This window comes from Papio anubis, chromosome 9 (assembly GCF_008728515.1).
Source record: "Papio anubis isolate 15944 chromosome 9, Panubis1.0, whole genome shotgun sequence".
In the NCBI taxonomy this organism is placed as follows: Eukaryota; Metazoa; Chordata; class Mammalia; order Primates; family Cercopithecidae; genus Papio; species Papio anubis.
This window is the reverse complement of record NC_044984.1, coordinates 86973949-87046037: the sequence shown is the minus strand read 5'-3', so window position 1 is coordinate 87046037 and position 72089 is coordinate 86973949.

Genomic DNA, 72089 nt, shown 5'->3' with positions numbered 1-72089 from the left:
CAATGCAGTCACATTCTGGGGTCCTAAGGGATAGGATTCAACTTACAAAATTTAGGAGAGAGGGACACAATTTAGCCCATAACATTATGATATGATTCAAAGCTGGTGACTGTAAACTCATTTTTTTTTTTCAAGAAGGGAAGAACTTATCTTGAGGAATTAGGACAGAGGGAAGATGACGAAAAAGAAACTCATAATTGGAGGACCAATGTAGGAAAGAGTGATTCAGAATGCCAAAGATAGAAATTAGCCCTGAGAGGTAATTTTTTTTTTCCTAAATCAATATTTTACTTTCCTATTGATACAATAAAACAAAACAAAACCAAACAAAACAACAAAAAGTCTTTTGGCTTTCAGTAGCTTGACCCCAGTGTAAAGTTTGAAGAATTAGGTCAGGCACTTATTACTGCTCTGAGTAATGAAACAGCTGCTTCACTGCAAAATGACTAAGGTGTTCAGAGAACTTTAATCAACCTAATCAGGTCATCCGTGGGACTTAAAGGGGTCTGGTTACAAATCTTCAAAGCTCTGAACTACTTCTGCATCCACAGGCTAAAAGGGTTATTAAGTTAGTTGCACAGAGAGATGGAATTAATACTACTTGATTGAGCTAAGATCATCATATTCTAAAAAGCAATTAAAAGAATTCTGACCTTTGAAAAGTAAATCAGTGAATTTTGATGTTATATTTGAATCTGGGAAAAGGCAAATAGTGAATTTAATAAGTATAAATGAGTCTTTTAACTGAAGAATTTTTAGGGGATTTTAGTATATACTTTTCTTTGAAAAGTAATTTAGTGATCATAAAATCCAGATTTTTGCATTCCATTTTGTGTACACAAAGACTTGCTTTCTGTGTGTGAAGTACATCACAATACATAGTTTTTATATATATATATATATACTGATATATATATATACTGATATATATATTCATATATAGTAGCCAAAATTTCATTAATAGCCCATTTTCCCAAGCTTTCAGAAATCATTTGCTTTGCTACTTCGATTGCCTGCACACTAAAATGTGAAAGTTGGCAGAGTGACTTCTGAGGAGCAAAAATGTACATTGAGAACTGTTTGAGTACTCAAATATTGCGATTTGAGTTACAGAAAATCCCTTAGTTGTCAATCAAAGGCAACAGATTAATTTCTAAGGAGCTTAATAAGACTGAGTTTGAACATGCAAATTAGAAAAGGACTTGACCAAAATAACTCCAAAGAAATCTGTGAGGAGCAGTAGAGAGAATGACTGCAGACACAAAATGTGCTGGAGGAATAGCCAATTTTAAAAGCTTTGAGAGGCCGTGAAGGCTTTGCAGTGACTTAGGTTACATCAATGATCCAGAATCATAAAGAGTTAAATAGCACCCATAGCTTCCATTTAAGAGGGCAGATTACTGGGAAATGCACATGATATCTCTGGAAAACTAAATTCTATGAACTATGCTATTCATTCATTTATTCACTAATTAATAGATGATATATCAAACACCTACTATTTATTATCCAACAAATATTCATTGAGTGCCTTCTCTTTCAGACATTGTCTTAGACTCTAGGAATATATCAATGAACACAACAGATACAAATATCTGCCCTGTAGCACCGCTGCTTACATTTTATTTGGAGGAAACAGACAATAAAATGGTAAATAAGTAAATGTCTTGGTCCACCTTGTGTTCCTATAACAGAATACCACAGACTGGATAATTTATAATAAAATTTATTTGGCTCATGGTTTGGTGGGACTGAGAAATCCAAGATCAAGGAGTTGCATCTGCTGAGGGCCTCCTTGCTGTGTCACCCCATGGCAGAAGGGAAAAGAGAGAGCAAGAGATCAGACTTGCAGTCTCAAGCCCTTTTAGAGTCAGCATTAATCTATTCATGAGGATGGAACCCCCATGACGTAAACACCTCCCATCAGGTCCCACCTCTCAACACTGTTGCACTGGATATTAAGTTTCCAGCACATGCTTTTTGGAGGACATATTCAGACCATAGCAGTAACATATAGAATGTCTACACAGAATAGACAGTGTTGCGTGCTCCGAAGGAAAATAAGACAGAAAGTAATCTACCCAAACGAGAAATATATTGCCTCCAAAATCCTCTTGAGAAGATACAGCAGGGGTTGGCAGTTAGAGCAGCAGACTGAAAACAGAAATCGGCATTATGACACTAATTTTGCTACCAAGTGCATTGGGTAATAAGGTGTTTCATCTTTGTTGACCATAGTTTCCCTACTCTAAAAAGAAGACATTTATGGAATTTAGTTTTGACAGTTAAATTATAAAATTATAGTTTTACAATATAAAAATTACAAAAATCAATTCACTCAAGATGTGTATTCACAGCTATGATATGCACAGTACCATATATGTTGATGAATTTCTTTTGCGTGCAAATAAGATGGCTGGTGGCTGAGAACTTCTAGATAGCTTTGGAATGAGCGCTACTTGCTAGAAAGACCAAGGCATGATTAGAGGTTTGAAAGAAAGAGATTCGAGATTGAGATAATCACTAAAGACTGAGTTAATCACCAAAGGCCAGTGATTTAGTCAGTCATGTCTGCATAAACAGACCACCATAAAACCCCCTAATCTATAAAGTTCAGAGAATTTCAGGGTTGATTAACACATGGGGTTCTGGGAGGTGCAAAAAGGGCATGAAACTCCACGCACCCTTTGTTGAAGGCTGAAAGAATGAGGATTGTGATCAATTCAGTATACCACTGGAAGCTATATCAGTAAACAACAAACTGTTTCTCACAAAAGCAGGATGTTGGCAAACTGACAAACTGCGTCTGCCACCCAGAAGGAATGCTAAGAGTAGTCATGACCCAGGTACAAGTGTTGCTTGTAATTAGGCACATCTGAAGCCTGTTAGCAATAATGTGAACCTGTGATCAATTAAGCAGCTGACCAATCGTTACCTCCTGTTCCCTGTTCTTTCTACCCAATAAATACGAAGGGCTGTAGAGGCTCAGCTGGCTCCTGCCTTTGCTCACTAGAAGTGGGGAGCTCTCTTCTTCTTTCCCTGGCTCCTTTCTTTAAAATTGTTTCTTTTGTCTTAAGTTTTTCATTTCTGTGTTCATCCTCCTTTGTTCAGTCTCGTAGTGATGGTCTCAAGTAGTAACCGTGGCAGTCTGCCACAAGTGGCACCCAAACAGGGACTATCAGGGACAAACGGACCTGAAGGGAGCTGAAGAGGCCTGCAGGGACAAATAGAGATAAGTAGGGATAAATAGAGACAAATAGAGATAGGTAGGGAAAGACAGGGACTTATAGGAACTTGCAGGAACTAACAGGGACCATAGAGACAGACAGAGACAGAGAAGGATAGATAAAGACTAAGAGACACTAGCAGAGACTAGCAGAAGCTAGCAGAAACTTGCAGGCACAGAGGGAAAGATAGGGTCCTATGGGGACTTGAATGAGGAAGGTCTGCTGGAGCAGAAAAAACTAAAGCCCAGAAAAAAATTAAAACCAACCAGATGAACGAGAAACCCCGTTACAAGTGTGCTGGCAGCAATATAAGGTCAGTGCTCTAAAAAGGTACTGGTCAGTGCCCTAGAGGTACAAAAACCAGGAAGTTTTAGAATCAGGGTAACATAAAGAAGAATTTGGTTATTTATCTTCTCTTTTGTTTGGAGTTTGGATTGTACTGTCTTGTTATTTCAGGGTTTTGGAGAATTTTTTGCCCCACCTACACCACCTTTCAAAAGTGGTGAACGGGAGAGGCAGGATGAAAATTGGTGTGTACCATCTTGTGTGGCTGCAGAAATGCTAGCTTTGGCTTTTGGGAATACAAACACATATTGTAAACATGCACTGGCACTTGTGAGATGTACAAGAGGCTTAGGAACACCTGGAAACGCAGGATTAGACCTCCCAGTCAGAGAATGGGTTACGTTAACTGAAGGAAACAAACTCACTAAGATTCTCACTGGTATTTGGGGACCTTTGCCAACAGGATAGATGGGATTGATTCTGGGTAAAAGCCATCTTACAGCGCATTACTGTAGGCCCAGGAGTTGTTGATTCTGATTGTGAAGGAGAAATTCAGTTAGCGGTAATGTTATAAGATCTTTGGGTTTTTGAACCAGGGAGAATATATTGCTCAACTGTTGCTTATTTCCTGTAAATTGCACCTTACTCCACAAAAGGAGAAACAAGGGAATCAGGGGTTTGGACGTACAACTAGGAGGGAAATTTATCTATCACAACCCATAGCATCTAATAGACCCACTTGTGCAGTGTAAATTGAAGAAAGTAAGTTTTGTGGGCCTATGGACACGGGAACAGGAGACTGGAGGGACTCATGAATCCCAACCATGGGCCTGGTTCCCTCAGCACCAGCTGAATGCAAAGACAGAATGAACCACCAACCGGCAATTGAAGGCTGCACATTTTGCAATTGCCTTTCTCAATTAATTCAAAAACAGAAAGGGGGAGATGTTGAAGGCTGAAAGAATGAGGGTCGTGATCAACTCTGCATACCACTAAAAACTATATGAGTGAACAGCAAACTGTTTCTCACGAAAGCAGGATGTTGGCAAACTGACAAACTGCGTCTGCCACCCAGAAGGAATGCTAAGAGCAGTCACGACACAGGCACAAGTGTTTCTTGTAATTAGGCACATCTGAAGCCTGTTAGCAATGTGAACCTGTGATCAATTAAGCAGCTGACCAATCGTTACCTCCTGCTCCCTGCTCTTTCTTCCCAATAAATATGAAGGGCTGTAGAGGCTCAGCTGGCTGCTTCCTTTGCTCACTAGAAGCAGGGAGCTCTCTTCTTCCCCTGGCCCCCTTCTTTAAAATAGTTTCTTTTGTCTTAAGTTTTCATTTCTGTGTTCGTCCTCTTTCATGCAGTCTTGTAGTGACAGTCTCAAGTAGTAACCATGGCAGTCTGCCATAGCCCTTCACCCTATACCTTGCCCTAGGCATCTCTTTTATCTGGCGGTTCCTGCGTTGTATCCTTAATAACAATCCAATGGTAGTGAGTAAAAGGGCTTCCTGAGTTCTGTGAGCCATTCTAGCAAATTATCAAATCAGAGGAGTGAGTCTTGGGACCCTCTCCCCCATTTATAGCCAGCTGATTACAAGTATGGGAGAGCAAGGACTTGTGATTGGTGTCTAAAGTGGGGGCAGTCTTATGGAACTCAGTCTTTTAGCTTGTGGAATCTAGCACTAACTCCAGGTAGATAGTGTCAGAATTGAATTGAATTATTTGAACACTCAGCTGGTTGGATAATTATTTGGAGTGGGAGAATCCCCACACACATTTGGTGTCAGAAGTGTTGAGTTAAAATGGTTCGTATTTCCTTTGGAGCAAAGACCTCTGGGCCAGCAGAGGATAAGGTTGCAGGAACAAGAAGCAAAAATTTGCTAGTGGTTCATTAAGGGTAGCAGTAAGTGGTGCCACTCCCATTTCCACCCTTTTATTCCTCGACCCATGAATTTTGGCTGTGAGATCCAATATATGGGCTATGGGAGCATGGTATGTTTGACATTGACTCACAGCATATGCAGCCTCCTGGAGAACCTTGTGCCAGCCCTGCAAGGTATTGCCACCTAGCTGGTACTGTGAGTTTTTAGAACTCACTGTTCTAGGAAGACAGCTGCTTCAGGATGGTGGGCAATGTGGTAAGACATGAATTCCATGAACACAGGCTTGTTGCTGCACTTCTTTTGCAGTAAAGTGAATTCCTAGACTGGAAGCAATGCTGTGTGGAATACCATTATCATGATAAGGCATTCTGTAAGTCTTCAAATGGTAGTTTTGGCAGAAACATCGTGTGCAGGGAGGGTAAATCCATGTCCAAAGTATGTGTCTATTCCAGTAAGAGCAAAATAATGTTCCTTTCATGGGAGAAGTAGTTCAATATAATCAGTCTACCAGTAGAAACTGGCTGATCGCCGTGGAGAATGGTCCCATATTGGGAGCTCAGTGTTGGTCTCTGCTGCAGCCAACTGGGCACTCAGCAGTGGTTGCAGCCAGGTCAGCCTTGGTAAGTGGAAGTTCACATTGCTGAGCCCATGTGTAACCTCCATCCCTGCCACCATGGCCAGTTAGGTGGTGACAGGGGTGGCTGGGGAAAGAGGTTGACTTGTATCCATAGAGCAGTCATCCTATCCACTTAGTTATTAAAATTCTCCTCTACTGAGTTTACAATTTGGTGAGTATTCACATGAAACACATATCTTATATTTTACCCAGAGAGCTTTAGCCACATACCTCTTCCTCAAATGTCCTTGTCACCAGTTTTCTAATCATGTTCCTTCCAAATCCCTGACCATCCAGCCAAACTATTGGCTAAAGCCCATGAATCAGTATATAATTACATATCTGGCCATTTCTCCTTCCAAGCCAAATGAACGGTCAGGTGCATTGTCTGGTGTTCTATCCACTGGGAGGATTTCCCTTCATCACTGTCCTTCAGGGATGTTCCGGAAAGGGGTAGTAGTGCTATAGCTGTTAACTTTTGGGTGGTGGTATGATATATTGAGAGCCTGGTTTGGGGACACAGCAATGGGAAGAGGACAGACTGTTGTAAAGGCTAGTTAGTGGAAGAACTAGCAGAGAACTGTGTATTATGCAGAATCATCTGTAAACCAGGCCAGAGTCTTTCTCTGTCAACTGATTATAGGACACTCCCTCTGAGGCTATAGGTGCAGGCTGGGAGAGAGAAGGCAATGTAGCGGAAGCGGGCGCGGTCCAAGGGCATTTTTGAGCCACTTCTTATAACTTGTGTCTTCAGGTCCTGCTTAGGTCCAATCACATATATGCCACTTCCACTTGGTGATGAAGTGCTGCTGTACGTACCCATCTTTATGATGCAGTGGGTCAGACAAACCCCAGTTCATGATGGGAAGCTCAGGCGACAGGGTAGCTCAGCCCCCAGGTGAAGTGTTCAGTTTCAACTGAGGCCTAGTAACAGGCCAAAAGCTGTTTCTTCAAAGAAAAGTAGTTAGCTGTGGATGGTGTTGGGGCCTTGTTCCAAAATTCTAACAGTCTACGCTGCAATTTACCTATGGGGGCCTGAAGAGGCTCCAAACAGCATCCCCAGCTTCCACGGACACTTCAAGCACCATTAGATCTGCTAGATCCCATGGTCCAAGTGGAGGGGCAGCTTGCGTAGCAGCCTGGACCTGTTGCAGAATCTTCTTTTATTCTAGTCCCCACCCAAAACTAACAGCTTTTTGGGTCACTTGGTAAGTGAGCTGAAGTCACGTACCATTTTTTTTTTTTCTTTTTTTTTTTGAGACAGAGTCTTGCTCTGTCACCCATGCTGGAGTACAGTGGCGCAGTCTCGGCTCACTGCAACCTCCACCTCCTGTGTTTAAGTGATTCTCCTGCCTCAGCCTCCCAAGTAGCTGGGACTACAGACACGTGCCACCACACTCAGCTAATTTTTTGTATTTTTAGTAGAGACAGGGTTTCACCATGTTGGCCAGGACGGTCTTGATCTGACCCTATGATCCACCTGCCTCAGCCTTCCAAAGTGCTGGGATTACAGGTGTGAGCCACCATGCTGGGTCTTCTCATTTGTTAAATGAGAAATATATTGTCTCCAACATTCTCTTGAAGAGACATGGAAGGGCTTGGCAGTTAGAACAGCAGACTAGAAAGCAGAAATGGGCTTTATGATACTAACTTTGTTACAAAATGCATTGGTTTAATCAGACATTTCACTTTTCTTCACCATAGTTTCCCTACTGTACAAAGAAAAAGGCATTTGTGGAACTTAATTTTGTCAGTGAAAGTCTAAAATTATAGTTTTACAGTATAAAAATAATGGAAATCCATTCACTCAAGATGTGCATTGGACAGCCATGATAGGCACAGTACCACATTTGTTGTCATTAAATGCCCCAAATGTATAATCTATCCCTAATTTTTTTAGGCACCTCAAGCAGGGCCCTGCACACAGCAGGTACTTAATAAGTTACTTGAAGGCCCCATTTTTCACAAAGCTTAAAATCTATTTGAGGAAACTAAAAGACAACTTGACAGACTCAGTAGTGCTGTGGCACAGCCATTTGTTGCAGTTGATTTTTTTTTTGTATTTTAATTTTTATTTATTTATTTATGTTTATTATACTTTAAGTTCTAGGGTACATGTGAACAACGTGCAGGTTTGTTACATATGTATACATGTGCCATGTTGGTGTGCTGCACCCATCAACTCGTCATTTACATTAGGTATATCTCCTAATGCTGTCCCTCCCCACTCCCCGCTCCCCACAACAGGTCCTGGTGTGTGATGTTCCCCTTCCTGTGTCCACGTGTTCTCATTGTTCAATTCCCACCTATGAGTGAGAACATGTGGTGTTTGGTTTTCTGTTCTTGCGATAGTTTGCTGAGAATGATGGTTTCCAGCTGCATCCATGTCCCTACAAACGACACGAACTCATCCTTTTTTATGACTGTTGCAGTTGATTTTCAACAAACACCCAATAGGTTGCTCAAGCAGAGAGAACCTCTTGGGCAATGGTGGCTTCAGGAAGCTTCATGGGACTTACAGGGAATATATGGAAAGAAAAGAAGGTGCTTCAGGCAGAGCAAATAGCCACTGGATCTCTCACAGTTTGTGGAAGTGGAACCATCCACCTGGGGAAAAGGGCTTGTGTTGAGAAGTAATGGAAGGTACACCTACAAGAAGTCTGGGGCATCTACTTTGGTCCTGAGCTATGACATGGGAACTTTATTCTTTGTCTTATCAATAGTGGCTGTCTTTGTGGTTGTGCAGAGGAGTGACAAGTTTAAAGCAGCACTTAAGAAAGATCTACTTGGTGTTGACAAAAGCGATGAACTGGAGAGGACCCAAATTGGAAGCAGGATACTCTGAAGATATTTTCAGCATTGTCAAGGGGTGAGATATTGAGAGCCTGGTTTGAGGAAGTATCAGTGAAAATAGGACAGACCGTTGTAAGGGCCAGTTAGTGGAGGAAACAGTAAGAGCTAATAGAGCTTGGTTATTGGAGAAAGGAAGGTGGGGAAAAGGAAGAATGAAAGACAAGTACATTTGAAGCTTGTGTGGCTGAAAGAATAAAGTAACTTTGCTGATATAACAGAAAGATAAGTAACAAAATAGAAGAATAAAGAAAGAAGCCAGATAAAAAGGAAAAAATCAATTATTTTAATTTTATACTAACATAAGACATTATTATTAATGGCACAGCACCTAATTCTGTATTTACATAATACCCTATAGTTCACTGGGCACATTCCCAGGTATGATACATCATTTGTGATGAAGCTAGAATAGCACACTAGAAAGTCATAGGTCGTTAGAAGAATGCAAATACAGTTGGAAAGAGGGGGAGGGATGTAGCAACAATAGCTTAGAAAGTCCTCTGCATGGAAGCATATTGAGCAAATAGCACATAATAACTCATTTCACATTCTTGTTTAATTCTTATTTGCGTTAAAGTAGTATATCTATAATTGAATCCATTAAATCTTTAATGTTCATTTCTTTTCCTCAATAACTAGTGAGCTGTATTTTGAAATAACCAATGTTTTGAAATAATTCTTCAAATAATGTTTTTTATCCCAAGTCTTACCATACTTTTTTCTTTTATATATATAATATATATATATAAAATTTCAAGTATATATAATATATATGTGTCTGTGTGTGTATATGTATTTCCATTTGCAGATTTAGCAGTATACTGGAACAAAACCAAAACAGGATCTGCTATTTAATGTTTTTATCAGCTAGTGCTGGGAAGAATGATTGGCAAACTGAATTGCAGTAGTAGTATTAAAATTCATGAACCGGAGAATTACCAATGTGTAATATTCAAAAATGCAGTGGGTGCTAAGTATCTTTGACACATTCCTTAAAGCTTTAACCATCTTGGGGAAAAAATGTTAGAAGTCTGTCAGGAACATATTGGATTTTCCTAAAGCATATGGTGATGAAATAGTACATCATTTTATGAGAAAATATTGTCATACTGGCTTCCTGGCCCAACATGTCATAGTCGTTTTATATTTCTATTTTGTAGTGATCATTCTTTTGTGCCCTTTATTTTAGAATGAATGTCTATCCTGGTCTTGGGAGAATGTCATTGTTTCACCCCCTCTCTTTCTTTTGTCTATTTCTTTGTTTTTATTCTTCCTCCAAGAGCCTTTGGTTCTCTAAATTAGTTTTTCTACTGTGTTTCAAGACTGAGAGGTGTGTGTTTTGATCAAATTTTTGTTTTGAGGACACTAAGAGTGTTTATCTTCCCTTTCTCCACCCCATGGTTTGTTCGCTGCTGCTGTTTCATCCTCTTTCTGAAGTACTTGCTTTCGTCCCAGACCTGACTGGATTGCACTAATGGAAATGGTTATTCTCTAGCTTGCATTCGAAAAAAAAAAATCCATTTTTATTTCAAGAGAGGATGATGGACACACACAAAAAATGTATGCCACTGGGGCCTTTTACCACATGTTCTGTTTGGTCCCGTTGGGCTCTTTGAAAACATTGAGCATGTTCCCAGAATTGGTCAAAACCACATTGCCCAGTTGCAGGCAAAGCTATGGCTTGGCATCCTCTGCGAGTGGCTGGTTGCTAGGCTTAATTTCCAAATTCCTGGAACCGTCATATTAATCTGTATTTTAAGGCAATGAAGGAGCAATACCTCCTTCTCTGAGGGTTTTTGTTGTCTTAGAGTTTCAGAGGCCATGTGGGCATTTCTAGTTGGCTGTGAATTTTAACAGCCAACTATGTATACTCAAGACCTGGTGAGCTTGGATAAATTGTCCCTCAACAGAGCTCCTTACTTGAGGCAGCTATGATGCATCGTCTCCCTCTGTAGCACACTTCACCTGGTCTACATCCTTCCTGGTTGTTGGAGAAAGACAAGACGGAAGCATGAAGTTTCAGTCTGTGCAGGGCAGTTAGAAACAGTGTGTCAGACAAACATTCCCTACAAGCCAATAAATTTTCAGAGGAATTGTTTACATATGAGCCATCTAAAAATACTATTTAAAAAATCTATAAACATTATTTAAAAAATATTAAGTGAGCACATTTTGGAGGAGATATTTGACAATGAAGAGACAAAATAAAATGGTATTCATTCAAACCCACTCATGACTCACATTGGAAATGTTGTTGTTTTTTTTTTAATTTTAAAGAGATTTCTATAGATGACAGAAACTTGCTATAAAGTCACAACTTCTCTTTGTAAACAAAGTTAGCAGAAATGAAAATATTCTCTGAAACTACCCTCTAGTGCAGAACGACCACCAATCAAAATCCAGGATGAGAGTCAATTACAGATGGTATCATTGAAGTAGGATGGGCAAGAATGGGAAACATGGGTTTCTTAGAAATGTATACATAAAATAAAAGGGTACTAAGCAGAACTGTGACAAGGACCCTGGCTTTCTTCTCTCTGCTCACCTTCCTTACTTATTTCCTTTTGCCTTTTCTTCCTCAGCTTCCCTGCTTTTTGCATTCAATCTGTTCTCTATGATAGTAACGAATGCATCTTTTCCTTTGCGGTTTATTCATTTGGCAGCTGAACCACTCTAAAAGTACTTAGATTGACTCATCAGTGTCATTGAAATATCTAAAGTATAGTACTGTTGGGGCAAAAATTATTTTATTTCATAAAATTTAAAAATAGTTAAATTCCACCATATTTTTTTATCTTCCATCTTAGAGCCAATTTGTTACCTCAGTTATACCCTGCTTAGAGGCCTACATGTTTCTGCTAGTGTCGATTCCTCCTTCTAGAATATTCTTTATCCCATTTCTCACCTATTGAAATCCTTCCTATTGGTTGAAGCCTAACTCAAATGTCACTTCTTCTGGAAGGCCTTCTTTCAACAGATATTAATGGAGGGCTGTCTTCATGCCAACTAGTATTCTAAGGGTTGGGGACATGCAGTGAACAAGGCTCACATAGAATTTACATGCTGAGAGTTGGAGATAGCCATTGTTCAAAAACCAAAAAAAGTAGATAATACAACATGTCAGGTGTTATAAGTACGATAAGGTAAAATACAGGGGATAAGGTAAAATACATGGGCTAAAAAGTGGTGGGTGAAGACCAGAGAGAATATAATTCTTCCTTTTATACTTCTATAGCATATAACCCTATGTAAAAATGACATACCTTTTCATACAGGAGGAAATGACATAAATGTCTTGTGTTGTAAGCTACGTGTAGACAGGAAGTTATGTAGCTTTGCATTCACCAGTGCCTTGTATACAATAGGCATATAATCAATGGGAAAAAAAATGACATCAGCACACAGGAAGCTGATGGTTTATCCACAGCACCATCAATACATGTTAGTGTCATATGATGCAAGTCATGTCAAGAAGTGGAAAAAGGGTGTCTTGTCAACAAACTGGGGAGCAAGAAATGACTATGAAGGACAGAAATCGGTCTTCCAAGGCTGGAAGTGTGTCAGTGGCAGAGGTTAGAGGAACTGATCCAAAGAGATAGGCATACAGCTGAAGGGTGTGCTGGGAAGGATGAAGGAGGAGAGCCTAGTGGCCACATCAGTGGACCATAATAGGCATCATTGTTGATGCTAAACTAATAAAGGTCCCTCCTTCTCAGTCACCTTGAGTGAGTCTGAGGACTCTCAAAGTCTGTGGTTTTGAATGGCACACTGAGTTTTTAGCTTTCATTTGGTACCCTTTATTTTACTGCATTAATTATCTTACATGATATTTAATGTTAAACACCATTTCCCATTAATTAAGCATCTTTTTTTGATAAACTTTTCGTAAGAGTGCTAGCAAGACCAGAGGGCTAGGAAGACCAGAAGATCAGTATTTCAGCTGTTTCCAGAAGTGTTAGGGTGGGATAGTAAGGCAGTGAGAGGTAGGCCAACAATGGGAGTATCCTGTGTAACTAATTACTAAGAAATTTGTGATAGGCTGTAGCACCACAGATCTTTAGAAATGGTTTTTCACATGAATAGGACATATGTAGAATTTACAATGTACCATGCACTATTCTAAGTGTCTTATGTTAACCCAGCCTATAAGCTAGGTTTTCCATTATGTCTATTTTACAAATGGGGAAAAAAGGAATGGAGAGATTAGGAACTTGGCCAAGATCAGTTGGTTGTACATGGGAGTGCCCAGATTAAAATCCCAGCCCTTGACCATGCTCTTAACCACCACATGATGCAGAGGCGTATTTGGTGGTGATGAAGAGAGTACTTAGGTACTATCTCCTGCTTTTTGGTTTAGGGGATTGCAATACTGATTCCTCCATTGTGCTCATCCTATTGGAATTGTACCTACACTATCAAACAATCGCATGATGTCTTGCCTGAGTCTTGCACTTTACAGTGTACAGATGCTTCCATCAACAGTCCCTGACCTTGATCTTCATAACTACCTTGGGACACAGTTTTTATTATCTCTGGCCTTCAGATAAGGCAAGGGAGGCCCTGTGTGGTCATTCCCAGTAAGTGGGGCAGAGCCAGGCACCTTCGGAGGGCTGTAGACTCCAATTTCCTGTGCTCTTGTCTCATTTGAGCAACTTCATGAATTTATAAATTTGCCAGTTATGGGCCTAGGTAATGTTACCTTCTAACTTCTAACTTCATAACAAGCCAGACTCTCCCACCATATCGGTTGATAAGTTACATAGTAGGGTAGTGGTATATTCATTTTGGAGCTATGTTTAGGGATCTTCTGAAAACTGTAGTAATCCTATCTTCCACGAGTAGCCTCCTGGTCTTTTAAATTGAAAGTTATGCTGGAGAATAATCATCTATTTATCAAACTTTTTAAAAAGTAAGGTGTTTTTTTTTTTTTTGTATTTTAATGCAATTAGTGCCTGACCCACCTGCCCCCCCCCCCCATTTTTCCTGGTATCAATGTTTGGTAGTTTTGACTACCTTTAAATATGAATGAAAAAAAGCTAAACTAAATTATGATATTTTAAGTGAATAAGTAGGGCCTTAATTTAAAAATTTATATCTACTACTAGCAAACTGAAAAGGCTTTCAAAATGACTCAAAAGCTATTTATTTCTCTCTCTTTTTCTCTCTCTCTCTCTCATTTTGTGAATGCTCATGAGGAGTGGATGAGGCATAGGAAATCTAAGTGATTTATTCAGGTTTTACCGACTTGGTCATAAAAATCTGGGTTCGGAGAAGTAGGCTGGGAAAAGCCACACACTTTCTCTGCTTTTTTTCCTTTTTTTTTTTTTTTTTTTTACTTCACATGAATTCTCTACTGGTTCATAAAGTTGCTAGCGTAGCTCTTACAAAGTCTCACTCATGAAATGAGGTATTGATTCTTTGTTTTTTTTCTTTTTCTCCTCCTGACTCAAATTTCCTTTTACTTCCACAGTTGGAAAAGGAAGAAATGAACTTCTGGAATCAAATACTTAAATGATGTAGAAAAGAAAAGACTGTAAACCAAGAAAGCTGATGTATACCAGCTTTAACTGTGACCTGATTATGATATGATATTAATTTGCAGGGAAAAAAGCTAGTCTCCTTGTATTCTAAAAACCACTATGTTAAATATGATTGATGACAAAGGATATATGTTTTTTCCAAGTCAAAATGACTCATGGCTTTTAAGTAGATAGTATAATAAACTTAAATGCTTATGTAGGCTGCTGAGTTAGGGAAGAGCATGAAGTGGGTCAGGTCTAAGAAATCATGGGGATTTCCCTGGAACTGGAGACTTGGAGAGCACATGCCCCACCCAAAGGCTGTCTGGCTATATTACTCTAGCTGATTTCTACCAAGTGAGAATTTGGTACCTGGGTGACCGCATTTCCTGATTTTTCAACCTGGCCACCTAGATTTGCATGTGAAAGCCCCTCATTATAGGTTCATATTCACGTCCAGAGTTGGTGTCTGGCCAGCAGAGCACACATAGTGACTGACCTCAGCTTGGGAAGGGCTGGGTTTTGCCTGTAAGATAGAGACCCCTGCATATTTTTGTCATTTAATTTTATTTCAAAACCAGAAAGGACAACAATGAAGGCCTGAGAACATGGGAACAATCAATGAGACATAATTCTTCCAAAGGAGTTGTCTGTACTCAAAGACTAAAAGAAACACGGTTTTATATGGAAGTTATAGGAAGGCACTTTATTCTTTATGTGGTAACAGTGGTGTTTGGGAAGGACAGAAAAGAGTAGACTAGACAAGCCAGTGGAAATGGGTAAAATCCTGCTCATCCTTCAAGGCCATTCTTGAACACCATGTACTCCACAACCCATTTGCTTTAAAATCATGTGACGTCTATGCTGTCCGCCACAGATTCAGAGAGTACTGAAACAAATATTCATATTTGGAGTGATAACCAGAAATTTAATAGTAAGTTTGTCATGGATAATGGCCAATCAGAGTAGATACAGGCTTTAAAACAATAGTAAAGATATGCTGTTATACAACAGCAAAATAAAAGATCTGTTTCTATCATTCTTTTAATGTCATAGAATTTTGTTACTCAGAGGGTAGACCTCAGACCAGCAGCATCAGCATCACCTGGGTGCTTATGAGAAATGCAGAATCCCAGGTCCCACTGCACACTTATGGAATAAAAATCGGCACCTTACCAGTCTCCAAGTGATTAATACGCACATTACAGGTTAAGAAGCGCTGTCTTGGAATACGTTGTAGCTCACTTTGTCATCATCTACCATAATCTTGCATTAAAATTAGTAATTATTTGTCATTCCTAGTAGACTATTAGTTTCTTGAGGGCAGAGGCTACATCAAAAATCCTGCTAAAGTGCTTAGCATCTTGGCCATAGTAAGGATTAAAAAATTTGTATTGAATTGAATTAAAGATGATTTTACGGCCAGGTGTGGTGGCTCACGCCTGTAATCCCAGCACTTTGGGAGGTGGAGGTGGGCAGATCACCTGAGGTCAGGAGTTCAAGATCGGCCTGGTCAACATAGTAAAACCCCGTTTCTAATAAAAAAAAAATACATAAAAATTAGCTGGGTGTGGTGGCACATGCCTATAATTCCAGCTACTCGGTAGGCTGAGGCATGAGAATCACTTGAACTCAGGAGGCAGAGGCTGCCATGAGCTGAGATCACACCACTGCACTCCAGCCTGGGTGATGAAGTGAGACTCTGTCTCAAAAAAAAAAAAAAAATAATTAAAAAAAATAATGACCATAGTTACAATCAGAGTGGCTAACTTTCATTGGGAGCTTTCTATGTATTTTACAAATTGTAAACCATTATTATATTTACAGATAAGGGGTTAGGGGTAAAAAAGGTTAAGTAACTTGTGCCAGACATGAAGGGGCAGAGAGGAGTGTCAGCTTTGATGCCATACCAAGGCTTGAAATATTATCAGGCTTGGATTGGCAGGTGTGAATGAAGGAAATAAGAGAGAAAGACTGGAAGAAAATTATTTCAGTCTTGTAAGCCTTGGAGACTAGAAGACGGATGTTGTATTCTTGATGATACTGGAGGAGTCATCAATAGTTGTCTTCGGGATCTTGTCCCAGAGATAAAATGCTTCCTTTTACAATAGGGAATAGCTGCTGGTTAACATGCATCCTTGACCAGAAGATGGAGCACTTCAGTCTCCATGGTTTATTGATTCATCTGCCTGGAGATGAAAGGGCAAGAAAGAACATTTTTTTTTTTTTTTTTTTTTGCCTGTGACAGTCATTTTGCCTTTTTTCCTAAAGAGGGGAAAGGAATTAAGAACTCGGCTAAATGTAAGAAAGATGATTGAGAGTGGGGAGAGGAAAAAGAGAGGGAGATGTCACTTGGTTTTTCAGACCCTTCCAGCAGGAAGCAGAGAACTCGATATAGTCTGTGACACAGGAAGTCCCAGTAACAATTTAATGGGACCAGCAGACAGTACTATTATGGAGGTGATAGGCAGTATATAATTATTTTTAATGTGCGTGTATGCTTAGGGCTTGAAATGTACCATAGTGCTGTCAAATACTAAAGAAGGATAGATAAAATGAACAATTCCCCCTGTGGAGTGGGACAGAAACCAGCCTAAGTGTCCCACTGGGGGATAAAAATGTGAAATGAAGAGCTTAATAAAATTAGGGCTATGCAAGGGAAAGTGGAAGTCTCTCTTAATAAGCAAGCTTTGAAATATTTTAAATTGCTCTTAGGAAATCTATGAGATTATTCACAAAATATTCACATGGAAAGAATCGTCTCAAGCTACATTTTTCCATCCTAGTTTTAAGAACTAGATGGTGAATACTGCAGAATTTTTTGCCATCTTCTAACAGTTAGCTTCAGGAGATATTTATTTAATTAAATGTATGTTAAGTAAAACAAACTAAACATATAAATGCTCATTCTATAACCATATATACCATTACCTCTACAATATAGGAAATTCTTCTAACAACATCCTAGAAGAATATTTTCTGCACAATCTGAGAATCTGTTAGTGTTAGGTTAATCGGAAAAAAAAATACTTTTATACATATGATGTCAAAAGTAGATGAATGGGTCTCTTGAGTAATTTCTTAGATTTCAGGATTAATTAATGTCTTACAATAATTTATTAAAAACCCATATGGAATTGCACATCTAAACTTCCATAATTCTCTCTTCTGGGATAATAATACATTTTCTCCATTTAAGTCTTTGCTTTGGTTGATTAGTCTTGCATCCTCTTATTGGATACTCAGGTAACTTAAATGAGTGCTTCAAATACAAGAACTTAGCCTAACTGTACACTAAATTCTGTTTCAGCATGAAATTCCGAAATTTGTAATTTGGGATTTAGAACAATTTAAATCATAGAATTTCTTTTTGACTTTGAGTTTTATATTTTATTATATGAAAGCAAAATAAAACTTAGCATGCTGTCAAGTATTCAACTATCAAAGTGTTTACATATATGAAATACTAAAGGCTACTAGAACCCTCTTTCCACTAAACAGACCTCTAAAATAGCTTTACACTTTTCTACTCGGGACATGAGTTGAAAGAAAGACTCTAGCTGTCTAGCCTTGAATTGAGACTGACCCCAATTGTGGAGGAAATATCAATCAGCCTCAAAATCCAGAAAGCCTTCATGCTTAAAAGAGCTTTTTATTCCCAGCGAGAATGCCTGTCTCATGGGAGAGCCTGCCACCCTGGTGGTTAGGAGTTTAAACTCTGGAGACTGGCTTCAGATTACAGTTTTGTGACCTGCAGTTATGTGACCTAAGGCAAATTACAGAAACTTTCTGTGCCTTGATTTTACTGTTTGTAAAGGAAGGATAACTAATAACATCTACATTGTAAGAAAACTCTACGGGTTAAATAAGATAATGTGGGTACAGAACTTGGGAAAATGCTCTTCCCCAAACAAATGCCCCCAAACAGTTGGCTATTTTTATTATTAAAAGCAGTAGAATAAAACCCACTGTCTTCACTTAGCTATTAAATAAGTCAACTTGAATTAATTGTTACCATTTAATTTTATTCTTAAAATTTCTTATGACATAAGCAAAACAGAATCATTCTAAATTATAAATACACATAAACAAGAAGAAAATATCATTGAAAGTCTTATACAGAGAAGATCTATAATGACATTGATACACACGTGGCTTTTTTCCCATGCCTATATATATATCTCTAGGATGCAAAAATAATCACATTGAAGCCAAAATAGTATAAAAACTCATCCATGTTTTGTATAATTCCTTAATTACTGACCTTGCCACTCAGTAAACTACATGACCTCAAGAAAATTACTGACCTCTTTCATGTGTTAATTTGTTTGCAAAGAGCTCCACCAGAGTGTTGTGAGAAATAAAACTTTATGTAAAATGTAGTGTACTTTATTACAGAAATCACTGTGTAGGACATATCTTTAAAAACATTTTTTTTTAAATTTTACGTCCATGTATCCCGGAACTTAAAGTATCTTTTAAGGATTCCATTTTAAGGACCTTTTCGCTGGTAACAAGTCAGGATCTGGTAAGAAGATCAGATCTATTACTATTACCACTCCTCTCTCTGCCACCTCCATTTGCCAGGCCTTTAATTCTTCACATGTCCAGTGTGGGCTCTGAATTGTAGGTGATTTATTATTGGAGAAGTCTGGCTTCAGCTGAGACAAAATGCATCCATAGGAAGATTATTTTCCATGATAGGATGTAATCAGATTGGGAGTAAGACCTGTATTTTATGCTTGTTCATATTCCCTATATATCCACATACTATGCTTTGAATGTTAAAATTTGATGAATTTTGAAAGGATACTAGAATAGTCCATAAAACAAGATTTGCCAACTCAGAAAAACATGCCTCGTGTCCTAGCTGAGTAACTCACGTACTTGTACTTTAGAAGAGACAATTGAATCAGCTAACAAAAATTTTTATGTGACATTGCCTGAAGTATATTAGAAATAGTTTTTGGGTTTGCTTTTATGCCATAATAGGATTAAGTATCTTTTCATCAGGTTAGCATTTGCTGTTTGCTGCTTGTCTAAATAAAGTATGTTAAGACGAAAGTAACCCTAAAACAGCAGACCCCAACCTTTGAGGCACTAGGGACCGGTTTAGTGGAAGACAATTTTTCCACAGACCAGGAGAGCAGGGGATGGTTTTGGGATGATTCAAGCACATTACATTTATTGTGTCCTTTATTTCTATTATTATTACATTTAATGAAATAATTATACAACTCACCATAATGTAGAATCAGTGGGAGCCCTGAGCTCATTTTCCTGCAACCAGATGCTCCCATCTGGCAGTAATGGGAGACAGTGACAGATCATCAGGCATTAGATTCTCATAAGGAGTGCGCAACCTAGATCCTTTGCATGTGGGCAGTTCACAATGGGGTATGTGCTCCTATGAGAATCTAATGCCACTGCTGATTGTCGTTGCTGATCTAACAGGAGACAAAGCTCAGGCAGTAACACAAGCGATGAGGAGCAAATGTAAATACAGATGAAGCTTCACTTGCTCACTGGCTGCTCGCCTCCTGCTGTGCAGCCCAGTTCCTAACAGGCCATAGACTGGTACTGGTCCGTGGCTCAGGAGTTGGGGATCTCTGCCCTAAAACACTGAAATCTCTCCAGTGATGATTATGACAAAAATCACCCATTACAACTTTATAATTAAAGCCCTTGATGAAATACACATTAAATTCATTTTTGGGAGAAGTCCTGCTTTCTGCATTTCCCCCTTTTGAAAGATTAATTCATTTAACTGAAACTGATGGTGGGAAGGAAATGTACACAGGCTTGAAATTTTGTTTGGAAGCAATTACATTCTGTCCTTCCCCAAATATAGACTGTGCAATGAATAGGGAACTTGGCTAGAGCAAGATTGTTGACAAAATGTAGCTAGACAATTTGAGCTATTTTTAGTTATTATTCTGGTTATACTTAACATTTATTTACTTTGATGAAAGTGATTCTTTTAGGATATAATGAAGAAATGTTTGGCATTGGTTTTGGAAAAATATCTAAAAGTTTTTACAAAAAACCCAACCCCCAAAACCAAAAAACAAAACAACCTTATATGGAGAGGAGATAAATATCCTCATTGACTTTAAGGGTGTGGTGTGTGTGTGAAATTGTGTTAGGATATGTAACACTTTACTTAAAAAAATCAATGCATGTAAAACTTATTCTGAAGAGGTAAAATCTCATTTGTAAAACATTTTAACACTTTTTTCTTCTTTCAAGCGTATCTTGTCACTGAAAGTAGCCTAATAAAATTTTATCTGGTAGAGAAAATTAGGGGAATTGCTTTAATAAATAAGAATGATTTTTAATTAACATTGTTGATAAAATTAGCCCTTCTAAAGTTCTTGAAGGTGCTTGAAAACAGTTTCCTCTTCTCAGTAGGTTGTTTCAATTATTATCTATCATCATTTCTTCCTTTATAGGTAGTAAAAGACAGTTTGTGTTCTGTCCATGTCAAGTATCACACATCTCAGATGAGTGGGTATGTAGCAATGAGGTAGGAAACACGTAAAGATCTTTGCTGTAACATTTCAGTGTCTGGTGACTCAGATGCTGAATCTACTTCCCATAAGTAAATGTTTCACTCAAATCAAAGAGAGTAGGCGCTCCATGTCTGGCTCATGCTTCACTGTACTCAGAGTTTAAGCTTCCATGCTGTCCTAGCCTGATTTGAAGAACCTGAGTGCCCTGAACTTCCAGTGAATCAGCTCCTCTTGGGCCCTGATGTGTCCTCAGGATCTCATTAGATGGAGCCAACTCAGAATCTAAGCAGGTACCTATGAGTTGTCCCTAGTACTGAAAATCCAAATGTTGCTTGGCAGTACAGTTCATGAAACCTCTAGAAATGGAAGATCAGAGGTGGCTGTTTTCCTGTGGGGACACGACTGGTTCAGCAATGGGGGCAGGTCTGTACAGGGTAGCGAGACCCATCAATAGAACCATACACGAGAAGGCCAGTAGGGGGTGCCATGGCTGCCTCCGGCTGTTCCTTAGTTTAGATTTGCAGGGTGTGTGAGTGTGTGAGCCCATGCATGCACATGCGTTCAATTTATGCTTCTGTCAAAACCCCACATATTCAAGGCTTATAATAGCAAAATTAGCGAAATAATACATATACAAAAATTATAATAAAACAAAAACAATCCCTAGCCTTAACCTACTCCATTCTACCTCCTTTTGCTCATTGACTCAGAAGTAAGTTTGCACATCTTTCAATTTTTATTCAAATATGTATTTTTCATTTCTCAATAATGTTTCTACAAAAATTTGAGTTTTTAATTTTAGATACTATCTATTGACTGTCTACAAATCATTCAAATATAGCATATTTAATTAAATCCTTTTTAGTGTTTACCATGGCTCATAACCAAGCCACCTAGTGTACTCATTACATCATTTTCTACAATTTTTTTCCCTTGATGTCAATATTGTCTCAGTTTTTTTCCACTGCTTTGCATTCTTTGATAGACATCTAATAATATGTAACATATATTTAGCAAATGCTACATGCCAAATATCTTAAGCAATTTATAGGTAAAAGGTTAGGGAACAGAAGGTGGGACATGTTATGCCCCAGCTTAAAAGGGCAAAGTCCAAATTCCTGACTATTCTACACAAAATCTAGCCCTTAGCTATTCCCACAACCTGACTCCTTATTTTTTCCTTCTCCATATTTTGCATTCCAGCTTCTTGGACTTTTTTAGATGCTAGAATTTATAAGCCCTTTCTTATTCCTTGGTCCTTCACCAGCCTCCTGTTATCTGAATCACTTTTCTACCCCCTTTATTTGCGTCTTACCCATCCTCTGGTGCCAAGCTTCCCTAACCCCTAAAATATGTTCAACTGTCCTGCAATGTGCTCCTGTCACACTGTGTTCTTCTCACTCACCACTCTTTAAGTTTATTATTTACTTACATAAATTCAGTGAAGATGAGGTCTAGTTGGTCTTGTTCCCTGAGAGAACCCCAGTGTTTACCACATAATAGGCTGTTTATACATTTTAGTTGTTATATGATTGGGTCTGTAAGGAGAATGACAATGATGCAAATGTACATGAAAACATTCCAATGACTCAGGCTGAGAAAATCCTATGTAAGGCGATAAATTGTTTTCTCACATGAAGTAATTCTCATTTCTTCTTTATAAATTGCCTAACCTTAAACCAGCTAAGACTTGTAACTATAGAACAATAGACAATGTAGCTTTATGGATTGGGCAACCTGAGTCAAAGAGTCAGTTTTTAGATTTTGCAAATGACCCAGGGCAGCTTTGAAACAGTTGATTAACATCTTGGAGTGTTGACATGGTGGGCCCTGGTTTCTCTACCCTTCCATCTGCAGTACACACGGGGACATAATGTGACAAAAGCAGTGGTCCTCTGACCAGAGAAATCAGAGATATCCATGAAGATTCTGCCCTCGGGGAGCTTCTAGTCTAGTAAGGAAAACAGACCATCAGTAGATAAACACATACATAAGTATGTACTTGTTGTAGATTGGAAAAAATGGTGTCAACTAGAGACCATATGATGATGGATAATAAAGAGGAAGCCCTACATAAATGGTCAGGGAAGGAGGGTGATGTATTTGGCTCTGTGTCCCCACTCAAATTTTATCTCAAATTGCAATCCCCATGCATCAAGAGAGGGACCTGGTGGTGAAGTCGCTATGCTGTCTGGGGTATAAACCTGGGGTTCATCATCATGTGCCAGGAAAATTCAGGACACGGACACACACACGAGGAGTTGAGGAGTGAAGGTTTAATAGGTAGAAGAGAAGAGAAAGAGAAACATCTTCCCCTACAGAGGAAGTGGCCTCTGAGCAAAGAGGACCGGCTGACGGCGAATGCACGAAGTATATTTTATAGTCCAGTTTGAGGACGTGGTGTCTGATTTACGTAGGGCTCACAGATTGGTAAAATCCGGTATTTCATTTACGTAGTGTGTGGGGAAGACTGGCCACCTCACCCTAAACTTCTTATGCAAATGGGCTTTCTAGTTGATCAGCACCATCTTGTTGAGAGGTGACAATGTGCCAGCAGCCCTCGGTGGCTCTCGGCGCCTCCTCCGCCTCAGCTTCGGCTCTGGCCGTGGTGCTTGAGGAGCCCTTCAGCCTGCCGCTGCGCCGTGGGGTCCCCTCTCTGGGGCCTGCCGAGGGCGGAGCCGGCTCCCTCTGCTCGCTGGGAGCTGTAGAGAGAGAAGCTCAGGTGGGAACATGGGCTGTGCGCGGCCCTAGTGGGCCGGCGGGGGTTCCGGGTGGCTGCTGGCTCAGCAGGCCCTGCACTCCGTGCGGCCGGCTGGCGCCTGCTGGGCTTGATTGGGCGACGAGCTCCCTCTGGGCTGCCAGAGTCCCCGTGCTGGGTGCTGCAGAGTCCCGCTGTGAGTGCCCCTCCGAGGTGAAGCCGGCTGGGCTTCTGGGATGGGTGGGGACTTGGAGAACTTCTCTGTCTAGCTAAAGGATTGTGAAAGGACCAATCAGCACTCTGTCTAGCTAAAGGTTTGTAAATGCACCAATCAGCACTCTGTGTCTAGCCAATGGGGTGGGGAGTTGGATGACTTTTGTGTCTAGCTAAAGGATTGTAAACACACCAATCAGCACTCTGTGTCTAGCTAAAGCTTTGTAAATGCACCAATCAGCACTCTGTGGCTAGCTAAAGGTTTGTAAATGCACCAATCAGCACCCTGTCAAAACGGACCAATCAGTTCTCTGTAAAATGGACCAATCAGTAGGATGTGGATGGGATCAGATAAGGGAATAAAAGCAGGCTGCCTGCCCCAGCAGTGGCAACCAGTTTGGGTCCCCTTCAATGCTGTGGAAGCCTTATTCTTTTGCTCTTCGTGATAAATCTTGCTGCTTCTCACTCTTTGGGTCTGTACCCTTTATGAGCTGTAACACTCACCGTGAAGGTCTGCAGCTTCACTCCTGAAGTCAGCGAGACCACGAACCCACTGGGAGGGATGAACAACTCTGGAGGGGAGGAACGAACAACTCCGGACACGCCACCTTTATGATCTGTAACACTCGCCACAAAGGTCTGCAGCTTCACTCCTGAGGCCAGCGAGACCACGAACCCACCAGAAGGAATGAACAACTCCAAATGCGCCACCTTTAAGAACTGTAACACTTACCACAAGGGTCTGCAGCTTCATTCTTCAAGTCAATGAGATCAAGAACCCACCAATTCTGGACACATTGTCTGCTTGTTATAATACATGTGGCCGACAGAGAAGGGAAGATGGAGCCGCCATTTTGAAAATGTCTAGGCTGGCGCTGTGGCTCACGCCTGTAATCCCAGCACTTTGGGAGGCCAAGGCAGGTGGATCACAAGGTCAGGAGACTAGACCATCCTGGCTAACACTGTGAAACCCTGTTTCTACTAAAAGTACAAAAAATTAGCCAGGTGTGGTGGCGGACGCCTGTAGTCCCAGCTACTTGAGAGGCTGAGGCAGGAGAATGGCCTGAACCTGGGAGGGGGAGCTTGCAGTGAGACGAGATCAGGCCACTGCAGTCCAGCCTGGGTGACAGCAAGACTCTGTCTCAAAAAAAAAAAAAAAGAAAATGTCTAGTCCTTAGTTTCTGCTGGCATTCACCCATGCAAACTCCCAGCTTGCAGGCTGCTCTTTGTTAGAAAATGATTTGGGGCTGCTTTTCATTAAAAAAAAAAAAAAAAAAAATCATTACCAAGGACTCCCATGCCCTTGCTATCTGCCTAATTCCTTCTTAACTCCTATATCAGTGGTAGGTGATTAAATCACGTGGGCAGTTTGCCCCATGCTGTTCTCATGATGTTAAGTGAGCTCTCATGCGATCTGATGGTTTTAAAGTGTTGCACTTCTCCTCTTGCTCTCTTTTTCTCTCTCCTGCCACCATGTAAGACATGCCTTGCTTCCCCTTTGTCTTCTGACATGATTGTAAGTTTCCTGAGGTCTGCCAAGCCTGCTGAACTGTGAGTCAAGAAAAGAGGTTTAAACCTCTTTATAAATTACCCAGTCTTAGGTAGTTCTTTACAGCAGTGTGAAAATGGACTAATGCAGAAAATTGGTACTGGGAGTGGGGCACTGCTCTAAAGATACCTGAAAATGTGGAAGTGACTTTGGAACTGGCTAATGGACAAAGGATGAAACAGTTTGGAGGGCTCAGAAGAAGACAGAAAGATGTGGGAAAGTTTGAAACTTCCTAGAGACTTGTTGAATGGATTTGGCCAAAATGCTGATTGTGATATGGACAGTGAAGTCCATGCTGAGGTGGTCTTAGATGGAGATGAAGAACTTATTGGAAACTGAATTAAAGGTCACTCTTGCGATGCTTTAGCAAAGAGGCTGATGGCATTTTGCCTGTGCCCTTGGGATCTGTGGAACTTTGAACTTGAGAGAGATAATTTAGGATAACTGGAAGAAGAAATGTTTAAGCACCAAAGCATTCAAGATGTAACCTGGCTATTTCTGAAAGCATATAGGCATATGTGTTCACAAAGTGGTCTGAAATTGGAACTTATTTTAAAAGGGAAGCAGAGCATTCAAGTTTGGAAAACGTGCAGCTAGACCATGTGGTAGAAAAGCAAAAAACATTTTTCTGGGGAAAAGTTCAAGCTGGCTGTAGAAATTTACATAAGTAAAGAGAAGTCGAATGTTAATAGCCAAGACAAGACAACGGAGAAAATGTTTCCAGGGAATTTCGGAGATCTTCACAGCAGCCCTTCCCATCACAGGCCTGGAGGCCTAGGAAGAAATGACTTTGTGGGCTGGGCCAGGACCCCAATGCTCTGTGCAGCATCAGGACATGGCAACCTGGATCCCAGCTGCTCCAACTCCAGCTATGGCTAAAAAGGTACAGCTTGGGTCATCGCTTCAAAAGGTGCAAGCCCCAAGCCTTGGTGGGTTCCATGTAGTGTTGGGCCTGTGGGTGCACAGAGGTTAGGAGTTGAAGCTTGGTAGCCTCTGCCTAGATTTCAGAGGAGGTATGGAAATGCCTGAATGTCCAGGCCAGAAGTCTGCTGCAGGGGTGGAGCTCTTATGGAGAACCTCTACAAGGGCAATGCAGAGGGGAAATGTAGGATTGGGGCCCCCAAACAGAGTCCCCACTGGGGCATTGCCTAGTGGAGCTTTGAGAAGAGGGCCACCGTCCTCCAGGCCACAGAATGGTAGATCTACTGACAGCTTGCACCAGGCATCTGGAAAAGCCACAGGCACTCAATGCCAGCCTGTAAAAGCAGCTTTGGGGGCTGTACTCTGCAGAGCCACAGAGATGGAACTGCCCAGTTCCTTGGGAGCCCATCTCTTGTGTCAGCATGGCCTGGCTGTGAGACATAGAGTCAAGGAGATATTGGAGCTTTAAGATTAAATAGCTTGGTTTCAGACTTCGTTTTGGCCAATTTCTCCCATTTAAAATTGGAGCATTTACCCAATGCCTGTACCCCCATTGTATCTAGGAACAAAAGTATCAAAAGTAACTGCTTTTGACTTTATAGGCTGCTGGATGGAAGGAACTTCGCTTGTCTCAGATGAGACTTTGGAATTGGACTTTTGGGTTAATGCTGGAGTGAGTGAAGACTTTGGGGGATTGGTGGGAAGGCATTATTGTGTTTTGAAATGTGAGAAGGACATGAGATTTTGAAGAGACCAGAGGTAGAATGATATGGTTTATCACTGTGTTCTCACCCAAATCTCATCTCAAATTGTAATACCCCCATGTTGAAGGAGGGACCTGGTGGTAGGTGATTGGATCATGGGGGCAGTTTCCCCCTCACTGTTCTCTTGATAATTAGTGAGTTCTCAGGAAATCTGATGGTTTTAAAGTGTGGCACTTCCCCCATTGCTCTCTCTGTCTCCTGCCACCATGTAAGATGTACCTTGCTTCCCCCTTGCCTTCTGCCATGATTGTAAGTTTCCTGAGGCTGCCGCAGCATGTGGAACTGTGAGTCAATTAAACCTATTTTCTTTATAAATTACCCAGTCTCGGGTAGTTCTTTATAGTAGTGTGAAAATGGACTAATACAGAGGGTATTAGAAAGTGTCATTTATAAGTAAAAAGTCAGAGACAGAGTATTCCCAGCTAAGGGAAGAGCAAGTACACTCTTTAGGACAGGTGTGGTTAAGGTAGTTATGTCTCTAAAACAGCATGGTTATGTCTAAGATCCAAAAGGAGCCCACTGTGGTTGGAACAGAGGAAGAAAAGGCAGGTAGGCTCCAAATGAAGTTTGAGAAGCAGGCAAAGGTCTCATTATTTGGGGTTGTGAAGCCAGAGTTGCCTAACCTGTGGTGTGCACATGGGATGGTCTGCAACCTGTGGCTTTCTGTCTGTGGTGAAAAGGAGCTTATGCAGACATAAATCAACTATATCACCTAGAACACTTTAGCTGAGCTTATGGACAGACACACACACAAATATTTCATCCTCTCAGTGAAAGAAGGAGTGCATTGATTTACATGTATATTCTGATGTAAGCACCTTACCTTGTTTGTAGACCCTCACTTTGAGCATACAATGGAAAAAACAGAGTGGAATGGGAAGCAGATAGGAGAAGAGATCAGTCAGGAACAATAGTGTGGGAAAGATATGACAAATGGCTGGATCAAGATGGCAGAAATGGAAGTGGAAGATTAGTTAGTGTACAGATTGTGGTATATTTTCAAGGTAGAATCTGTATAATTTTTTCAGAGTAAGGTATAGGGAGTTCAGAGAGCAATTCAAGTTTGACCCCCCAGGTTTATGCTCTAAAAAACTTTGTAAATGTTCACATCATTGATTGAGATGATAACGGTGAAGACAATGAATGAATTAAGGATTGGGGCTGTGTTGTGCATGGATATCAGTAGTAGTAGTTATTATAGTGGTGTTTTAAATAACAAGAACCTTTATGAAGAGATCTGTTAGGAGAAATTTTTTAACTCTCCAAATTTATAAGTACTAGTCTATAATGTATAGTCTGTATTTTTGTTTTAATCATAAATTTAAAAAAAAAAGAAAGAAAATCCCCCATATTGGATTTCAGACATCAATGTGGGGAAGAGTTAGAGTCGTTCATCAGCTGAGGGATCTTTTCATCATGAGTGACTCAGCTATGTGACTAAGCCAAGTTGTATAGCTATCATGATCTTGATGGGCATTTCTGAATGGTTGAAATTATAAATGTTAAATCCATGACTACCTAGTGTACATTCAGGGTGGAGAATAAGTTTCATCTTAAGTGTCAACTCAGATGAATTTTTTTGCAGATGCTCTACAAACTGTTTTGAGGCTGTATCTGGATTTAGTAAAGAGTGCTGTCATCAATTTTCAGTGTCTACCTTAGGTGTAGGAGGGAACTGAGGCAGCAAGCAATTATTTGCTCACTGTCTGCATCTTTCCAGTATAGAGAATGCATCAGAGAAATGTCTCAACATGTGTGGCACTGCGTATATAATTTCCAACACTGCAAAATGGAACAAGCACCAAACTTTGAAGGGACGGTCTATGTGATTAAAAGTTGGAACGGCTTCCAAGAGCTGAAATACAATGTTGTCAGTGTTTCTCCCTCACCATGATATTTGAACCAAAGCTGTCTGATAACAAATGAAAAGCTTTCTAGGATGTCAGTGTGATTTCATTCTGAGATCCATTAGGTATAGAAAAGCAGCCCAATTAAGACTGGGCAAATTCCACAGGTCTGCCTGGGCCAATTGCCATGGAATCAGATCATATGGCTGTATTCAGCGATATGGTGGACCATTCTCAATTTCCCTTATCTTATTCTATGCACAAAGATGGCTTGCTTTCTATTTACTCACTTCAATTTAATGTGGCTGTATCATCCCTCCCCCACCTCAGAGCCTTTTCCAGCAAATGTAGGCCTTTTGTTTTTTACCCTACAGAAGATTCAGGTGACTTTGCAGCATCATGAGATTGCAGACTAGTTGGGATTCATCAGAGTGGCAACATTTTGATGAAACACTGGGAAGAATGCTGCCAACCTCTGCTCAGGTGGTAGAGACAAGAAGGCTTATGTGTGATATTAGAATTGATTATGCAAGGACTCTGCCATGAATAATAACAATAATAATTATTATCATGATAAGGCAGAAGGAGAATAATGATTTTGGGCAATTAGTAAAACAAGTCACATTAGTTTTCTGGCTGAAAGCTGGTCTTATTTTCTGGTGAAGAGAGATCATTGGTGATTTTAATAAGTTAGACTATTTTGTCAAGGAGTTGGAGGATCTACTGCTGGACAAAGAAAAAAGTGGACAACTTCAAAAGAATTACTTTTAATTTACCCGGAGATATTTGCTGGGAGTGTGAAAATGAATTGGGAAGGCAAGTGTATGCCTGCTTATTTGTTAATGATTTCGTGGACTCATAGCAAAAGTTGGGAGGAGATGTTTGAGGTAATCTAATCTACGTGGCTTCAAAATCTTTATTCTTTATAATAGCATACCTTTTTTGAAATACACTCTCTTGTTGAACTCCAATACAAAACAGGTAAAAGTAGAGATGACAGTGGAAGAGATGGAATGGAGGGTCAAGAGCACGATTACTTGTTTGTGCCTCTCTCTGCCCACTTGGTTTTTCCATGAGACACTTCTGTTCTAAAGATTCAGTTTGAAAATCACTGATTGAATCTAACCTCCTCATTTTATAAACAGGAGATTGGGTGACTTGCTCAGAATCATACAATTGGTTACCCCACTGGAGCAGCTCTCTGCAGAAAAATCTCTGCACTAAGCCAAACCTGGAGTATGAATTGTGACCGTCCTGCCTCCTTAGCCCCTCTAGCCCTTCCCACCTCTCCTGTCAACAGTGTTCCACTCATTACCTTATCCCCGCGTGACTCAATAACCTGTGTCCCTATTGCTGCGATTTTCATGACAGTTTAAAGAAAAACACATCTGTCTCCATATACCAGTGAGGGCTCAGTAGGGAACGCTGGTTACATCCTCCACAATGAGGGCTCCAGGGGCTGCTGCTCCCAAACGTGCCCTGGGTGCAAGGGTTCTAGTCTGTAACCAACATGGAGCAAATCTCTCTTTACACATTTTATTGCATTCACTGGCCACAGGACAGGATGGGGTAATAAGAAATTCTGTGCAGGCCTCAGGTTGTTTTGAATTCTGCTTCTCTTTTTCAGAACTGATATTATATCTGACCCTTGATAAGCGATAAATTCTCATATCCTGTTTTGTGAGATTTTTAATCATGTGCAGTTAATAGACAGGCTGTTACGAAGCGTGAGAGTATCCATCACCTGAATAAAAGAAATTGTAGTTTTACACGGACTTGTATTCCTAAATTTCACCAATTTTTAGAGCTAGATACAATCTTAAGAGAATTTCTTATTTAATTTTTTCTCTATCAGGAAACTCACGCCCAGAGTAATGAAGGGCTGGGTCTACCATGAATCAGCTGGTTCAAGGTGTGAACTAAGTCTCTCTCACTCAAGGTACATTCCTTAGTTGGGTTGGTTTAATTGAAGAACTATGCATTGAGTGTCCTCTGGGGCAAAATACCCATGAGAGACAGATAGACAGAGATTTTTCTATTTCCTTGATGGGGTAGGGCAGACAATAAAGACCCTCCACTAAATATGAGCAGCCATCGTGCACATATGGTACTGAGAATGGCAATGAATCTACACAAATCCATCTGTTTTGGAGAGATGTGACTGTAAATGATAATGATGAGGAAGAGGAACTTTTATAGTATTAGCTTCATCCAATAAAAGAGGAAATTGTTACTGTTATTTTTCTATCTTTGAGGGGAGTCTGTTAGAGATGGCAGGAACATGGATGGAGCTGGAGGCCACCATCTTAAGTGAACTAATGCAGGAACAAGAAGCCAACCACCTCATGTTGTTACTTATAACTGGAAGCTGAGCATTGAGTATGCATGGACACAGAGAAGGGAACAATAAACACTGGGGCTTACTGGAGGGTAGAGGGTAGAAGGAGGGTGAGAATAAAAAAACTAACTCTTGGGTACTATGGTAATTACCTGGGTGATGAAATAATATGTACACCAAACCCCCTTGACATGCAGTGTATTTATACAGCAAACCTGCACATGTACCCCTGAAACTAAAAGTTAAAAAATAAATTTTAAAAAATTGGCTGGGTGTAGTGGCTTATGCCTGTAATCCCAGCACTTTGGGAGGCTGAGGCAGGCAGATCATGAGGTCAGGAGATCGAGACCATCCTGGCCAACATGGTGAAGCCCCATCTCTATTAAAAATACAAAAACTTAGCCGGGCATGGTTGTGGGCACCTGTAGTTCCAGCTACTCGGGAGGCTGAGGCAGGAGAATTGCTTGAACCCCGGAGGCGGAGGTTGCAGTGAACCGAGATTGCGCCACTACACTCCAGGCTGGGTGACAAGAGTGAAACGCCATCTCAAAAACAACAACAACAAAAAACAAAACAAAAAACAAAACAGCAACAACAACAACAAAAAAAGAAAAAAAGAAAAAAAAATTATCCACACCTGCAAAAAGAGAGTTTGGGTTCTGGAGCTGGACTACCTGGGTCTCAATCCCTGTCCTGCCTGTTACTGGCTGTGTGGTCCTCATTGAATCAGTTAACCCCACTGCGCCTCAGTTTCCTCATCTGTAAAGTAGGTTAGTATGAGTAAACAGCTCAGGGTTTTGTTCTGAAGATTAAATGAATGCATTCTAGTGCAGCTGCTAGAATAGACTGGTATACAATGAGCATTTAATAAATGTTACCTATTATTATCTTTATATAGATTAAAGGCATCCTCTAAACGCTAGTTGAACATCAAACTTGTAATTGTTTAAGTGGATTCCAGCAGCTGTCTTAAATGCTCAGGAAGCTCTAAAACATCACGATTCACTGATAGCTTCTTCTGGGCAGGTAGTATTGCTATTGAAGATCAGAATTAGTGGGAGGTCTATTTTCTGCAATTTTATTCATGTAGCATGCATTCTTGGGTGTTACTAATGTGGCACACCCTTGGCCAGGTGAACTGGGGTTGGGGGAAGAGCAGGGTGAGGATGCAAAGATGAACATGGTATCAGTTCAAGGGCTTGGGGGTGTGAGGTGGAATAGAGTGAGATGCAAAGAAGCATAAAATAGCCTTTGCCTTCAAAGAGTTCACTGTCCTGAGAGAGAGATGATCAGTAAACAAATAGTGACAAAACAGGGAGACATGTACAACGTGCTAAGGGAGCACAGAAGAGGAAGTGACTAAGACAGCCCAAGGAGACCAAGAAAGGCTTCACACAGGAAATGACATGTAAACTGGGTCACACAGGATGAATAACTGTCGGGTAGAAGAGAGGGGGTGAGTTTCTAGAAAGGGGCACTACATGTGCAAAGGCACAGAGGCAAGACACATGAAAGCCACAATATTTGGCAGGGTGAGCAGTTCGGAAGGATGTTTACACAACACCCTGGTTCAAGGACGTGTCATTGCCCAAGCTCCTTACTGTAGCTGGTGGAGCCTGGCAGAGGGTGGTCCCTGCCCACCATCCCAAGCCCATCTCTTTCTTCCCAACCCTGGCCACGCTTGCTCCTTTTTGTCCCTGGATTACCACGGGAGGGTTCCATTTCAGGGCTGCTGCACATTCTGCTGCTTATTTCTAGAACATTCTTCCCAATCTATTTTCATGGCCAGTCCCTTCTCTATCCTCAGGTCTTACCTCCTCAGGAAGATCATCCATGGCCCCTTTCCCTGATGCAAGTACCCTGTTACTCCCCACACAGCATCTATCACGAGGAATGTATCGTGACCTGTAATTATTTTACCTGTCACCATGTTTTTTACCTGCTTCTCTGGAAGGTAGCATGAGACATGAGGGTCGGGACACTGACTGTCTTGTTCGTGGTGTATCTCTAGTACCCTAGTCAGTCCCTGACACTGCACTCAATCAAAGTTGTTGAATGAAGAAATAAAAGTATCAGTGAATGAATGAATGAAAAATTTGGAGAGATTGGTTTGAGTATCTTCCGTTGGTTTCTCCAGGTCCACTACCCTTCTCCATCCAATTCTGTGTCATGGAAGGCTTACTTGTGTGGGCCACCTCAATATCTTCCCTCTGTGTTGGATTCAGTCAATAGGGGGCAGATAAGGGTGAGAAGAAAGGGGTCAGGGTGGCCTTGAGCTGACTGCATCCCTTCCCTGAAAGTCTCAGCAAGGGCCTGCTCCATACAGCCTCTCTGTTTCCTCCTTTCCACCACTTTAGGCCTGAGTTCGGGAGGCAGGCACCTCCTCCTGTCTTTCCACATCACTATCCCTCAAAGTTTCTCTAGACTCCACTTACATCTTTGTAGTCCTTCTATTAATCTCTCTTCAAACTACCTATGCCAGTCTGTTTCTTACCAGAGCTGGGGCCAGGTTAGAAAGTACCTTATTTGCATGTAAGTAGCTCACACCATATTCATTTGACAACAGAGAACTGTTAAGGGTAGATCCTTCTGCAGGTGCTATGGACTGAATATTCACATGTTGAGATCCTAACCCCCGATGTGATGATATTGGGATGTAGGGCCTCTGAGAGGTATTTAGGTCTTAAGAGTAGAGCCCCCATGAACAGAATTAGTGTTCTTATAAAAGGGACCCCAGAAAGCTAGCTAGCTCTTTTTCCACCTGCAGAGGACACAGCGAGAAGACAGCCATCTATGGACCAGGAAGTAGGCCCTCACAGGACACCGAATCTGCTGGTATCTTGATCTTGACCTTCCCAGTCTCTGGAACTCTGAGGATTGTTTGTTGTTTAAGCTGCCCAGTCACTGGTAGTCTGATAGTAGTGTAAGCTGACCAAGACAGCAGAGGTATGGCATAACCCAAAGGCAAGGCTAACACACAGCATCAGTGTAGAGAATGCCCTCCAAGCTTTCGGTAAGGTTTCCCGTCATGTTGGAGCATGTTCCACTCATGTATCCATATCTCTTTATGTGTAAATTAGTTTTGTTTTGTTTTGAGGCAGAGTCTCACTCTTTCATCCAGGCTGGAGTGCAGTGGTGTGATCTCGGCTCACTGCAATCTCTGCCTCCCAGGTTCAAGTGATTCTCCTGCCTCAGCCTTCTGAGTAGCTGGAGTTATGGGTGCACACCACCACACCTGGCTAATTTTTGTATTTTTGGTACAGACGGGGTTTCACCATGTTGGCCAGGCTGGTCTCAAACTCCTGATCTCAAGTGATCCGCCCTACTCGACCTCCCAAAGTGCTGGGATTACAGGCGTGAGCCACTGTGCCAGGCTCTGTTTATGTGTATATTATACACATGCATGCTTGTACTGATAACTTTTGTACAGCATAAAGTACATATGTGGATATTAAAAAGGATAAGAGAGAGATAAAATTTGATTTTCAATTTTTATCTCACTAAAAGCCATTGATATGGTTTGGCTCTTTGCCCCCACCAAATCTGATTTTGAATTGTGATCTTCAGTGTTGGAGGAGGGGCCTAGTGGGAGGTGATTGGATCATAGGAGCGGATTTTCCACTTGCTGTTCTGATAGTGAGTTCTTGTGAGATCTGGTTGTTTAAAAGTGTGTAACACTTCCCTCTTCATTTTCTCTCCTGTTCCACCATGGTAGGACATGCTGGCTTCCCCTTAGACTTCTGAGATGATTGTAAGTTTTCTGAGGCCTCCCAGCCATTCTTCCTGTACAGCCTGTGGAGCTGTGAGTCAATTAAACCTTGTGTCTTCATAAATTACCCAGTATCAGCTAGTTCTTTATAGCAGTGTGAGAATGGACTAATACAGCCATACTGTTAGTGTTCTGATTGCTTAGTTTTAAAGTCTTACTAAACATTACAACTAATATTTTATTATCTACTTAGGGTGACATTGTTAAGGAGTGTATATGTAAATCCATATTCGAAATCATCATCTTGAGGTGAACTAATCTTTTGTCAGATCTAATTATAATTATTATGTATATAGTATAATTATATTATACCATATATTGTAATATGGTGACAAAGTACTTCTACTAAGGGGAGAAAAATCAACTTTTTCTACTCACATGGCTTGCTTTGTTGTGTTATCTTTGACCCATGACTTATTTTCCAGGAGTCTTTTTAAGTTTCTCACTTATTTTATGATTTTTCAGCAAGTTAGAATTAGACAATAGTTTCACTTATTCACTCAACTGGGCATGCATCATAAATTATTAAACAAATGAAAATGTTAGGGAACCACTGTCCACTCCTCTGATTTATAGACTCCCATTTTCCCTCAAGACTTCCCACATATCCTTTGTGAGGGGTGATCACCAACATAGAGACTGAGAGTGCCATGCCATATTAAATATCAGAAAAGCTTAATCTCTGATTTTATTTGATAAAAGTGGGTATATACAGTAGTTCTAATGCTCTCTTCCATCTCCCCCATTGATTGTTTTGCACACCTGCTTGAGTGCACGTACTGTATTTTGGAGACTACTGGTATAGACCATAGGCAGGATCTAGAAATAGAGGACCAGTTAAAAGATGATGTTCCAGTAGTTCCTATGTTGGTAGGAGTCCTTTTAGTTATGAAATGTGTGTTAGTTTACACTCAAAGCCCTGTATGGCTTCTTCCCTTGCTTATTTTCTTATTCTTTTCCATATCTCTTGCAAGGAAAATAAAGAAATAATACTAACCCCTTATTAAACACATGATTTGACCCATGTTATTAAACATAGATCAAGAACCAGGAGTTTTATGTTAAGCTTAAGAAAGGACTAGGGGCTTAAGAAAGGACTCAAGAAAGGACTAGGGGCTTTTGATATATTATCTAAATAAAATTTCAGAACATATCTATAACATCAGCATGATTTTTACTTTTTTACAATGAGGAAAATTCCTTGGAAAGATCAAGGAACTTGCCCAGCACCTGGTAAGTGACAGAGAAGGCTTGAATTTAATTCAGGCCTACCTGTGCCCAAAGAACTTATCCCCAGTCACCTATAAAATACTGATAAAGAAAAGAAAAATTTGGGAAGCTCTTGTGATTTTTCTCAATAAAATAGAAGGAGAGGATCAGTGGGCTTGCACGGCTATATTCAGTTAAAATGGGGTGAAATGTGCTGATTAGCCTGCTTGAAGGCAGAGCACCTTTGAAGCTATTCTTTTTCTTTTTCTCCCCATTCAAACCAAGAATCTGACATTCTCTCCATATAGCAAATTCACTCTTATTTCATCTTGGTTTCCCTGTGCTTTCTTCCTCTCCAGCTGGAGGTGTGTTGCTTTTCACAACAGTGAATGCTCTAAGTGAGTAAGTGTTTGGATGGGGAAAAAATAAAGAATGTGTGTTTCCTTTACTTGGTTATTTTGGTTTATTGTTCCTGGACCTAAGTTGCAAGATGCTGAAGTGAATGTCAAATAATGTTAAGAGTTCTTGGGGAGAAAATGGCAGGAGATCATTCAAAAACACACCTAAAGGAGAAGTTCACCATTGCAGGATGGGAAAAGTGGTTTTTCCCTTTCATGTATAAACTGATGAGAAGGTCCGTTTTGCTAGCTGGGCTGATGATGATAATCATAGTTCCTATGGACCTATGGGCACCATCACATTCATAAAATCTCCTGAAAGTCTTGAGTCTGACCAGTCTCTGTCTTCTTTCACAGACGCAGCACTCCAAAGGGTTATGACTCTTGAACGCAGGGGTGGCGAGAGGAGTGGGAGTATTTTAGCACAGGTGACAGGAAGATAGTCTAGAGAGTCAGTGGGGTGGAGACTGAGGTGGGAATTGTGATGAAAACTAGAAGAGAGCAATCATGGGGGTGGGAAATCGACCAGGGGGGTCAACCAGACTTTAAGCATAGGCTTTCCTACATGCTGTTAAGTGCTCCTCCAGAGGAGGCTGGGGGAGAAACAAGTGCCTTCATCTTTTGATAAATACACTTTCAAAGATTATAGTGTACAGTAGGAGGGAAAACAAACAGAGAATTTTGTGCCTACAAAGCAATTCACAGTAATCCACTGGGATGCATTGGAAATACAAAACATTATGTTAAGAGTATGAAAAGGTAGTGCTTTTAATATATTTTCTATTATTTCTGACTGAATAGGTCAAACAGTTCACTTTGTTGAATACTGGGCATCTATAAGGGTTTGGGCAATTTTAGAAGGCATTAAGATTCTTTAATAAGCCCATATAGTAGAATGTTTCTATTGGGACATACGCTTGAGGATCTGTACTCACAAAGGCACACATATGCTTGGAGCTGGAGACAAAGAGCTACTGCTGTCTTCCCTGCAACAAGCTTCTCAGGCTCCCCACCCCACAACCCCCACAGCAATCAGTAGTGCAATCACTCTGGACCCTGCATTTGGGGGTGTACGGGCAAGGGCTGAGGTAGGAAAACCCTGAGTTGTTAAAAATTGTTGGAAAAACTCAGTAACCCTTGAGACCTGTCCATTTTTTCCTACACCCGGCCCTCACCACAGTTCAATATTCCTTCTATTTAACTCCTATTGATTCCCTCTTTTATTTCCTTTTTGGCCACTGTGAATACTTTTAACTTGACTTTTCAACTTAACAATGCACTTTTTCCCATTTTTCTGACTCTCTTATAATAATTAAAAAAGAATATTATTATTATTTTTTGAGACGGAGTCTTGCTCTGTCGCCTAGGCTGGAGTGCTGTGGCATTATCTCTGCTCACTGCAACCTCGTCTCCCAGGGTCAAGCGATTCTCCTGCCTCAGCCTCCTGAGTAGCTGGAATTACAGGCACGTGCCACCACATCCAGCTAATTTTTGTGTTTTTAGTAGAGATGGGATTTCACCATGTTGGTCAGGCTGGTCTCAAACTCCTGACCTCGTGATCCGCCACCTCAACCTCCCAAAGTGTTGGGATTACAGGCGTGAACCACCGCGCCCGGACTTTTTTTTTTTTTTTTTTTTGAGACAGAGTCTCACTCTATTGCCAGGCTGGAGTGCAGTGGTGTGATCCTGACTCACTGACACCTCCGCCTCCCGGATTCAAGGGGTTCCCCGGCCTCAGTCTCATGAGTAACTGAGACTACAGGCATGCACCACTATGCCCAGTTACTTTTGGTAATTTTAGTAGAGATGGAGTTTCACCATGTTGGCCTGGATGGTCTCGATCTCTTGACCTCGTAATGCACCCATCTCGGCCTCCCAAAGTACTGGGATTACAGGCGTGAGCCACCGCACCTGGCCTGGCCTATTTTTATATATACACAACACACATAAAATAACATAAACTTGAAACATGGCTTTGTTTATGATAATCACAAAAATCTCAGCATACAGAAGCATCCATCTGGTCTATGAGCTCATTTAATGCTTTCTTTGATTCTACAACAATCTAATGTAAGTTTGAATACCTCCAGTAATAAGAAGTTTGCTGTTACCCACAGCAGCCCACTTCTTCCCTGGATAATTCTGGTGGACATGAAATTCTTTCTAATACTGTATTGAAATTTGCCTCACTGTAGCTTTTACTTGCTAATTCTCATTTTCCATTTTAGTATTATAAGACACATGATCATTCTACGACCTGACAGCCTGTCAATATTTTAACACCTTGCATGACAAACTTGAGCCTTCTCTTCTTCAAACTAAACATCCTTCTGTCCTTCAACCGTTCCACATGTGGTGCTTTAAGAATGGAAGGAACTGAAAAAGAGTCAATGAATGATGAAGTGGAGTAGATTGAGTATAAAATATGTGCTTTCTGAAAACATTAGCAGTAAAAGTTGGTTGGAGGAGTTGAGATGGTACCTTGAGAAATAGAGCCAAAATTTCAAGATGAAACATATTTTGAGTGAAGGGGAGAACTGAGCATTGTTCACACAGAGACAAGGATTTCAGTGGGAATGGAGATGGGATTAAACAATGAATATGACCAAGTCCCCAGGCAGAGGGAAGACAAGCCAAACAGAGGTGTGAGAAAACAGAGGGATGTGAGGGGAAATAAATAAGCTAAATGGGAACAAATCTTCCCAGGAAAATAGGTGAGCAGTATAATTTTCATGTGTCATTAAATATTATTCTTCAGGGTTTTTTTTTTTTTTTTTTTTTTTTTTTTTTGTTTTTTTTTTTTTTTTTTTTTTTGAGACAGTGTCTTGCTCTATCGCCCAGGCTGGAGTGCAGTGGTGTGACCTCAGCTCACTGCAATCTCCACCCCTCAGGTTCAAGCGATTCTCTGCCTCAGCCTCCCGAGTATCTGAGACTACAGACATGCACCACCATGCCCAGCTAATTTTTGTATTTTTAATAGAGACAGGGTTTTACCATGTTGGCCAGGCTGGTCTCAAACTCCTGACCTCAAGTGATCCACCCTCCTCGGCCTCCCACATTGCTGGGATTATAGGTGTGAGCCACTGCACCTGGCCAGGGTTTTTTTCAATCATTTAAAAATACAAACATCATTTTTAGCTTGAGGGGTACTCAAAAACATGCAGCAGGCAGGATTCAGTTCATGAGCTATCATTTGTTGATCCTTGATATAAATTGTTAGGAAGGATTATTAATCGTCCACATCCTATGTGGAGTGAACTTCATTAGAATAACCACCGGCCTCTTCCCTCAGATCCTCACTGAATACGTACTAGGAGAGGTAGAGTGACCGGATGTGATTTGGGGAGGTTAGAGGGCAAAGTGGGCCTGCCCCTTTCTGTTATTTTCCTTGGGAAACAGCTGCCTGCAGGCAGCATGCACTTTTGTTTCCTCCATGAGGATTCGTTTCCAGACTAGCACTGCAGGATGGTTTGTCTAATTCTGAGTTAGTATGTGAAAGTCTATTAGTCCTTCTTTAGGCATAAGCCACTTTCTCTAATATCAACTTCATCAATAATAAAAGTAATATTTTGGTCTTTAATCTGTCTCATTTACCTTATATCTCAGCTAGTTTAGAATCTCACTCTGTCACTCAGGCTGAAGTGCAGTGACACCACCTTGGCTCATTGCAACCTCTGTCTCCTGGGCTCAAGCGGTCCTGCCACCTCAGTGTCCTGACTAGCTGGGACTGCATGCACATGCCATCACTCCTGGCTAATTTTTACATTTTTTGTAGAGATGGGGTCTTGCTATGTTGCCTAGGCTGGTCTGAAAATCCTGGGCTCAAGTGATGCACCAGGCTTGGCCTACCAAAGTTCCAGGATTACAGAGGTGACACTGTACCCAGCCAACAACTTTCTATTTCCTACACAAGTTGTTTTTACCTGCATTTTTAAAATCAAGCCATTTTTAAGCCAACATCTTTGCCGACTGAAGAGCCTGCTTCTCTATGAGTGATGGTCTTACACTTTCAGAAACCTTAATCCAGTAGATTACCTCAACAAATGGTGAGTTCTTACTCAGCACTGTAGGAAGTCCCTGGGACCCTTAAGATCACAATTATGTGCGGGAAGTTAACATGTGAGCCAAAAGTCGTAAAGAGCACTAGGTGTGAAAAGATGGAAGTGACTTGAAGGTTAAATTTTGTAAATAGAAGGGGCAGATTCACTAATTACTTTGACTAATATTTATTGAATGTTTACTATCTGCCATACTCTGTACTAAGAACCACATCCATAGTGTCTGAATGTAGATTTGGCTGTTTTATTATAGGAATTTACCATCTACAGAAAGAGACAGACATTAATCAATTAACCTTGCATGTAATATAAAATTAAAACTCTCAGAAAGACAATGAGGGCAGGTACATGGTGCTATGAGAGGCGGATCTGACATGGGTATGGGGTAGGCATGGGAGGAATTGAAGGGATTAGAGATATGTTTTGAAAGAACAGTCAGCAAGAGAGTAGATATGACTGCCCAATCCACTCCACGTCCTGATTATGACCTCCCAAGCCTGCCTGAAGAGCCTGCTTCTCTATGAGTGATGGTCTTACACTTTCAGAAACCTTAATCCAGTAGATTACCTCAACAAATGGTGAGTTCTTACTCAGCACTATATGAAGTCCCTGGGACCCTTAAGATCACAATTATGTCTGGGATTCAAAGGAGGAACTGGGGTTCAGGAAGTAGGTATGTGGGAGGAAGAGATTTCAGATTGAGGAAACAGCACTTAAATATAACATGGCATACAGAGTCAGGAATTGTAAGTTACTTATTGTGGCCAAAGTGGGAGGTACAGGGAAGTGGTAAGGCATGAGGCAGCAGAGGTAAACAGGGATGATGAGATCAGAAGTGTCTTGTATGTTATTTTAGGGAGATTGGACTCATCATGAGGATGTGGGGGGCATTTAATAATTTTTTAGGAGGGAAGCCACATGGCAGTTGTGGGGTTGTATGGAGATGAATATAGGAGGGAGAGTGAGGAGAGGTGAGACAAACTTAAAAGAAAGAAGACCACTTAGCTGATTACTACAAAATCTCAGAAGGGAGATACTGAAGGCCTAAATGGAATCATCGGCATTGTGATCTCAATGTCTATACTCATCAGATATTCTTCAAAGGAGTGTATGATTCTGCTCGCTCTCATATTCTTCCTAGATCTGCCTCTTGGAATCTGGGTTTTCAGGTGGGTTCCATACAAAGATGGGTCTGTGGGATTAATGAAGTTTGGATTTTCCTGAAGCCGTCCTCAGCAAAAAGTTGCTTGTGACATGTTTGATAACATCCCTCTGGTCAGAGAAAGTAACATGGCTGGGGTGGGAGTCAGAACCTGGATACACTTCTGATCTCATCATTCCTGTTTACCTCTCCTGCCTCATGCCTTACCACTTCCCTGTACCTCCCACTTTGGCCACAATAAGTAACTTGCAGTTCCTGACTCTGTATGCCATGTTATATTTAAGTGCTATTTCCTCAATCTGAAAAAAAACAGTTCATGCGAAAGGTGATCCCAAGAAATGTTATTAGAGGAGTGAAGAAGTAAAACAGTGAAGCGTGGGCTTGTATATTCAGAGACAGCCTTCAGGAAGGGGAAAGTCAGTGCCATTTCTCTGGGTTTCAACCTGGAGCTGTGATCTGGAGTAAATGGAATCTTTGCAATAACCTGGGAAATTTCAAGCACATTGCAGGATTTTTCCAGGTATCACAAGAGTCTTTCTGTTTAGTGTTGGCGATATACCCCATGGATGCTACCACAGTGCTCCAAACAGCGCACAACTATGAATCATGTGGTGTCTGGTGAATGGAAACTAATAGTGAAGGCATTAAGAAGGCATTTCTTCTAATGAGAGAGATCTGAAGGAAGAATGTGAGGCACAGAAGGAACTCTCATTGATTACATGCTAGTTATGTGCCAGTGATTGTGCTAAATTATTTCATATACCTTATTTAATTTAATGAATTTAATTATGACATCAACCTTAAGAAGAAGTTAATGTATACTCATTTTGCATATGAGAATATTAAAGAAAACTAAAGCTCGTGGGGTAAAGGGATCATCCAGTATCATGTAGTATGTAAGTTATCTTTTGCCACAATAATGCTTCGTAATAAATTAACCACAAGACCTGGTGGCTTGAAACAGTAAGTGTTTATTCAGCTCACAAGTCTGCGGGTTAGTGATTTAGACTGAACTCAGCTGGGCAGTTCTTCTGGTCTGAGCTGGGCTCACTGCCATGCCTGGAAGTCAGCTGCCTGTCAGCAGATTAGGATTGTTTAGGATGAGATGATCAGGTGAGATGATCTCACCTATGTTCCAGTTGTCTCTCATCATTCAGTAGACTAGCTCTGGCATATTTTTATGGCAGTGGTTGAGGGCAAAGACACAAATGGAAACTCACAGTTTTTAATCTCTTTGCTTGTGACATGATTGATAACATCCGTTTGGTCAGAGAAAGTAACATGGCTGGGATGGGAGTCAGAACCTGGATACAGAAAGGAATGAGGAACTGGGGAATTAATGCAATCATTCTACCACATTTGGCGAGGAGATGTCAGCTGAGATTTAGACCCAAAGGCCCGTCAGGCCATTCGTTGTGTAGCATGCTGCTTTGCAAAAGGAAGCTCTGCATCATCTGAATTGGGCCTAGAAAATGTCATCATTTGTTTCAAAGAAGGTGCATTTATTTAATCCTCTGCCTTTTTGTATTTTTCCAATTTACCTTCTGGTCCCAGATGGATTTGATACAATTTATTTATTTTTATTTTTTGTTTTGAAGAGAGAGCTGGTAAGAAGGGAACTCCAAGGCCATTTTTACAGATAGGAAACTTACTTTGTGATCATTGCATTCTACAAACCTCCAGAGAAAACATTATCAATATATACAGTTTTGTCTTTTCATAGTCATTTTGATATTTCCAAGAGGAAATTAATAAAATGAGATATCTGTGGCTAATCTGCATTTTAAAGAACTTTCTTAGAGTGGCAGCTCAAGCCCAAGAAGATTGCAAGTTCAGCTTAAAAGGTCAGCAGCATTTGTCCACTAACAGAGATAGTGTAGCTGAGGAGTGCTGTGATTGTTCTCGCTGCCCCAGGAAGCCTTGATTTAGGAATGCATTCTTCTTCTTTTTTTTTTTTTAAAGAAAAGTTGTGACCACCTCCTTCTGTCCCAGCAGGAGAAAAGAATAAATCTTGACCTCCTTTTGTTCCAACAATAGTCTGCAACTGCCTAATTCCATTGACTCAACGTGTATCATCCGTCAGTCGTCAACCCTCCTTCTAGGACAGAGCTGCATTCTCCTTGTGTTATCACTTGGCTTCGTAGTGCTCTTTCTCATCTGCCCTCGGAATTTAAAAGAAAAAAAAAAGACCATGAAAAATGTGTAAGTTGGATGCTATTCATTCACTTATTTATAAATAAATGGAAACTGACAGGCACCTCTTCAGAAAATGTTTACCCTATGGACAAGTGTTGATGACATGGGCTGAAAGTCACAGTCTGGTGCCACCAGGACCAGCTGCTCCTTCAGTAGTTACCATTGTGCAGCCTTGCTTTCGTTTTGGCTTGGCACATGCATTTCCAGCCTGCCTTACATTGAGTCTCCAGGATACTTTATCTCTAGCACTGTCTGCCAGAGACAATAGATGAGTCTTTTTAACCAGCCCTGAAAGCTTGGGCTTTGTGTGCTCTTGATCTCTGATGCTACGGCTGCTGACACAATGAGTTTCGCCTGATGCCAAGGGATGCATCTGCTGTTGGCCCAGTAACTTTGCTTCATGGAAATGGCATTCGATATTTTGTTCTTCATGCTGCCAGGCTGACATTTACTAAACTGGACAAATGTTTTTGTTTTCAGTGGAGAAGAAACACTGCTCATTGCTTAGCTAGGGGAGCAGTGGATTAAGCTGTTGAATGTATAGTAGATCTCAGAGTGGTTCAAATCATAGATCCTGAGTGACTCCTCCTCAGCTACTCCAAGTGGTATCATTTGGGGGCTATTGGGGAATTAGCAGTTGAATTCCTTGAGAAAGTCCTGCTCCCCTGTATGAACTCCAGATAATGCAAGACTGTTACACAGTTATAACAGAGAAGTTAAGTCCTTGTCCATCTATCAACCAACTAATCCACCAACAAGCATATCTTTAGGACCACTTGAATGCAAGGCACCGTGTTGAGTTCCAAAAACACAAAGGGGCATTGGTTACAATCCTTGCTTTAGAGGTGGACAAATTGATTAAGGAAAATCTCTTTCTCTCTCAAAGGTGAGGTTTTGCTTAATGCATTTGGAGGTTGGGGGAGGATTTAAGAAAGGGAGATATCATTGTGAGCTGAAGTGCCTGGAGAAGACTTTCTTGGGGGAAAATAAAATTTAAACCTAATGTGAAAAACTAACTGATACATTGAGGGTTGTGTGAACCCAGATGGATAAAATCACACAGTCATAAACAGAGCTATTCTTAGATGTACAACGGTTGTTTTAGAAACTAAAACACCCTATGCCTTAAAAAAATCACATTTTTAGCCCACAGAATTCACCATGCCATTTGTGTTTATTTGCTGTATCCTCCAGAGACCTCAGTAAGCTGAGAGGAAAGGGGGAGACACTGACACGCTGTAGCCACCTACTGTTTGCCATGCATTGTGCTATCTGCTTTACACACATGATCTCATTTAGTTCTTACACAGTCCTGTGAGCCATGCATTATTGCTCCTATTTATAAATGAGGAAATTGAGGCTCAGAGAGGTTAAATCTGTGGCCAGATCTCATAGTTGTGCAATGGCCGAGCCCTCTGTGTTACTTACATATTGTCTGTAACTCACTTGGTTTTTAAAGTTCTTGAGAGTAGAAAATTCAACATCAACGTTGTTTACCAAAAACAAATATTTTAAATACTGCTTTTTAGATAAGAACATTGTCAGTAACTACAAAAATTGATTAAAATGACACAAAGAAAAAAACAGTAAAGAGAAATAAAATGAGATAATTGATGTGTGTATCCTTTTGGGACATATCTGTGATAAGATTTGTCACATGGCACAGGAAGAACAAGATCTGTGTGCATGTGTGGTACTAGGGATTAAAATCTTCTCAATTTTGTGCACCCTGCACATTTTAGGTACTTACCAACAGGGTCAGTGTCTGATACATTAGGATTCAGTTACAAAATGATGAAGAACATTGAGATTCCTCTCAGGCTCTCAAGGTGACAGATGTTCTATTGCTAAAATATTGCTTTGGGGAAACCAAAATAGACCCACTGCACCTAAAATAATGTGCCAAAAATATAAGGAAAAAAATAGAAAATGGAGACTCACAGCAAGAGAGAACATTATATTTGAGTGATGGTTTTCAAATTTTCCTCTGTGGGTCATACTCTTGCCTGACCCATCTATGCTTCCATGGTCCTCATCTTGGAGAGTCCAGGTGTCTTAATGCTCTTGGCCACCTAACCTCTGCTGTCCTGCATGAAGGGAGTCATGGAGGTTCCTATACACCATCGTCTGTAGGTGTGTAGTGGCCACCATTGGGCAGTGGCCTGGAGAGGCAGCAGGTTAGGGTGTGATGCTGCCACTCAGATAGGCAGTTTTTTGCATACTGTAACTTTGCCTTGTGTCCTTTAGCTATTCTTGGAGATTTTCCGGAAGAATAAACAATCCCTTAAAGTCCCATTCCCTCCATGACTCCTGGCTGGAAACATCACCTAGACCTAAATGACTTGCCTTTGCATTTTGGGTTTATACATGGACCAGTTAAAATGAACATCCCTGGGACCTGTCACCAGGGCTAGAAGGCTTTCCCTGATCCACCTGACAAGGTTAAGACAACTGATTGTATAGTCAAACGCTGCCTGCTTGGTTTATAGAGGATGGATTACAATTTTATTTATGGATTTATTCCTATAATCATTAAATTAAGCAACTGATAAAGAATAATGGAAATTACATAATTAATAGAAACTAAATGATTTCTCTTTTATTAAATTGTAAGATTCTTGAGGGAAATGTTAGTACCTTTTTTTCCTTACAGCCGTATCCTCAGTGTCTATAAACACAGTGCTGACTTTGTAGCAGACCTCAATAAATATTTGCTGAATGGTTTCGTATATATATATGTGTGTGTGTGTGTGTGTGTGTGTGTGTGTGCAGGGAAAGTCATTGTAGGAAGAGGGACAAATAAACAGAATGAACAAGTGAACAGAATCATAGGTGTTGGCCGGGTGCAGTGGCTCATGACTATAAACCCAGCACTTTGGGAGGCTGAGGCAGACGGATCACAAGGTCAGGAGATCAAGACCATCCTGGCTAACATGATGAAACCCTGTCTCTACTAAAAATACAGAAAATTAGCCAGGTGTGGTGGCACACACCTGTAGTCCCAGCTACTTGGGAGGCTGAGGTAGGAGAATCACTCGAACCCAGAAGGCAGAGGTTGCAGTGAGCCGAGATTGTGCCACTGTACTCCAGCCTGGGCAACAGAGCGAGACTCCATCTCAAAAAAAAGGAATCATAGGTGTGATTTATTTAATCTGAACTTCATCTTAGTAATGTATAAAATAATGCTCCCTTTTAGATAATGTGCATATCAGCTATAATTTCACATATGCCCTGCTCTTAACCAAAAAGAAAATCTCAGTGGAGATTTCAAAGGATATAGATACAGGGCAAAGAATGTAGGGCAGGCTGGGGGAGCCATTTGGGAATAAGCAAGTCCGATGGGTCCCTGTAAATCCTACTTTTCCTGAGCATGGCCCGGACAAAGGCCCATTGGTGGTTTGGGAATGAAAACATTCAAGACACGTTGGGGAAACACTGTGTCTCAATGACTAGGGACCCTGGACTGGCAGTCAGGTCCTCTGCTCTAAACCAGTCTGAATTTATGTAATAGTTCCTTATATATTTTGGATATTAACCCTTTTTTAGTATATATAGTTTGCAAATATTTTCTCCATATGTGTACTTTTATCGTAATGTTTCCTTTTTCCTAATGACAATAAAGCTATCGCTAAATTGAATACAAGTTATAGAATCAAAGTGCCTTAGAAATGAGGAAACACAGGTACTATTTTTAAAATTTCTTCAGAAACATGTTTTCTATAGAATCGAGTCTTAATTTGGGATCAAAAAAAGAAATGTTTAAAGTTGCTACTTTAAATATTTTAAGGCGTATATAAAAGGAGACTGTTTTGGGGAAGCTTTCCAGAAACTAGTAGGTTATGAGACTGGGAAGTTTTGTGTGTCTCCTATTTAGTCTCTTGTATAATAATTTTTTAAGAAACTTGAGATGTCTTAAGCTGTACAATGCGTGGAAACAAAATAAAAAAGAAAAAGAAAAACCATGATAAACGTACTTAACCAGCCCAGGATCCCATAGGCTGAAATTCTTTTTATAAAGTACCCCTCTTCAAGGAGTTCAAAGTGCTTGGTATAGTTTCTAAGAAACTTACAAAACTCTGGTGCAATATTAGGTCAAGGATGCAGGAGAGTAGAAATGCAGGGGTCATTTCTATTTCTCTGTTTTATGGCACACTTAAGTAACTCCTCAAAGGCCAGCAAATCAGTGACAAAGCTGGGAACAAACTCTAAATTTCCTAACGCCAAAGTTATTTGTCAGCTTACTGAATGCAATTATCATTTCATATATTATTTTTAGATTTTTCTTTCCTTCCATTCTGTTTGCTTGGGCAAATTTTCAATTTTTGATTAATAATTTCTGATATGTTAACTAGTGGGTGAGCAGCAAATATGATTGACTGTTTATCTCATGAGCTAGGTTAAAACCTAAGCATCAGTCATACACACACACACACACACACATACACATACACACATATATATATATATATTTTAAGATGGAGTCTCACTCTGTTGCCCAGGCTGGAGTGCAGTGGTGCCATCTCGGTTCACCACAACCTTCACCTCCCGGATTCAAGCAATTCTCTGCCTCAGCCTCCTGAGTAGCTAGGATTACAGGCGCCTGCCACCACACCCAGCTAATTTTTTGTATTTTTAGTAGAGATGAGGTTTCACCATCTTGGCCAGGCTGGTCTTAAACTCTTGACCTCGTGATCTACCCACCTTCGCCTCTCAAAGTGTTGGGATTACAGACGTGAGCCACCTTGCCCGGCCCCAGACAGTCATATGAATATCAACTTTTATTATTAAAAACCTATTTTATAAATCTAAAATTGGATGCTAATTTTAATGTATTCTCAGACATAGTTTTTAGGCCAGTATTTTCAAAGTGTCTATGTTAACCAATGTTATAAACACAGAAAAAATTTAGTTAGCAATTAGCAGAATTATGTGGGTCATTTAAACCATGAGTGTTTCCTTTGAAATATTTAAAAATAACACCTTGCATCATTTCCACTATTAAAGGTTACAGTTACACAGTGTTGGCCAAAAGAAGAGTCAGTCTTATCCTCATATAGAAGCTGGAAACATAGAAATGCTTACAATCATTCTGGAAGGTAATGTGGCAATGTGCATATTGTTGCAAATGTTAAAACTATTTGATCTAGTGATACCTTTTTTAGGAATCTATCCCAGGTAAGTAATCATGAACGTACTTTAAGTTTTGGCTAAGGACGTTCCTTGCAACATTGTTTACAATAGCAACACAATGAGAAACAGCCTATATGTGCCAATGCATGCAGAGGGAAGTCTTCCCTTGGCCACTGGGATACTCCGGGTCTCAGCCAATGCCTGGCTGAACTGGGAGTACCAAAGGCCAGTCGCCTTATCTCCAGGTGGGGCTAACTCCAGGGTCATTTATGCTGCAGAGTTTCCTTGCCTGACCTTTTTTTTTTTTTTTTTCCCCTCCCCTAACCTGCTCTCCCCATTCCTCTTCTCCCAGGAGCGCTCCCCCAGTAATTCATTTGAACGAAAAAATCCCCATCTCAGGCTCTGCTCCTGGGAAGCCTGACCTAACACCTCTTATTTTACAAATAAAGAATTTGGAGCTGAGAATGATTGTTTGTGCAAATCATACAGCAGAGGAGGAACAAAAAGTTCAGTATAACTGAACTCTGTCCAGTTATTACCCAATAGTTCCTCCCAATGCTAGTTTTGATTGAGTTTGCCCCTTCCAAAGGAGTGTGGAATTCTGTCAAGATGGGCAGGTAGCTGGGTTCAAGTCCAGGGTGCAGAGTAGGAAGGAGTGACCCAACCAAGGAGGAGCCCAGGGTGAATGGGAGCAACCTTTATAAAGCAGGGCTTCTCCACTGGGGATCTTCCTCCCATGACCACAGAACAGTCTTAACCTTTAATGAGCAAGGCCAGAGATGTTAAAAGGTCCTGCAACACATAGGACAGTTCAGCTTAACAAAGAATTGTTCTGCACCAACGCCCCTGTTGAGAAACACTGCAAAGCGCCCAGGGTCAAAAAGTAAGTGAGCCAAATGCAGTCAGCAAGTCCAAAGGGCAAGGGGGTGATGGGAAGAAGACAAAGCCAAAGAACAGGGAAGCCAGGCAGCTCTGGGGCTCTGGCCAGGCAATCAGACTGGAGGAAGGGGTTAGAGTGTGGCTGGTGTGCCCACAGCATGCTGTTCTCAGCATCCGATACTCCGTGGGGCAGAGCGAGCCTGAGTCCGGGCGCTTTAAAAGTTTAGGACAACACGGAGAATCAAAGTGGATGCCATGGGACCCAGAGGAAAAGAAACTCGGTGGCATTAGATCATTGTTCTTTTTTAAATTCTAATTCCGACAAACAGATATTGAGCACTGTCATTTTAGCGGCTGTAGTGAGCACTAAGAAAACCAAACATCACACAGTTTGGACTCCAGTCAACGCTCAGAAGTAGGTGCGGTAATGATCGGCCGTGTTATAATTCTGGCTGCCCAGCATTTGAACCCTGTCGCATAGAGAAACTCTTTACCTTGTAAGTCTTCTTGGGCAAGAGGCCATCTCCTGGTAGAAGCTGATAGTGTTAGATATCCACATTTCCATTTTCCCCTTGCAGGGAGGCCTGGACACATGCCCTGGATTTTTCATTGGGAGGTAGGGTAGTACAGAGCAGAGCCGGAAGAGAGAAGGCTGTTTGTTAGCAGCAGCACAGCTGGCTCCTGAGGACAGTCAAGGCAGCTGAGGAGGTGGCGGTGGTGGTGGTGGTGGTGCCAGGGCAGCATCTGTTCTGCAGGGGTGAACCCCTCGGTGTTATTTGGGGCCTTGTTTTTGGCCACACAGATCTAGCTTCCTGGAGACTCTGGGAATCACCCAACATCCTTTGAATACATTCCTCTCTGATAAATTAGCCACAAATAGTCCCTTTTGTGGGCAGATATAAGCAAGCATCTTCTACGTTCCGATTTCTGGGAAAGCGAAGATAAATCTGACCATGGTTTTGTGTTCCCATGGTCAGGAAGACCAACAGGTACCCGGGTCAGACTCAGAGTATGCTGCCACATGGGTATAACTGAGAACTGCAGATGCTCTGAATTGGGAGCAATGGATGATTACCTGTACTGTGCTCAATTTGAGGGGGAGGTTAAGGGCTGGGGAAGTGGGTGTGAGGTCTCTGGGATCATGTAGACGTTGAAAAAGAAAAAAAGAAAATGATGAAAGGTGGGACTCGTGGACATTTTATTACAAAGTGGTCCAGATTTGTGCCACAGGATGAACCTGGTACCAACCTGATCTTAGAATGTAAATGCTGGAAACCGCCACTACGTGGTAGGCTAGTGACTATAGTTGGCTGGTTTCCCGGCCAGACTTCCAGAGGAGCACTATGGGTGAGGTCAGACTTCTCCCTGCTTTTCGGTGGAAGGAAGAGGACAAAGTGCTGTATGTAATGGGTAAATTTCTGGCCCACTTTATCCATGACCCTAAATATCTCAAAGATGATCTCATTTCTTCCATAATAGGTTTGAAATCTTATGATTTACAGTACACAACCCAGCTTGCGGTGGTTTGTACTATTCTGTGTGAACTAAATAGAATTTTATTTGGGGGAAGTAATGGTGGGCAATGAGTTCAATGCTCAAATCCCCCTTGGTTATGCAGGTATCATTGATTGAACACCTCTTCCGTGTGCCAGGCTGTCTTCCACACACTCTCTTCCATCTTCAAAAAACCTTCCCAGCAGGTTTTATGAGCCTAGTTTCACCTGCAAGCCCTAATGATTTAGCCAAGACCACAGAGCTGAGGTGACAAAAAACATGAGCCCAGGTGAGCCTGGCTCCAATGCCATGACTCACACCTAATGCTTCCTTCCCAGACATCCTACGTCAGAGAATCACATGGTTTACCTCAGGGATAATACGCCCATTGTTCTATCTTAGTTTGTAACTCTCTCCTGGCAGGTTGTGGGGCCTACGATAAATATCCCATGTTATTAGGGGATTGATTTAGATCACTTACACAATCAGGAAAGATATCAGTGGTGAATAAATCTTTCTGACTTAAAAATATTCTATGAAACACTGGATTGTAAGACCTCTTCCAGGCCTGATTTCCTGAATACAGAGTAAAGTCCAGATATTCATGCCTAGTTAGCTAGATTGGTAGGAGAATACTGTTATTTGTTGGGAGAACGCTCTTCTGAGGTCAAAAGTATTGAAATGGGACTATTATTTTAGATCTGTCAAATTCCCGCCACTGGGACAAGAGGGGATGTGGGCAAGTCAGTGTGAGTAGACTATTAATATTAAAGGTAATGATAATAATAATTAGCATTTATTGAACAACTACTAGGTGTTAGTACTGTAAAGTATTTAGGTATGTCCTCTGCACAAATCTGAGGGCCATTTTTTTAAGATGAGGAGACAAATTCTGGGAGGATCAGCAACTTACTCAGACAGTAAGTAGGCTATTTAAGATTCCAACCCAGACCTTCCCACCTCCAATCCCCAAATCTAAGGGTTCATGTGATATGATATTAACCACAGATGAATAGCTCCAGCTATGCCTATGAAGAGCTACTTTAAAGTTATTAACCATTCATTTAGCAATTATTTACCAATACCTCCTTTATTATAGGCAATGCGCTGCCGAACAACAGAGACATGGCCTCTGACCTCATGGTGGAGGAGAAAAACAATCAAATAGTTATGCAAATAAACATATAATTACAAACTGTGCTATGTGCTATGATGAAAAGGTACAGAAAAGTGGTAGATCATATCACAAGGGGCCTAAGCTAATCTAGCAGATCAGAAAGGACTTCCTGGAGGCAGTGGCAATTGAGTCAATACCAGAGGGGTGAGTGTAGTTAACTAGGAGGAAGGCAGGGGAAATGAGAGGAGAAAATTCCTGGGAGAATGATGAGCATGTACAAAGGCCCTGAGGCAGGAGGAAAGAACTTTGAGTCTGTGGTAGTTGCACACTGCTGGCCCATGGGATAAGTTTACTTTGTAAATATTTTTCTGTTTTTTTGGCTCACAGACTCTTTTGTAAAGATTTGAGCCCCAAAGAGTAAATATTCTGATTTCAACCTCCTCTTGAATCATCAAATGATGTGGCAACTCTGGGTCCTCTGGGCTTCATGGCTGCAATACAAGTGCTAAGTATCTGGCCAGTATTTTTTGTTTGTTTGTTTGTTTTGGTTTTGAGATGGAGTCTCGCTCTGTTGCCCAGGCTGGCGTGCAGTGGCGTGATCTCGGCTCACCGCAACCTCTGCCTCTCGGGTTCAAGCGATTCTCCTGCCTCAGCCTCTCGAGTAGCTGAGACTACAGGCATGTGCCACCACACCCAGCTAATTTTTTGTATTTTTAGTAGAGACGAGGTTTCACCGTGTTAGCCAGGATGGTCTTGATGCTGGGATTACGGACGCGAGCCACCACATCCAGCGGTGTCTGGCCAGTTTAAGTGGGGCACACACTGTCCATTTCATCAGTCTTCCTACTCCTAATTGTCTCCCTAACATCAAAGTGAGGCTTCAGTTATTGTTTATCATCATATTTGCACTGTTGCTTTTCTTCTAGTGGAGAATTGTTTCTTGATATTGTTGTCTCCACCAAAAATTAAAGATAGACCAAGAGGATCATGTGCTTTTCCTCAAACTCAGTGTGTGCCATTCATGTACTTTATTGGTCGGTGACTGTGGGCATTTAAATTTCCCCCGCTCTTACTTTGGAGGAAACAGAATAAAGGCCCATAAGGTGTCTCGCTATGTAACTGTCTAAAATCTGTTGACTGTTTTCTGTACTACCAATGCTTGGTGAGAATGGGAAGTGAACTCTACCCCCTGGGTGGGCAGGGAGAGCTGAATATGTAATGGATTTTTAGTCAAAGATATAAAAAAACCTAGCTCTACTCTTCTAAAATGTAAGACTGCACCTGTTTTTATTTGCTACTCAATTTATTAAGAATTTATACTATATTAAGCAAAACAGATCTCCAGATCCCCTGCCCTGGAGAACATACGTTATTCATTTTTTTCTTTGTCGGAGAAATTAATCTTGCCATCTCCAAACCCTTGTTTCTTACCTATTAGCAAGACATTAAAAATTAATCGTGAATGTTTCCTAAACACCTATAAACACATCACGTAAGTGCAAGTATCTCTGATATCATGAAGAGTCCTGGTCTGTGACCTAAGAAACAGTTTGCAGTTAGTTTTGCACAGTTAATATGTTACCCAAAGATATGCCACATATTCAGAGCACTAGAGGAACTCACTGGGGGAGCTTGTGAAGCATTTTGTAAAGCAAAGACCTTGAAGGTAATATGCAAAGTCACTCAATATATTCTTTTTGTAAGAACGGAGTATTCTATTAGGAATTAATACAGCGCCTTTGCATTATATATGTGCTATGATGCCTAAAATGTCAGTTTCCTTATATGTAACCAAAATTACTAATGGATTTCTATTCATGTTTGCCTTATGCATCCTGGTCTACAGTTTTTCCCTTGCTTGCTTTTCTTCTTTTTGCCATGTGTCATAAGCCCTGCTACACATCAACTCTTCAGCTTAAACTCAACCAGCAGAGGGTACTGTTCGAGCACTTTAAATGAACTCCTCATCTTTGTCTTCTTTTCCAAAGAGAACAATATCGGAATAATAGGCTGGGATGATATTCAATAGGCAAGATGCTGGCAAGAGAGTATGCATCAGTGATCAGGTTTCAGTATCACTTTGCAGAAAAATCCCTTTGTTCTCTGCTGTACAAAAGGACATTCCTTGCAAAATGCACATACAGTTTCTGGTGATAAATGCATGTGTTTAAAGGTAGATGAAGGGCATGCTGGTGGTAGAGTGGAATCTGCTTCTAAATTTACTAAGGACTTGTATCCCTTTTAGGCTTGGGGTTCTGAATCAAGATATCAGCCCCACGTGTTCTCAGCTTACTGGTAAATGATCATGAATAATTCCGTAAGTAGCAAATGACATAATAAAATAATCAGGCATTCCCTGCCCTTTGTAGATCAATGAGCACAGATGTCTCCAAATGGAAGAGGGTACTGGAGAACACTTTACATCTTGTTGGGTTTGAACATTAGAGAATTAAAGGCTGTTTATCAAAATAAAGTGAGCATCTCCCTGTTCTGAAATCATGTTCAGCATTAAACATATTGTAGAAGAATACTTTGTCACTTAAATGTTACATAAATTTGATCAACTGTATCTAATAGTGGATTGCACATATCTTAGGAACATTTGTATACTTGAGTTTTTATATTAACCATTTAAACACTTTATCAAAATGAGAAAATTCCATATGATAACAACAATAACAAAAGACAAAAGCACTCCAGCTGAAGAGTAATCGTTCCTGTCCCACTCTTATCCTCAATGTCTCTCCACATATGTAACTTTTAATTTTTATAGCATGTTTTGGTTAGCAACCTCTCTGTCTCTGAATAATATGCTTACACTGATAACTCTTGAGTTATTAGTTTTATATATATTTGTTTTCCTACACTGACAGATGAGAATGTAACTTAAATCACTCAATATCTCCTGTTAGTCATATTTCTATTTTAGATCTTTATTGATTATCTGAGGAGAACATTTGTTCCTTTAACAGAAAGCAATTTATCATGAGTCCTCATTTTTTCATTCCGTATCTTCCACTTCCATCTCCCAATAAAAAGGCATTCTCCCTTTTTCTTGAGCATCTAGTATTGCCGATGTGAAATGTAATGCCAGCTTGATCCTCATTCTGTGGCAGATGGTCTGCTTTTCCTTTCTGCTTTTTTCTTGCAGCCATGATCCTAGATGGAGGTCTTCTTACAGCCACTGGCAAGCTCTTCTGATCTGAAATCTTGGCTTTCAGCTATACAAACTCTCCTGTATCATTCAAATGAACAATTTGCTTCCCTCCATTTTTGCTGTTCCTGTACAATGTTGAGATAATAAGATTTGCCTTCTGCTCTCTAATTATAATTCCACCATCTTTGTCTGTAACTTTGTAAATCAATAAATAGTGTTTACATGGGGACTCAAAACAGTATTGTTTATCACAGTGTCAAAAAGTGTACTGACATATTTCCTGTCTTGTACAGCTTTTAATTTTTCTGAAGTTGCTAGCTAGCTTTTAAAAATTACTATTTGCTTTTGTTACATGCTCAACTTTTTTGTCCATTGAGTCAGAGATTTGGTTAAAAATTTTCCAGAAACTTCCTTCTTCTGAAGCTACTTCAGGAAGAGTGCTTCATCCTGTTATTCTTGTCTGTACTTGTTGTCTAGGCCTCCTATACAACTGTCTCTGCTTTGTTGGGTTGCTTTCCTCATTTGTGGAACTCCAGCCTTTTGTTGGAACTCCAGGAGTTGACTAAGAAACTGTATGTGAGACGCAACTTTTCTGATTCTTTGATTGTGTGAAGATCAGTACATGCAAGTGTGATCTATGTTCATACCTGTATAGTAATTTAATTAGGTATAGCAAATGTAGTTTAAAAATATATTTTCCTCAGAATTTTAAAGGCATTATTCCTTTTTCCTGAGCACTTAGTATTGCTGATGTGAAATTTAATGACAGCTTGATTCTCATTCTTTTTCAGATGACATGATCTGCTTTTCCTTTCTGCTTTTTGCTTTGAGCCATGATCATAGGTGGAAGTCGTTTTACAGTCACTGGTGGGCTCTTCCAATCTGAAATCTTAAGGCTTTCAAATGAACAGAATCTCTTGTATCATTCAGATTAGCAATTTGCTTCCCTCCAGTGTTGTTACTTATTTTGCATAATTCCTATTAATTATCTGTTAGTCTTCCTGGTTAGATCTTTTCTTTTTTTTTTAACAGTAAAATAGTAACCAATATTATCTATTTTTTAAAAATACTTTAAGTTCTAGGATACATGGGCAGAACGTGCAGGCAGGTTTGTTACATAGGTATACATGTGCCATGGTGGTTTGCTGCACCCACCAACCTGTTCTCTGCATTAGGTATTTCTCCTAATGCTATCCCTCCCCCAGGTCCCCACCTGCCCATAGGCTCTGGTGTGTGATGTTCCCCGCCCTGTGTCCATGTGTTCTCATTGTTCATCTCCCACTTATGAATGAGAACATGTGGTATTTGGTTTTCTGTTCCTGTGTTAGTTTGCTGAGAATGATGGTTTCCAGCTTCATCCATGTCCCTGCACAGGACATGAACTCATCGTTTTTTATTGTTGCATAGTATTCCATGACGTATATGTGAAACATTTTCTTTATCCAGTCTATCATTGGTGGGCATTTGGGTTGGTTCCAAGTCTTTGCTATTGTGAACAGTGCCTCAATAAACATAAGTGTGCATGTGTCTTAATAGTAGAATAATTTATAATCCTTTGGTCATATACCCAGTAATGGGATAGCTGGGTCAAATGGTATTTCTAGTTCTAGATTCTTGAGGAATTGCCACACTGTCTTCCACAATGGTTGAACTAATTTACACTCCCACCAACAGTGTAAAAGCATTCCTATTTCTCCTCATCCTTTCTAGCATCTGTTGTTTCCTGACTTTTTAACGATCACCATTCTAACTGGTGTGAGATGGTGTTTCATTGTGGTTTTGATTTGCATGTCTCTAATGACCAGTGATGATGAGCTTTTTTTCATATGTTTATTGGCCACCTTAATGTCCTTTTGAGAAGTGTCTGTTCATATCCTTCACCCACTTTTTGATGTTTCTTTTTGTTGTTGTTGTTTTGTTTTGTTTTGTTTGTAAATTTGTTTACATTCTTTGTACATTCTGGATATTAGCCCTTTGTCAGATGGATAGATTGCAAAAGTTTTCTCCCATTCTGTAGGTTGCTTTTTCACTCTGATTACAGTTTCTTTTGCTGTGCAGTAGCTTTTTAATTAGATCCCATTTGTCAATTTTGGCTTTTGTTGCCACTGCTTTTCATTCAGGACATAGGCATGGGCAAAGACTTTATGACTGGTTTGATCTTTTTGTCTATTTTTTATTTCGTCTTCTGGGAGACTTTTCTGAATTTTTCAAATGTATTTCTCTTTTTTATGTTGGCAATCATATTTTTAAAATCAAACCTTTTAAATCTCAGTTTTTTCATTTTTCAGAGTATCCAGTTCTGGTCTAATGAAAGCATCATATTCTTGAATCTTTCTAAGGATGTTGGAATTTCTGCAAAAATGTCTTTTTTTTTTTTTTTTTTTTGTAATATGGCTTTCTGTTTTGTAATCAGCTTTTCTTGTTTGTCTTGATTATAGTGTCTCATATTCAGAAGTTTTTCCAAGTGTATGGGAATATTTGGTTTTCTGTTGACATTTTAGGGCAAAGCAAATGCCATGACTGGGGTTGTAACTTACATTGTGGTGAAATCAGCTGTTTCATAAGTAGACTTTTGATGGACTTCCTCTGCATTTTAGCCTTATATCTCACTCCCACTCCTGTGGTATTTCAGTTTTCACATTTCTGAGCATCTCAAGGGTTCTTCTAGGCAACCTGTCTCCATAGGTGTCACTAACCATCCACCCCCTTTATTTTGCTCTAAGCTAACCCCTTTGGATGCTTTTCACCTGTTAGCATGTCTCCACTTTGCATCTGGGGTTGTTGAAAAAAAATTGTTGAAATCTTTTATCAGTTTATGTCCATTTCTTATTCTTATTTTACCTTATGGATTTGTACCTATTTGTACATTTGCATAATCTGCCATCTTTATCTGGAAGTCCCTGTTAATTTTTGAATATACATTTGTCTGACCTGAAATTTGTAGACACATATTTAGTATTTATTTATAGTCTACATCATTTGTAAACATGTGTTTTTAGTGCATATGTGTAAGGTGCCTTTTGGCATGTACCATTTCTCTGATAATTTTCTCAATCTTTTAAGGTATAAAGAGGTCAAATGTTAAAAAAAAATCCTTTTCAAGGTTGTAACTTACTTCAATTATTATATTTTTTCTAAAAACGACTCTAATTAGGTAAGATAGGTATTGCCACCATCTCATTTTACAGATGAGAAATTGAGATTCCAAGAGAGTTGAATGATAAACTTAAGATAATAAAGCTGGTAAATGTTGACCTGGTTAGATCCAAACTTAGGTTCAGCGGGACATGTGCAAATTTGTTATATAGGTAAATTGCATACGTCATGGGTGTTTGGTGTATAGATTCTTTCATCACCCAGGTAATAGGCATGGTGCCTAACAGGTAGTTTTCAATCCTCATCCTCTTCCCACCTTCCATTCTCAAGTAGCCTCAGTGTCCATTGTTCCCTTCTTTGTATCCATGTGTACTCGATGTTTAGCTCCCACTTATAAGGGAAAATATATGGTATTTAGTTTTCTGTTCCTGTGTTAGTTCACTTAGGATAACAGCCTCCATCCATGTTGCTGCAAAGGACATGATCTTGTTCTTTTTTATGACTACATGGTATTCCATGGTATACTACGTATATACATGGTATATGTACCATATTCTTTTTATCCAGTCTACCATTGATGGGCATCTAGGTTGATTCTATGTCTTTGCTATTGTGAATAGTGCTGCGATAAACATTTGTGCATGTGTCTTTATGGTAGAACGATTTATATCCCTTTAGGTATGTACCCAATAATGGGATTGCTGAGTTGCATGGTAGTTCTGTTTTTAAGTTCTTTGAGAAATCACTAAACTGCTTTCTACAGTGGCTTAAGTAATTTACATTCCCACCAGCACTGTATACATGTTCCCTTTTCTCTGCAGCCTCACCAGCATCTGTTATTTTTTGAATTTTTAATAATAGCCATTCTGACTAGTGTGAGACAATATGTCTTTTTTTTTTTTTTTGAGGCGGAGTCTCGCTCTGTCACCCAGGCTGGAGTGCAGTGGCGCCATCTCGGCTCACTGCAAGCTCTGCCTCCCAGGTTCACGCCAATCTCCTGCCTCAGCCTCCTGAGTACCTGGGACTACAGGCACCTGCCACCACACCCAGCTAATTTTTTGTATTTTTAGTAGAGACGAGGTTTTACCATGTTAGCCAGGATGGTCTCGATCTCCTGACTTTGTGATCCGCCTGCCTTGGCCTCCCAAAGTGCTGGGATTACAGGCATGAGCCACCACACCTGGCCCTCATTGTGGTTTTAATTTGAATTTATCTAATGATCAGTGATGTTGAATATTTTTTCATATGCTTGTTGGCCACATGTGTGTCGTCTTTTGCAAAGTGTTTACCTTCTTTGCCTACTTGTTAATGGGTTGTTTGTTTTCTGCTTGTAAATTTGTTTATCTCTCATGCTACACTATGTCTCTTAGACAACACTTGATAAAACCAAATAAATACAACAGCATTAATAAATAATTTAATCTGTTTACAGAATAAATTTCTACTTCCACAGGGCATCATGTACACTGCTTTAGTTTTCAGCTTGGTTGTACTTTTTAATAATATTTAAAACTGGTCCTGAATATTTGATAAGGATATGGGAGTCCTAACTTCTCTCTTCGAACTCTATGGATAACTTATACTGATAAAATAAATCATGTTTCATAAAAGAAAAGCTGTTGTTTCAAAAGTAATGGAGACAGGGCCAAGGTACAATCAGACTATTTTAATTGTCTTCAACTATTATGTATCTTACTATATTTTAGGTCAGATAATTTGGCTCATAATATTCAAAACTGTATTAATTATGGGATTTTACAACAAGGTTATGTGGTGTATGTTTGCCAATTGGGAAAGAAAGATAATTATGCTTGAATGTAGGTCACATTTAAGAAACCCTCTTAGGCTTATGGGAACCATGTTTCCTTAAAAATCAAGAGTTAATGATATTAAAGAGAATGGTGCCACCTCTCATCCTGTGACCCAGTTCTTTTGGTCAGAGATGGCTTTTACTGTTTTTGGTGGGTGTGCTTAGGAAGAGAAACTTGCATAATTTCCCGCAGGGCAGCTTGGATCAGTTGTGGTAGCTACTGAATTGGATCATGTTGGTTGTAAGAAACTGGTGGATGAAGCATTACTAATGTGGATATTTACAGGCACATTTCTAGGGCTGGCTGACGTCATAAGCAGTTAGTTCTCTTAACTCCCCCCAAAGCTGGATACAAATATTGATTTTTATCTGGGCAGATTTTTGTCTACTATGCAGTTGTTTTATTCTTTGTCCATGAAAAATTGATGATACGTTCAAACTCACAGCGTTCTGTTTTGTTTTCCTGAGCTTTTTTTTTTTTTTTTTTTTTTTTGGTTTAAGCATTACCAAATGGCAAGTCTAAAGAATTTAGATTTAAAACAAGAGTGAACTAGGAGTTCATATAAGGATCTGATATAATTTTGTAGCATCTGAGAACTCTGTTGTAACTACTTAACCATTTTAATTGAGCTCTTACAAAATGCTCTGCTCACAAATTTCCCAACCTCTGTTCTACCTCACTCAATCCCACTGCTCACTACCAGTAAAAAAGGCTGCAATGGGACAACAGACTGTTTAAAATTCATTGCATGATACAAAAAGAAACAAGGTTTTCTAATGCTATAGCTGGGTGTCCTGAAATTGGGGATAATTTTACAAGATATGTAGCAAAATAGATCTCAGCTCCCAGTATTCAGAGCAAAGCTTTGATTTTGTCACTGAAATTTAAGTGGTTCAACTTATGTTGGGGTTGAGGCAAATTGCTTTTTAAAATACAGAGATAGTGAGATAGAAAATTTTAATTTATAATTTTAATTGGGCTGGGATTTTTTTGTCTGAAATGGGTGTTTTCAGTTATTATTTTCATCTTTGCCTTATCTTATTACTAATGAAATATTGTAGTTAACTAGTGAACTGATGAAACATTCTGAGGATGAAATTTGTAGCCTATATTTCTCTCTGTCTCTTTTCCAGATTTAAAGAATCAAGGCACTTGAATTAAGCTGCTTTAAGGAACCACCAATATTAGAAGACATACTGTGCTTTAAGATGACTGGGCGTTTTGCAGTGCAGACACCAATCCTCGGAAGGACATACAACACACTAAGGTTATTTGGGGCCATGGAAAAATCTAGCTCCTGAAGTAACTGATGAGGGTCCCCCTTTTCCCAGCAAATACTTGGCCTGTAGGACTAATGCTTAACTAGCCATGCCGTTTAATATTTATTTCCCTATCCCCCTCCTTCCCTTGAGTTTTGTCAAGCTAGCTTTCTCAGACTAGTTTGATTATAAGCCTCTTAAAGGGAAGGAAGCCTTGTATCTTTCTCTCCATTGGCATCTCCATGAAATTTGCATGCTGGTTACTGAAGACAGCAAAGGCTCACAGCAAGCTATAGATGGCCTGGATGAATGTCTTTGCTGGGTCTTACAAATTTAGACCAAAAACAGAGTCCTGGAATTTAGAATTTTAGAGAGAGATATATATAATTAAAAATATATTTTAATATATATTTTAATAAAATACATATTTTACATATATACATAGATACATATTTAGTCCTATACAGGCCCATTTAACTGTTGATTTCCACTTTAGAATTCTCTTGTGATGATGTCTGAGTGGTATATGAGTTCCTCCAGGCTTTGAGGTTTATATTAGCAAGAACTCTAAGATCAACATTTACCGACAGGTGAGCTGTAGGACGGTAATCCAGCTGCTGCTTGTGTTTTGGGTGTAGTACATTTAGCTAATCCTATTGACTATAATTCTAACTGGGTGGCTTTTGCTAGAACTTTGGGGAAAAGATGTAATCTTTAGGTCAAGAGTGCGTGAGTACTCCAGCTATTCTTGAAATGACCCAGGTCTCAAGGCAAGAAGTTGATTTATTTTTTTAAAACAAGATTTGTAAGTTGCCCAGACTGTTCTCTACTCAAAGGGTATGGCTGTAACCCAACCAAGATAGTAGAAACACTGCCTTCATCAAGCCAGGCATTGCTCAAGTTTATAATGCAAATAAAGAAGAAGTAATACATGTCATGTTTTAAAGACATGTCTAATTGCTAGGAGATCACTCAGGTAGCAACACAATAGATCTGCTCCAGTGGTCTATGCAAAGGCATTCTCATATGTTGGAGAAGAGTAAGACTTAGAATAGGGAAAGGATTGTGTTTGGCTCAGTCTGCTTTAAGTCTTTTTAAAGACCTAGGATGACTTTTAGGGTGTGTACATGATATGATAAATGCAACTGTTTCTGAGACTTGAAGACTCTGTAAATAAGGGGATTGAGGGTAGATCGAAGAGAGTTTGAGGTAGCAGAAATATTGGGAATTGGATAAAGAATATCACAGAATGAAAGTCTAATTCTGATTAAATTAAGTTAAGAATTCTACCTTTTCCTGTTTGAATAACATTCACTGGTTTTAAATGATAATTATGGAACATCTTAGAGAAAACCTCAGACTCTTGAGCAAGGTGTCTGTTTTAATAACCAACATAGGAATTTATTTCTGTGAGGAGATGAGTAAATTTTGGATGATTCTTGATTTTTAGAGCACTGCATTTGGTAACCCTATGATACAATTTTGGATATATATTGCACCCCATAAAATAGCTACAACAGTTTAGATTTTTTAAATGGCCAGAGCCATTATGTGCTGCCACACTTGGATTTGGTCCATAATGCTTCACAATCCAACAGCAATCTCTAAAGCCCAGAGCCCTGGGACTGTTTCCAACAAAACAGTAGGTCAGCACTGACACAGAAAGAAGTGGTTGCCCACATTGCCACAAATGGAAATGAGAGAAGAGATGTGCTTATCAGGGTAAATAAACTCTGTATTATTATTAGAAAAGAGGTGGCAAGTGAGTGGAGGGAAAATAGGCACAGCACTGACATTTACTAAGGACCTGCTCATTGTCTCACACATTATTAGATGCCTTAATTCATTACTTTGCTTAGTCCTTGCAAAATCCTAAAGGTTTGATTACTGTCATTACTACAGATAAAGAAACTGAAGAGAGAGTGTATTAGGCCATTCTTGTATTTCTATAAGGAAATATCTGAGACTGGGTAATTTATAAAAAAAAATATTTAACCGGCTCTCGGCTCTACAGGCTTTACAGGAAGCATAGTGCTGGCATCTGCTTGGTTTCTGGGGAGGCCTCAGGAAGCTTACAATGATGGTGGAAGGTGAAGGAGAACAGGTAAGTCACAGTGCCAGAGCAGGAGCAAGAGAGAGAGAGAGTAGGGGTGGGAGGCACCACATACTTTTAAATGACCAGATCTCCTGTGAACTTAGAGCGTGAGCTCACTTAACACCAAAGAGATAGCCCAATCCATTCATGAAGGACCATGAAGGACCAGTTCCCATGATTCAAACACCTCCCACCGGGCCCCACCGCCAGCATTGGGGATTACAATTCAACATGAGATTTGGGCAGAACAAATATTCAAACTATACCAGAGAGATTAAGAAAATTGACCAAGGTCACACAGCAAGCATGTGGTGAATATGTTTTGTTAACTCAGGTAACCAACTCTAGAATTTATGCTTTTTTTTTTTTTTTTTTTAAAAGAATCTCTCTCTGTCACCAAGGCTGGAGTGCAGTGGCACAATTTTGGCTCACTGCAAGCTCCGCCTCCTGGGTTCACGCCATTCTCCCGCCTCAACCTCCCGAGTAGCTGGGACTACAGGTGCCCACCACCACGCCCAACTAATTTTTTGTATTTTTAGTAGAGATGGGGTTTCACCGTGTTAGCCAGGATGGTCTCGATCTCCTGACCTCGTGATCCACCCACCTCAGCCTCCCAGAGTGCTGGGATTACAGGTGTGAGCCACTGTGCCTGGCCAAATTTATGCTCTTTTTAATCTGACCCAGTTGAGTTTTACTCTGATGACTTGTTATTAGTAGCTGCTGTAGATCTGTAACTGTTTAGGTCATCTCTGCTGTACAATGGTCATGGGTGATTGAACCACTAATTAATCATGTGTCTTTGGGTTTATTCACTGATTAAACCATGACTTGTTGAGCCCCAATTATGAGACAGCTACTGAGTAAGGTAATCGCTCTGCAGCAGGGAATAAGAGAGATGCAATTCCTGTCTTTATGAGCTTACACTATGGAAACAGTAAGCAAGTAAAGAGATTAACACATTGAAGTCTGTGAAGGGATTACTTCAGTGAGTAGAACCTTAATGCAATCCAGTACTCCAGATTGCTACAGGAATAAGGTGTACTGGTAAACTGAATAGTCTGGTTTTTCAGGTAGACTTTATCAAGAAGTGGATCTGGACTCACTTCATGGCAAATCTCCAGGTGACAATGCCCGTATTGGTTCACCTACATATTAGTTTCCATAAAACAGTGCCCCTCATTCTTCTGTATATATGCCACTCAAACTGTTACTCCTTTATTTTTTTTTTCTAGTTTTTTCCTTTGGAGGACTTTGCTAGGTTTCATTGGCACTAAAAGGGAAGTAATAGACCACTTCAATAGGGTTATGCCATCTCTATTTTGGAGTGAGGGTGCTTTTAAAAAATGGGACTGGGGTTTTCTTCTTTTAAAGGTCACGCAGTTCTGATTTAGAATGCTCTCAAAGACATATAGGTATATTTAAAAGATGAAATTTGAACATGATTGCGATAATAACTTTTATTTTTTAAAAAATCTATCACACTTGGCTAAAGAAAATGTGGTACCTATACACCATGGAATACTATGCAGCCATAAAAACGAGATCATGATCTTTTCAGGAACCTGGGTGGAGCTGGAGGCCATTATCCTTAGCCAAGTAACTCAGGGACAGAAAACCAAATGCCACATGTTCTCTCTTATAAGTGGGAGCTAAATGATGAGAACACACGGACACATAGAGGGGAACAACACACACTGAGGCCTTTCAGAGAACAGAAGGTGGGAGAAGGGAGAGGATCAGGAAAAATAACTAATGGATATGAAGCTTAATATTTGGGTGATGAAATAATCTGTACAACAAACCTCCATGACACGAGTTTCCCCATATAACAAACTTGCACATGTACCCCTGAACTTAAAATAAAAGTTAAAAAAACCATCAAACAATCCTGTATATATTTTAAAGGTACATAGATACACAGAAAAAGATCCAGGAGTAGACATACCTGATCCTGGGAGGAACCTGGAATTGCAGCTGGTGGCCAAATGGGATTTTATCTAATTTGTATTATTACTGTATTTGACAGGGAGAAAGTATTCATATATTATTTTTATAATAAAAAATAACGTGAGAAGAAGTAAGATAAATGGAGACTAGCTAGGAGTCTGTTGTAGTATTCCAGGAGGGAGATGGTTCTGACCTGAAATAAGCATGGAGGCAGTATAGCCTAGTGACTGGGAACAAAAGGCTCTGATTCCAGACTGCTTGGGCTTGAATTTCTGCTCTTACACTCACCATCTGTGTGCCAATTGGAAACATTACTTAACCTCTTTTTGTCATGGCCATTTCATCTGTAAATGGCTGTGAGCGGAAGATCACCTGCCTAATAGGGTTTTGGGGATAATTAAGTTATTTGGGACACAAGAAGTGCTTAGAACAATGCTTGGTACATAGCAAGGCCTCTATAAATATTAGCTACTATTTTAGGAGGGATAAACAGCATGGGGTGGGGGGAAATGGGAAGAGTGATGAATAACTGAAGATGGTAATACAGTGGACACCAAATTGATGTTGAATATCTTGAGGGGCCTTGTGAGTCATCAGTTATTATACTTTTGACAATCTCTATGCCCTGAGGTCATGGGGTATAGAACATTATGATGACTCTACTAATTCTGTGACAGATACTGGATGTTGCCTTTCTAGTCGTGAATTCCAATCTGGAATGAGATGGTCACATCCTTAGCCTCTCCGTATAGTTCTTTAATGAGTACGTTGGTAACCATGCTACTTATCTTTAGTGCTTAGATTTCTTTTGTAATGAATAAGGTGATTGTACACATTTCAGCAGACATAAAATGCCTCCTGTCCTCTTTGCTTTACTTGACTCTATTGCATTTTCAGTCACTGCAGAGTATGCTTGTCTGAATGATGTTATGGAAAACAAGAGGAGTCAAAGGAAAAACTTATTACCTCTCGGGGTCTGTTTGTGTGAAAACACAAAGATAAATATCACTCTGGGTGAGGTGGGGAAAGGCCTTAGCACACTGCCTCCTTCTCTGAATTATTTTAAGGATCCACTGAGGCAAAGTGTGCTTTGAGGAAATGTCCAGCACTGCACACATCAGTGTTTAGTCTACTGACTTTCTTTCTATTTGTCCTTTAAAAAATTCCATGGGAAAACACTGTAGAGAAAATTCTCGATGGCTGCTTCCTGAATAAACAGCCTTCACCAAGTTAATATTTCTCTTAGTTTTGTCTACTTATCTTATCTTTGAATCTACTGACTATTGAGTAATCGTTGAAACCTTGGCATTTTATTCACCTCAATTTTGAGAACACTGGTAGGACAATAGCTGAACCTTTGGGAAAAGGACAAATATTTTTAAAAAGGAAAAATGTTTAGTTTAGATGTTGGTATCCCTTCTCTATGAATTGTCTCCTTATGTATTTTTTCCCATTATGGCCCTAAATGAAGTTTTTGTGACATCATCTTTTCAGGAAACTCTTTGGGCTTACCTGGAGGCTTTAATTTGGTTTCAGTTCACCTTAATTTGGGTCCTAACCTAGACCAATGTGGAGCCTCTTAGATAAGTAGTCAGTAATCTACAAATGATAACCAGAATTCCATAATTCTGCTCTTTCCCTCTGCTGGCCCATATTCCAGATGATCATGCCTTCCTGCTATCTACCACAGGAAAAAGAGTCCTTTTGATACTATTCATATTCTTTTCACTTTTTATAAACCAAGAATATGACTTTACATATTTCTGTTTCTTTAATATGGATTTTTCTCATTCAGATATCAGGTAATACCTTAATATGTTACAATACATTTGAAATGAAGAGTTATTGATATTTTGTGAAATTCTAAACCATGCTTTTTGAAAACATTTATTGAGATAGAATTGGCATGCAATAAACCACACATATGTCAAGTGTACATTTAAAATGTACTTTTGAGTAAAAAACCCAATACATTTTCTTCAGCAACTATTATTTAGGTACCAGTGTATCTTTCTTCTTGGCTTCAAATCTAAGCTTCTTAAGGGCATTGTCTTAACTTGCTTTGTTTAATTACTCACCTTCCAGTAAAGTCCGTTCTTAATCCCTCTCAGCCAGGCTTCTGTTCTCATTACTTAGCTGAAATTGCTGTGGCAAGGCTCACCTGCCAAATCCTGTGGACATGTTTCTGGTCTTCCTTTACTTGGACTCTTTGTGACACTGGCCGCCATTGACCATTCTCTCTCATCTTGAAAATTTCAACTTTCTTGGCATTCTCAGTGACACACTCACCTGGTCCTCCTCCAACCACTGACAAGCTTCCTTCCCTGCCTGCTTCTTCTACCTAAACCTGCTTCACTCATCTGCCCTTCTTCGCTCATCTCCTCAAGCCTTCTTCCTACTTTCCCTGAGTGAGTGCATTTTCTCTGCTTGTTAGTCATAGCGTGCATATGTTGATGGGTTACAAAGTAATGATTTTAGCTTAGACCTCCTTGCCGACATTCAGAAGTATGTACATGAACTGTTCACTGAACATTTCTACCTGCATATCCTATAGACGTAAAATTCAGTATCTTAAAAACTCACTTTGTTATCATCCCACCTGCCCCACCAAAGCCTTCTCTTCCTTCTCTATTTCCTGGCTTAAGACACATGCCTCCCCTGTGGGAAGCTTACAGTGTTGTCTGGGGAAACAAAATACCAATGCATAAAATAATCACAAACATGCTTGTGTTTTTTAGGTCTGCTTGGTATCATGAAGCAGCCAAGGGCTCCATGGTACTACATAAATGTCCAAGAACAGAACTTCAGAGAATGAAGTCCTGCAATGGAGCAGAGCTGGAAGGTGCAGAGTGTTCAGAAAGGCAAGAACAACAAAATTAGAAAGGAGTTGTCAAAAAAAACCTTCACAGAGCCAATGCTGCTTCATTTCTTCATCTATTCAACCACTGCTTGTTGGGGCTTTCCACGTGCCAGGAACTCTAGGTTCTGGAGAACCATCAGTGGACAAAAGCCATGTCTCTTGCTCCCACAAGCTTATATTCTACCAGGAAGAAAAGGTCAGAGAATATAGAAAACATTCATAGAAATATACACTTAGATAGAGATCATAACTATGAAGAAAATAATAGAATGTAATGAACTAAAAAGTGATAGGAGGCTGGGAAGATTCTTGCAGACATCATGGTGAGGGAAACCTCTCAGAAAAGTGACATTTGAGCTGTTTGTTGAAGAAATAAATGAATCTTCCTCTCTTCTGCAGCGCTGGAGAGAAAAGGTTTAACAACCAGATCAAACCATTCAAAGGATTCCACAGAGCAGGTGGGGCACTGAGTTTATTAGAACCTCAAGGCATAAGAAACAAATCTTTCTGTTTCACTTTCTTTCTTCAACATTTGAAATAAGATGCAGACTCAAAGACCTTTTCTTTCTGACCCAAATACTGTGGGTGTGCTTGCAACACAGAGAAAATAAAAAATACTCTGAGTGAGGAGACCCTTCTCTGTAGTTTCTACAGTCAAAAATCCGTAGCAATGAAAAATAATTGATGGTATCCTCAAATCCTATGGCTTTTTGAACATAGGAGGGAAAAATATAACAGAATTGTCTTGTGAGTGGCATCCTGAAAGTTTATTCAGGGAACTGAATTCAGGATGTTGGGAATGCAACTATAACTAAGACAAATTTCATAAAGGTCTTATCTTCTAGTTGGAGGAAATAGATAATAAATGAGTAAACAGGAAAATGTAAAAGATGTATGAGAGTGATAATTACTATTTATAAAATTAAGGGGGGAGGGTAAGGGGATAGAAAATAGAGAAGGAGGAGCAAATTTAGAAAAAGCATCACCTCCTGGGAAGTGATTTTTTAATTTTTATTTTTTGAGATGGAGTCGTGCTCTGTCACCCAGCCTGGATGTAGTGGTGCCATCTCGGCTCACTGCAACCTCTGCCTCCTGAGTTCAAGAGATTCTCGTGCCTCAGCCTCTCCAGTAGCTGGGATTACAGGTGCATGTCACCATGCCTGGCTAAGTTTTGTATCTTGAGTAAAGACGGGGTTTCACCATGTTGGCCAGTCTGGTCTCAAACCCCTTACCTCAGGTGATCCACTCACTTCGGCCTCCCAAAGTGCTGGGATTACAGGCATGAGCCACCGCGCCAGTCCCAGGAGGTGATATTTGAGTGGAGACCTGACAGGTGAGGATATGCCAGCCCCATGAGGGAGGAGCCTCGGGGAGAGTGCCCGTGCAGTGGCTGCAGCATGTGGGAGAACACTGAGTTGAAAATGAGCCTGGTGGGAAGGCCAGTGCGGCTGGGGTGGGGTACAGTGTGAAGGAGGTGGGTGATGAGGCTGCCTGAGAAGAAGGCAGGGCCTTGGACACAGCAGGAAGGAATTGGAATTTGTTCTAAGTGCAGGGGGAAACCAGGGAGAGGTTTGGAGCAGGAGACTGATGTGATATAATGAAATTAACCTTTCAGCAGGATTGCTGACCCTGATGCAAAAAATGGAAGCAAGGGTATATTTGGATCCTGGAATGGTTCTTGACACAGAGAAGGAATTCGAGAAATATTTCTTGAAAGAATTCATCAACCAATAATCCATTAAAAACTAAGACAGTTCTGACCTTCAAAGAGGTTGCTTTCTTATTCCCCAAGATCAATGTTATCCAGCATTTTCAATGGACCCAGCTTGTTGTTCACAAGATATAGGAACAAACGTGTCTTCACTTTGAAGAAGCAGGGAGTCAGTCGGCCGGGAGTGTGGTTTATTCAGCAGAGGCATAATTTCTCACTTCTATACTTTGCTATTTACAGCACACCATTTTTATAAACACAGTATTTAGGCCAGAAACGGAAGTCCATTTGGCCTATACAGCTCTTATATCAGGAGAAAAATTTCTCCCAAGTTTTCTCATCATTCTAAATGGACTAAGGTCCTCAAAAAGTGCACACTCAGTTCTCTTGTTGGAGACAAGATTTATAAACAGTTTATGCACCCCACATTTAGTTTTGCTATAGTGGCAGCAGCAGGATAAATAAAACTAGGCCTTTTTGTTCAGTGATTTAAAATGTAAGAAAATGAACGTGCACTTTCATTGTTATAGGGGAGGAAGGAGGACGTCATTCCTGAAGAGTGCTCAGCAAAGTTTCATTTCCTAAGCTCATATCTCTTTGCACCTCTTTTGGAAAGCCCATAACTCCCCTTGGGAGATATAATTTTTCTTGTGGAGTAAGGAAAAAGAACTAAGACTTACTCTCATTAGAGAAGCTGGAAGTCTTGGTTCCTGGTTTTTGTTATTTTGGGTTTCTGTTTGAAGATGCATAATCTTGGAAAACATTTAATGCTGACCTTGGGACTTTCTGCTTGAAGTTTTCAAATGATCCAGATGACCATGTGAGATAGAAATCCTCTCTTTAAAGAGCATTTTAGGAAGACAATAGGACTTAATGTCAGAGCCTGGGAGTTGAGTCTTGTCGCCATTATACTTATTTTTAGCAAGTCACAGAAGTCATCCTACAGGACAGTGAAGAGTCAGTGAATCTGGTGTTTGGTGATTGCCAGGCACTTTGACAATAGTGATTCTTGATCATTGTTCTGATTATCATTGTTTTTACTCTCCTGGTAGATTTATTCTTTGGGGGACTTGTTTTCCCCAACAGACTTACTTATTTGAGGTTTTTGTACCATTCTCATTTTAGAGGAGAATGTTCTAGTTACTGAATTCAATATAACAAATATTTAAATTTTAAAATAAAGATTACATATTAGAAGGGGTTAACAAGATAGGTTGATATTAACTTAATCTCACATAAATTGAGGAAAGAAGCAGAAAGAAAGTGCATGCCATGAGTTAACAAAGAGTATGCAGCATGAATTCTGTCAGGGGGAGCCATGGAAAAGATTCCGTGGGGAAGTGGTGGCAGAGAGAAGAGCTCTGTTACCTGCACAGGGGTGAGACAGGCTGGAAAGGCCCTGGCCCGGAAATAGACTGGCCCCCTGTGAAGGGGCAGGCACAGGACATGTGTGGGTCTGGCAGGAAGTCCAGACCAGCCCGTCCAGACCAGCACGTACAATGTGCCTCTGGTAAGTGC